At 40.8% G+C, this 72,089-nt stretch overlaps 1 long non-coding RNA gene across 1 annotated transcript; it reads right to left on the minus strand.

The window, feature by feature from the left end:
- Positions 1 to 27,103: 27,103 nt before the first annotated feature.
- Positions 27,104 to 47,434, minus strand: LOC121700640. Its single transcript, XR_006027267.1, has 3 exons — positions 47,424 to 47,434; positions 39,383 to 39,389; positions 27,104 to 27,190 (listed from the first exon to the last, which is right to left on the minus strand). It is a non-coding gene; the product is annotated as an uncharacterized LOC121700640 (long non-coding RNA).
- Between the last annotated feature and the right edge of the window lie 24,655 nt (positions 47,435 to 72,089).

Consider the following 72,089-nt stretch of genomic DNA (forward strand, 5'->3'; position numbering starts at 1 on the left):
CTATATCATCAGACTATTTCTGCAGATGGATGTAAGGTTCAGAAGAACATACACATTTCACATATGCAAACATTCTCATATATTTCAAATTGAGTGACCACTGGGCCAGATCCTGGTATAAGAACAAGTTTATCAAGTCAGCACCTGGGAATATAAAGAATACTGCACATATCTTTGACCTGTTGAGGGCACACATCTTATCAGAATTGCGAGTTGGTGTGAGGTTTTTGCTTACAATTGCATAGAATAATTGCTCTCAATAATCACTGTAAATACCATATATATGGGGAATAATAGTTGACAACTGCTCCTGTGTGTTTTATATGTTGAGAAATTATATTAATTTTAGAATTTAGGGAGCTCTGACCTGTAATTAAAACGGGGGAACAGTTGAAATAGAAACAGTGTTGCCTTTGAGAGGCTGTGTTTTTGTCTGTTTTTGACAAGGTCTTCTGCTCATTTGATTAAAGTTCCAATGAAGCAATGGAAGAGCTAAGCTCTGAACAGCAAAGTTGTCAAACTTTGTATTTATTTTTGCCTGCCTCAGTTACGTCAATTCAAAACTCCATTAACAATAGATATGGTCTTATAGTACTTACATTCCAGGGAAACATTACCATGACAATTTCATAATTTCTCAGAAAGGGCTATGAGCCCCTACCTCACTGGGGATGCAAGCGTAAGAGGCCTTTAATATCAATGTCACAAAGTGCCACCAGTGGCAGTAATGTGGCCGACTACGCCAGCCCAGAAAGGGTAGTGTTTACACCAAATCTCCTACAATCTTACTACAAGCAAGCCAGTTTCATTCAAGCGTGTGGCATGGTGTTGGTAAAGAAATATGGCATACCAAAGTGACACGAGATCCAGTTATGAAGGAGTACAATCAAGATGCAGTTTAATTTGGCTGTTACAGGAGAGAAGCACACACGAAGCACAATGCACTCTAGAATATGCGTCTCTGACTTGACACAGAATTATCCAGGGTTTAAGTACACAACAGCAAATGATAGATAATCATACAGTAACAGTGGCAGAGTCAGGAGACATCCAGTCTACCCTAATCAATCATGCCAATGACGCAAAACAAACAACAAGAAGGGATATCAACCCTGACGCCTTACATTATTCATGGTTGGGACAGATATCATGCAGGGTCATGAAGTAGGAGCATACTTTTAGTGTCAAAGTGACATAGTAATGAGAAATGCAGAACATTAAACTACATATTGGAATGCTGGACATAATGTTCTATTCCACTTTCTCTCACTGGGTCATGTAACACACATCAAAAAAGTTATATAAAGATTCCATTTCATTTCGACAATATTAAGGTACAAAAAGCGGCCGTGCATGCAATGCACTAACCTCTAATAAATATGTTAATAAATAACAAGAATCAATGTGCAATCATTATCAGCAGAAAATAGCTGATGGAGGATCAGTCATTCAATATCTGGCAACCACAGAGGTTAGAGAAACACAGTTTATTCTGCAGCCATGTGGGGCTACAACCATAAAGTTTTGTGTGGATTGATGGTTTCAGTAATAATATTTCCAACTAAAAAAAACTTTGAGGGGAATTAAAAAACACTAGCCTATTTGACAAAAGTAGCTTACACTTTGTGGAAAGATCACAAACTATGTCTATATGCCTGACAGATGTACCACACATCACTGCCTTATCTTTATCAAGGTGCTTGCTGGAGAAACTAGTCTCACCCTCTTCAAAATAGTTTACTTCATCAACTAGGCTTCAATTGTGAAGTTAAATCCCCAAACTGCATGGCGTGCCAATGTTTGTGCCTTTTCTGCATTCTGCTTCATTGTTTGAGATTTCCTCAATTATATTGTTGTTAAAACTTTGGAAAGCACTGCTGATTAGGGTACACTATGTCATTTGGGACATTTTACAGTGTGAATTGTGTGAATTTGGAATAATTTGCATTGAATTAAGCAGTGGCATTGTAGCAGATGAATACAGTATGGGCAAAGCACCATTTAGTGGTTATGCTGCATGCAACTAGGACAAACCTCCAGAAGAACATGAATCTTACTTTAGTTTACACACAAGAGGCACTCCCATTTCTGGCTCAGACATTAATGTCACTATCATGGGTACATTTTTTCTTTGAGTACCATTCTGACTACCTCCCCAAAGTTCAGTTTGTTGATATTTCATTTTTTTCCATGTTTTTACTTACAGAACAAATTTGATGATCAGGCAAAATTAAGCTAATTTAATTCATGAGTAATTTTCCACTTTTAAATAAACATATTCCATATTGTCCAATGACTTTTGTTATCATATATTAGTTTTCTACCATGCTGAAACTGATGAGCTTTTCTGGTCTTAAACCATCTTCCTAATTTGGCTCTCAAGCCACCAAATCACTTTAGCCAAGTGTACTCAAGGGCATAGCTGTCGGTGGGTGACTGAAGACGGCAGGTTTAGTCATTTTCTGATGTGAGATGCGAGTCCCCTCCACAAGACCTGGTCAATTTTGGTGCACAGCAGGATGAATAGTCTCAGAGGACTCAGATTTGTTTCCCCTGTGGAGAGGAGGACAAAATGTGGCAATGGTATTGTGTGTGTATTTTTGCCGTAATTCTCAGATTTTCCTTTTTTCCACAACATAAATACACACAACATTATACAGTACCCTCCTGAATTATTGCCACCCTGGGTAAAGTTGACTAAAAACAGGTATAAAAATAACAATCTTTTGCCAATTTATTGTAATCTCACAATGAAAAAAATAGGAAAAATCCAACCTTGAAGGGAAGCAAATTTATTTTGAGAAAAAGCAAAATCATACTTTAAGATACATATTTTTAACAAAAACACATTGTCCACAATTATTGGCACCCCTAGAACACACATCCAAAAATACATGTACAAAATTTAACAGGCACATTTTCCTATCTAATTTCAACTTCTTCAAAGACAATTTCAACTTCTTCAGAGTTAATCAGAGAATCTCTGTGAACTTTCAGAAGTAGTTCATGACTTTCTTTTTCACTAAAGAAATTAAAGTGACACAGAGGCCAAATCCCTGAGTCATTGTTCAACATTGGAAAGACAAAAGAATGCACTAAATTTAAATAAAAAGAAAGTGTTGACAGAAAATGCCTATATTTACTGTTAAAACAATATTTAAAAGGTTCTAATCAACTGGAAATGTGGCAAACATGCTTGGACAAAGACCAATGGTTATCTTGTCCCCATACGCACAATACGGAGGATGGTAAGATGGTAAAAATCCATAAGAACCACTGTTGGGGTCACCAAGTCCCACCAAAAATCTTCAAAAGTGACCTTACTGCTAATAGATTATTTAGAGGGCATGCCAGGTAAAAGCTTTTCCAATCATTTAATTACAAATGTAAACGGCAGGAGTTACTGAATGGTACAGTGACTTTGTCTGTTTTTATTCCCAAAGGCTTGGGAACCTTATTATGGTATAAACTTCAAGAAAAACCTGAACATTTTCAAAGAAAATCTGTCAATTTCTGCCAAGACACTAAAATGGGTCATGAATGGATCATTCATCAGGTCAATGAACCAAAACATCCAGATCAAAACAAAAATGGTTTACTGAACACAAAATCAAGCTTCGGACATTGCCATCTCAGTCCCCTGATCGAAGCTCCATAGAAAAACTGTGGGGTGAGTCAAAGAGGAGAATGCACATGTGTGGACTAGGAATTTGGACGATCTGGGGAGATTTTGTAAAGATGAATGGTCTTTAAATCCCTTGCTTTGTATTCTCCAACTTGGGGTGTAATAGGAGAATATTGCAAGCTGTTTTATTAGCAAAGGGAGGCTTAAGAAGGTATTACAAGCAGGGGTGCCAATAATTGTGAGCGGTGTGTTTTTGTTACAAATACTATATTTATTTCTTTACAGTATGAGATTTTCCTTTTTCTCAAACTAAATTAGTTTGATTGTGAGATTACAATAAATTACCAACAAACTATTTTCTATACCTGTTTTTAGTCAACATTAGCAGAGGTGCCAATAATTCTGGAGGGTAGTGGATAGTCAAGACTATATTATACAGTGCCCTTCACATTTATTGCCACCCCTTGTAAAGTTGAGTAAAGAATTATTATAAAAAATGTATCTTAATTTCACAATGAAAACATTCCTGTATGCTAACAACTCTTAGCCCTTTCCTTTGACATGCCATGGAGACTACAGAAGAAGAAAGGGATTTTAGTCTGTTTCTCATTTCAGAATCTCTCCAGATTGTCCCTGTTCATAGGGCATCTTGTGCATTCCCCTCTTTAGCTTACCCCATTGGTTTTCCATGCAGTTAAGAGGACCGAGATAACTCATGTGTTGAGTAAGCTGTTTTTGTGTTGGTCTGGACATAGTGTATGTTTTGGTTCATTGACCTGCTGAATTATCCAATCATGACACAATTTTAGTGTCTTGCCAGAGTTTTGATTTAAAATGGCCTGGTATTTGATGGAATTAATTATATGCACCCTGATTAGGTTCCCAGGGCATTTGGAATTAAAATAGCCCCACAGAACTTCACAGACCTTTCCTGTACTATCAGTAGGCATTAGCTCTTTATAGTTATCCATGTGTGCCAAACCCACCATAAATGTCTGTTGACAAAAGGTAAATTGTCCTTCCATCTGACAATGGAACATGACTCCAGGCAAATCCCAATTCTTTGCAACTCCAGTAAATCTCTATAACTCTCAACAGTCGTCCTTATTACATTACATTACATTACATTTGGCTGACGCTTTTTAACCAAAGCGACTAACAACATGGTAAACAGTAAGTTTTAGAACAATTCTCACAATTTTAGGACAGTTTAAAAAAACATTAGAGTACAGTAGAATAAGTGCGTCGGTGAGTGCTGTTTTTAACAGTTACTTGTCAGTTTAAAACGGCTGGTGAGTGCTAGGATCAGTAAGACTTGTTGTAAGTGTTGCTATGAGAGTAGATGTTCTCTAAAGAGCTGGGTCTTCAGGAGTTTTTTGAAAGTGGAAAAGGATGTCCCTGCCCTTGTAGGAACTGGCAGTGTGTTCCACCAACGAGGAACAACAGATGAGAAAAGTTTGGATTGGCTTGAGCGTACCGGTGGTAGAGCTAGACGTCGTTCACCTTATGGAATGTTTTGCTCCTCCTCACTCTGTGTGGGGCAAGATACATGTGAGCTCTTATCCATGTGAGTTTGTAACATTTTCAGTTTATTGGAATTTCTTAATTGTTGTTTTAAAAATGAAAATATAACATTTTCAGACAAATATGTTTTTATGGTCATTTCCTGTCTTAGAGGCCAACACACGTCCTCAAATGAATTTAAATATGTGGGTATTCTGTTATCTTTTTGATGTAGACGACTATCTGTGTCACATTATATTTATACATTAGTGAACCATGAAGTCATTGAAAGTCCATAGACACTCTGATCAACTTATAGTTTTTCTCAGTCGCTTTTGTGCATTTCTCAAATCATAATGCACATTTGCTCAACATTTAGTGCATTTCTCAAACTGCACCGCATAGTGGATAACCTGCAAAAGCGTGTATCTTGCTCAAAATGTTTAGTTGATGCCTTAAAAAAAATATTTATGCCAATGAAACGATCAGTGCAATCAGAATTACAAGTCATGATACCACTGTTTATGTTACAGTAAGATAGTCAAACTGTTTTGTCTTGTTGTCAATATGACAGTTTTAGTAAGTATTGCTAATGAACAATGCGCAAGGCAGCACTATTTTCTATTCCAAAACTACAAAGTTACACTTTATTGTTTGTGGAGGGGGTTGATTGCAAAAGGATAGTTTTAAAGTTTTTAGTGTTGACAGACATTGTGACTGTATAAAAAACAAATTTTCATTGTGCAAATGAAAAATTACCAATATACCGTAAATCACCCCTTGGTCAGAGCTGTGCACCACTGTATCTTTCCATACATCCTGACGTTCCTGTCTGTCAGGTCACATATATGTATATGTTCAACAGACTATGACAACTAGTTATAACAGCTAGATCAACACATTTGTGAGGACTGGGAGTAGGACTATTTAACAGGGAACCAGTACAGTGCATTTAGACCAACATGACATTAGCCATTGAAAATTTAAAAAACAGACATTTGTAGACATTTGTACAAAATCAGTTGCATGGATGTACGAAAGCATTGCTGTTTGTTCAAGATGGGGAGAAACTGCTTCAATTATGTGCACAAGTGATAAGATGATATGGAGTTTGAATTACCATTCTGATCTGAGAAATACCCCCAAAGCAACTGAGTAAAGAAGTTGAACATAAATTGAAAAAAAAAAAAAAAATCAGTTACATTTTCATCGAAGGGTGCAAAGAATTGTGGCACATTTTGGTTAAAAATATGTATTTATAATCCATTGTTTTTTCAGAATGAGACTTTTCCTCATTATTTTTAACGTGAAACCAAGATAAATTCCCAAAAGATGATTTTCTTTTCCTCTTTTTGCGCAACTTTACTACCCTGGAAATCCAAAGTTCTCGTGGAAGCACAATTTGAATTTGCTCAGTGAGTCACTCTGGCAATGAATAATGATGCTTATTACTTACTGCATGTCCCCTGTATTGTGGGGCACCAATCACATCGGTGTATCTGATAGCCTATAGTCGGGCCAGAGGCGAGCTAAACAGATGACAGTCGTAGTGTTATCCAATTGCGTCGAAGTTCGGAATCAATCAGTAAACATTGGTCGTATAGTGTTATCCAATTGAGTGCAGTGAGATTTTCAAATGCATGCTTGGTGCAGCCCTTTTTTGTAAAACAAATTAAATAAAATTAAGGCTTTTCCTTTCCTCCCCCTGTTCCTTTTTAGAACACTTTACTGCCTGTAGCTATGTAAATTGGAAACGGGCCTAACAGACACGATTTATAAAACAATTTCAGTTAGCCTGACAGCCGCTTAGTCTGTTAATTAATCTAGATATTCTGCCATACAAGTCCTGAGAGCCTGTGTTGAACAGCATGCTGGGGAGAGCTACAGAGTACGTCCTCAGAGATCACAGGGTTAAGATTGATTTGGACACAGGGGTTGCGTTTGGATTTTCTGTCTCATTATTTTTTTCTATCCAGTTTTCATTGACCTCGATAGAAAATGTCACAAGGTCAAGGAAAGATTTTGAAAGGAATTCATAAGGACTATAACCTCTCCTTTCGAAAAGGATGGTTCAGTGTATCCTATGCATGAAACCATGAAAGGAAGCATCAAATAATTTGTAGGCCTCCAAAGCATATAGAGAATCCAAACCACTCTTTCCTAAGATTCCTAAGATTATCCGACCACAAAGAGTATGGCTAATGGGCAAAATTCAAGACTCACTGTTCTGAGCTCATGCTAGTGTAAGTATGGAGGTGTTACAGTACAGTATATAGAACTGGAAAGAAATGGGTAATTTCAATGGCAAGATACTTCAGCCAAAAAGGTTTGAAATTCACCGCAACCATGTAATTAAAGTTAAAGAGTTTCACAGGGCTCATTTCTGGCACCATCTTGAGTTTGCCTATAGACAGTGATGGGCACAAATACATCAAAATGTATTTCCAAATAAAATACCAAATACCCACCTTAAAAATTTATCAAAATAAGCTACAAAATACAGCAGCCAAAAGAATTATCAAAATAAAATACTGTATTTTTGTATTTTCAAAATACTACAAAATACTTCTTTCTAAAAGCCTTTTTTGTCTATCTGTAAGCAAGAGACTCCTTCCATAATCAGTCAACAGATGAGATATGCTGACCCCTCATGTGAGACATCCCAATATAAACCTCTGCCAGTGTTGGAGCCATAGAGCAACCGGGGGGGGGGGGGGGGGGGGGGTCAACTGTCACACCACAACTGTCACACTTCCCAGCCAGGCCATGATAGGCTTTTTGTCCAAAAATGTCTCCCTCTGGATAAAGCAGGTTATAAGACCTGTGCCGTGTTGCGCTCACTAAAGGGAGATTCCATCTCCCCTATTAAAGTAGCCTTGAGAAATGTTCGGTAACTCAAGGAACACTTCCTTAAGTATACTGACAGTATTTACTAATAGATTGCCCACTATAAATCTGTGACAATAACTTAAAGACAAACAATCCAAATGGATGACTTATTTAGGTAGCATTTTAACCTTTTAAGATATTTAACACAATCACTACCACACTTATGGTGAGTTTCATTACAGTTGAATAATTTTGTATAGGCCTACACCTGAAACTGGTGTGTGCACAACCTCTATCAATGTAAATACCAAAAAAAAATCAGGTTGTAATAGCAAATAGCAAACTCAAGTGTTGTGATCTAAGCTTGTGAACTCAAGTCCTTGTGCTGTCCTTGTGTGAGCAAAGGAGTGTGTGTAACCTAAGCTAGTCGTGTCTCCTCAGCTGATGCCTTTAAGCACAACTAACTTCTCAAACAGTGTTGCATTCAGACAACGCCTATGGGGCCTGTTAATCAGTCCAGCAAAGGAAAATAAACGCTCTCCTGGAGCAGAGGGCCTTGACCATGTGAGGGTGCCACAGACAGACAGAGACTGATATTTCGTGCTTTATAGATAGATAGATGTCATCACAGTGTTTCACAGATATACAAAATACACAACATTGAAGTATTTTGATACAACATTTTCATCATCTCAATAAAATGCAAATTACAAAATAGTATTTTGTATTTGAAATACGTATTTTAAATACATGTATTAGAAATACTGCCCATCCCTGCCTATAGACCTCTGAAGTTCACCTACAAAAGGCTGACATCTTTGCCCATATATCTGGTATCTTGCCATTTTTCCTATGGTAAGATAACATGGGGATTTGAATAATCACACCTTTTACACTCCCGTGGGGACGAAGAAGTCTGAAATGTAGAGGTTTTGCCCAACACACATTTGTCATCTGTCTTCGAGTGGGTTCTGTGATATTCAGTACGTTAAGATGGCGAACTTTGGTTTTTGTTGCTCCAGAGCTAATTTGCAATAGATAGCCACATTATAGATGGAGACAAAAAAGTACAGAATACAACAGTATGTCATCAGTGCAGATTGGTGGTTGAGCTGACAATTTCCTGCTGGGAGGATCAGCCAATCCACACAGATTACATCATTTGTGGCCATCGGAGATGTAGTAGGCCTACTTAATTGGCTTGTTTGTGAAAATAGGGCCATAAGTAAGCATAAGATGGTGGAAGTCATCCAGGATGTTAAAGGCGCTCTAAGCGATGCTGGGGAACGTCACTTCTGTTGACTTTCAAACAAAACAGAGAGCTACTGTAGCTCACTACTTCCTCCCCCTCTCTCCCGTGGTGCTCCTGTGCAATTGAAACTCTCCTAAATGCGCATCTCGTCTGTGATTTGCTGGAACAGTTTGTTATGTTTTTATGGGCTAGGTTTGCCCAGGTTGTTTAAGGACACAGACAGCTAACGGTTGGTTAGGTGATGTTTGCAGTAAGTGACATAAAATGTTTTAGCCTAAAAAACACATGGCATCGCTTAGAGCACCTTTAAGTTTACCCTCCACCCTCTGCATGGGAGAGACTGCTTTTACTCTGTGGGTGTGCTGATTAGCTTTCTACCTGCACCTTCCCCACTTTAAGTTAATAGTTGGCATCAGGACAGACAGTCAATGACCTATAAGTGGGTTGGGGAGATGCCATGTTGGCATGGGTCTGACTCTTTGTATGGTGTGATCCCTGGGTACATGTTGGCTGCCACCCTATTCCACCTGTTCACTCACCTGAGGCAAATGTCTCGCTTGTTCTCTTGTTAATCTCACCTGCCAGAGCTGTAGTGGCGCTTTCGCGTTTGTATTGGATTTACTTGCCTGTGCATTGGATCATTGTGTGTCAAGGACTGCTGGCAGGTATGCCATTACCACCCCCACCCCCACACACAAACGCACACACACACCTTGTGCATTTTATCGCTTTTAGCAATTCCACACAGTAGCTGCTCCCAGGTCACCCTGTTGGCCAAAGTGTGGTAGATTCCCATAACAACTTTATTCTTTCATTAAAGTGAGTGGAATGTTGTTGTGCTCTTTACTTTCAAAGGAGTTTCTGTGCTGTTTCATTGTGTCTGCTGTTCTGTTCCCTTGTGCCTGGGAGCACTGGTGGCTGCCTGGCTTGAGGCTATGTTGGCTGCTCTAGAGTGTCATCGGTTGGATGCTGGGTGCGTGGTTTCTACAGTGTTCTGTGTATTACTGTAGCCGCACCATGAATAAACAGTGTTGTATGTGTAACAGGGTGATCCATAGGAAAGGCCAAAGGGCCAATCATGGGCGTAGATTTAGGGTGGGACGCTAAGGACTAGTCCTAATCAATATTTTAAGATGACAAAATTGTCCCCACCAATATTTTAGCGAACTTATTTGTGCTGCTGATCATTCCGACAGCCAGCACAACAGTAGGCTACAAGAAACGTCGTCATATGATTTGCTGAAAAACAGAGGGGGAGGGGGAGGGGTTATCTGACATGCATGCTACAGTAGGCCTACATGCACGGAGAGTGTCAGGCTACTGTACTTGTTTGCACCGGCAGTCAAGCGAGCGGGTGTGTCAACTACAACGGTAAGTTAGGGCTGTCTGCCAATACATAGCCTATCCCAAAAAAGTCCAGAGTAAAACATTGTGATATTCCCTTTGCCCTTCAGCATGTACATGTTTGCCCCTTTTTGTGGTTTGTAGATCAGCTTTGCCACCCCAAAATACAAAGCTTTTTCATTGCAGTCTAGGCAAAATAATTAGCCATACAAACTGGCAACTGGTGACCAGGCTTAGGCTTTCATATTTTATTGTGTAAAATAGCATTAGCTGTTAGGATATTACCCAGGATATTGTCACAGCTAAGCTAGCTTCTGTAATCTTTCAACCAAAATTAGGAGTCATGTTGAATAAGGGTGTGTCGCACGGACAGTCACATAGGCTATAAGTCACCATCACTGACTGTTAGGCTAATTGGGCTACCAATCTTGCAGTCGCAATAAACAATGGATCCGAGACATTTTCCTGTTTCTATATTCTGTTTATGTAGGCTAATGTATTTGTGAATATAGCCTGCACAATGCAAAGAAATAAAAGATAAAACTGGTGCATTTCCATACTCCATAGAAATGAAGTGGAGTATGGAAATGTTCTATGATCTCATCCCAGAAAGATTTTCTTTGACTTGTTAGTTTTTTTTACATTTATTTTATCTAATGACATAGCAAACATGCTGAATTGAATCCACATATCCTTGCACTTGCGAAACTATTTTTCAGCATTCACGTTCCTCTTAAAGTGACAGGCACTCAATTAGATTTACACACCAAATGTGATGATATAGACAAGTGTAGCCTAATAATTTAAATATCAATATAATGTAATCAAATTACTAAATATGTTTAGCTATTAGTAATCATGTAGATCATAAAATACTATAAATAATTATCAATATAAATGTATAGTTTATATGAATTACAAAATATGAAAAAGAAACCTATGACAACCATCACTTTCTATGTGTGTGTGTGTGTGTGTGTGTGTGTGTGTGGAGGGTCAATCAAATTCTATGATTGCCACTGATGTGAATGATCTCACAAATCACACAAACCAAATCAAATTTAAAAAAAATCGCAATAGTATCGAAATCGAGATTCTTCACTTGCTATTGGTATTGAAACAATAATGTTGGTATCGTGACAACAGGAGTTGTGGATGTGTCCCTACCAAAGCTGAGACCAAACCTACGCCCTTGGGGCCAATCACAGTAGCCTGACTACGCCACCCTGAGGCCTAATGCATCAGGGAATCTTTAAGAGATCGTACCTCTAAACCGAGACAGCGCTCACAGGTTCGAAAATTACACGGTGGAGACATGAATTCCAGCAAAGCAAAAGATTTATTAATACACAGAGTTTGGGAAGTGGAGATCTGAGGGTGGTAGTTATGGAAGTCCACACAAATATCATGCAAACATCATAAAAGGTTCACCTGTTACACAGCAAAGCTATAAGCAGCACACCAGAAACACCACACATGTGCTTAGACTAGACCTTCCTCAGAGCCACCTCCCTACTAAAAACATAAAAGTTACACAAACAAAAAGGACAAGACAAGCAAAACAAAAACCAAACATAACAAATAACCAAAGCAAAACCAAGACAAGACAGCAGCACGACCCATGTTACCCCACCAGCATGACTGTGCTGCCTAAAAGAACAAAACACAGAAGATTAAACAATGAAACCACAATATACATGACAAAAAACCACAAATGTACAGGGAGACAGCATCCCTGACAATAGCACAGGCAGGGGCTACACCAGTGGAGCCAACCTTGCTACTGGCCGCTGCCCCTCTTAAGTAGCGCTCCACTGGTGCCAGATTGCTTAATTGCCTATGCCCCACCCCCCTCATTAACACTGGCAGGTGCTATTAGCAATAGCAGGCAGAGAAGGTCTACCTGCTACATATGCAAATTGAAAAAACAAAACACTGTGTTGACCACACCCGTGTAATAACCATAATGGCCCAATACATCAGAATCAGATTGTGCTTTAATCAGAAAGAATAATGAAGTAAAGAAATGTATTTCTTCCTATGCATATGGTTAACCTCATAGCTGAAGAAATTTGGCAAAATCAATGTATAAAACTTGGTTAATGGACAGGAAATTAAGGTTTGGGAAACACTACAGAAATTATACTCACACAGTCACAAGTAGCATAATCAGTGGAGGCTAAACACAAGTAAACACAGACCTCTGAAATTTCAAAAATAGAGTTTATCCACTAGCCTAGAAATCTAGACGCACCCTAGCGGCGGCAAATAAATTTGCTCATCCTGTACGTCTAGTATCAAACCATAGGGATTTCTATTGGCTGACGCCGTGGACTTCATCCTCTTATTCATCATAAGAGAGTCTTAAGGCGGGTTTAACAGGATAACGACAGTCCTGTGACGGTGAACAACAAGGAAGGTGGCTATGGCTAACGAAGAGCGGTTGTTTGAATCGGCGTTGGCGTCAACTTTGGAGGAGTTGGACTTGTGCTTTTCTTTGAAAGTTGAGCAACACAATGCACTTAAGTAATTCCTTTCGAAGAAGGATGTATTTGCCGTTTTGCCGACGGGATACGGATATGGTCGTAGCGCTGGCCTATTGCATGCCTAGGCAGTTTGAAAGACAATTCTCTGCCCGCCCCTTGGATTAAGCGAGGTAAATGGTTCGATTCCAGACTAAACATTTCAATGATATAGGATGGCCCGCCAGGCTATTTATCCACCTCTTATTAGACCAATTCCAATTTTTTAACATTCAAAAGTCACACTGTATTATCCACATTCACAATATGTACACTCATCAACACTCTGGAACCATTTAATACCACTGGTATTGTTATAAACATTGGACAATAACATCCACCATCATCAAACATGCTCTGAATGCCTTTTTTAAAAAAATCTGATACTGCATGGTGCTGTCTTCTCTACTGTGATCACAGAATTCATAGTTTACTCACCTCTTATTTTACAACTACACCCCTGAGCATAATGGATGGCATAAAAGATAATCAGCTGGAGACTTCGCTCACTGCCATGCACAACTGAAAGGCTGAGGAAGTCATTTGTCCCCAGGGCCATTGAACTGTTTAATGCTTCACTTAGGGAAGAGGAGAGATAGACTTCTATGCTTAGTCTGTCTGCCTCTCCACCCTCTCCATGTTTGAGTACTGACTGCCCACTACTGCTTTACTACTGTTTTACTACTGTTTTACTAATGTCCACAGCCTAATGTTTTTACTACTGTTTTCCTGCTACACTGTTTTTCATGTTATATTAGCACACATGATCAATGGCTTCTGCTACAATACTGAATGGCTGTAACCCTATTACCTCAACCTGTTCTTGCACTGAAATAGTTTTTTATATTACCTTGTCTACATTATACTTTACTCTCATATTTGTCCATATTATTTATGCTGGTCTCTAGACCTTATTATTGCACTGTTGCACTGTTGGACTAATGTTGGACTACTTTTTGCACCTTCACCATGACACTCACTCTCTTGAGCACCTTACCATGCACACATAATTAAAGGACTACTGTTGGACTACTTTTTGCACCTTCACCATGACACTCACTCTCTTAAGCACCTCACCATGCACACAGAACTACAGGCCCTGTCACTACAAGTGTCTCAAATAATATATTTAGTATTTAGTTTTGTTAGTTTTTCTTATCTCCTACTGTCTCTATTGTACAGTGGAGTTTGGTTATATGTTTATACTTATATTTACCATTTCTGCTGTAAGTGCATGTTGTGTGTGATGTCTGTATGCTACTGAGACCCCCTGAATTTCCCCTTGGGGATCAAAATAAAGTATCTATCTATCTATCTATCTATCTATCTATCTATCTATCTATCTATCTATCTATCTATCTATCTATCTAATCAGAATACAAGATCTACACCCATCACACTACCTTAGCAACCATCAAGATAGCCAGAGAACCCACCCACCCTGCCCATGCATGGACTGTTCAACCTTCTGCCCTCTGGCTAACATTATCACAGTATGTGGTGCAACACTGCCAGACTCAGCAAGAGATTCTTCTCACACGCCATCAGACTACTCAACTCCCTCTATAATACACAAAGATGGACTGTTGAACTCTTGAACACACACACAGACTGTCTGAACACATATGTTTGGAAGTCACATCCTCTAAAATGCTACTTTTTTTTAGCAATAATTTACTGTTTCTCTTCACTTCAGTGCTTCTCACAATTCACCAGTGTCAAGTTTACACTTCTTGTTACATTGTGCAATAATGCAACCACTATGAAAACAATCTGCAATATATTTTTTCTTAGATTGTCTGTAGGACTATACCTATATTTTTTTGTGGTGCGTTTGGGTCCAACCCTTAAGAAAGACTGTGACAATACCTATATATTTTTGTGAGTTTATGCGGTCTAATATGCCTTCCTGTTGTTGTCTTACATGCACCTACCTTTTATGTTTGCACATTGAGCTTAGAAAAATGCAGTTTGGTTCAGCTGTGCACTCCTTGTTGTAGGGTCAGAATGACGATAAAGCTCACTTTGACTTGGACATGAGCTTATTTTTTTTTATGAAATCAACAACAAAAAATATTGCATCATAGAGACATGTTATGTGGTCACATTTTCTTTTGAGAAACAGTCTGTAAAGTGGGTAAAGGGTTTGAATCACAGAATGCATCTGAGAGTGTGTTCACAGTGGGTCCCTTTCAGTCTTAAAATGAAATTGGATTGATGAGTCATGTGACCACTCCAGAGTTTTGGTTTGGGTGAAGAGAGAACACATAGAGTACACATACAGTAAACACATACAAACATCTTTGAATTGGAAAATGCGTAGATACTAGATACTCTAATGTGCTATGAAAAAACATTGCTTGCAATCATTGCCGCCTAAGTACCGTTTTATAACTTTATGTATTCAGCATCCTGCAAAAGTGAGTGAGAACCCACAGATGCTAAGACCAGTATTTAAAGGATGTTTTTTGTTTTCTAAAACAAGAGACAAGAGGGGTTTATTGCTTTTTCACAGGGAGATAAATCAAATCCTTGCCTCAAAAAGTCAACTGTCAGTTGTCATGAGGTGAACTCTTGTGAACTACAATGGCCTATTTGCTTTGGCATCCGGCTTCACTTCATTGTCATTGTCAGAGATAGCCGAGACGGACAGCAGTCAAGTGACATCGACCAGGGTCACCTCGGCTCGGCAGCAGAGCCAGGCAGCTAATCAAAGCCCATCAGGCAGCAGTGGAGAGTGCGCATTACCCCCAGGTGCATCCACAGCCTCAGCCTGCAATTGAACTGAGTACACAGAGAGATGAGCCACTTCCCTGGAGGCTACACCATGCAGCAATATCAGTTTTTCCCACTATAAAGGGGATCCAGGTATTTAGTATTGGGTGTAAAAGCTACCAGTATTAAGAATAGCAGCCATTGTACCAATGTGAACAGTGTTCCAGCACAAATATATTCTAATAGCTGAGGTCTTGCTCTCTTGTGAAAGGTGGAAACGCAGACTTTCTGAGACACCGACCATCCTCCCATCTTCCTCTGAAAATAGTGAGCTGTCTCCTGTGGCAAGGGGTGGGGAAGGGAGATAAGTATAGTTAACTGTGTGCTTAAAGATGCATTGGGCCGTCCTTTCAGGAGCGTACCTGTCATGGGGAAATTTGGATTGACACAGACATTCCTTTTTCCTTTTGTTGTAGAGGAGGTGAAGTCATACTTAATCTGTGTGGGAAAACTGAACCCAGCAGCTATCTTTTTTTCCAGAGTTGCACAGACTAACATTCAGTGAATAGGGAAAGCAAGCAGCTGGAGATTTCAGTGATGCACCTTCCAGAAAGATTTCTCTCCTTTGGTGCCGACAGCTGAGTCTGACTACCAGGAGTCCCATTGATAAGGGAGGAACTTTTTTGGCAGGATTAAAAGGACATACTGCCGTGAGAGGATAAAAGGTGTGGATTTATAGACATATGGATTGACAGCATTTCAATGTTATATCAGGTGAAAATTATAGCCTTTTTGTTCATTGTTAAAGAATACAACAAATTCCATATTATTGATTGAAATTCAGTGTTTTTGTCATACCATTTTAATTGAATCATATATATATATATATATATATATATATACTATATATATATATATATATATATATATATATATATAGTATTTCTAAAGCTGTAACCAAGTTGTAATTTATATTGATTTTTGCTCACAACAATGACACAAAATGTTTTTCACTCTTCAGAAATGGAGCAAACAAACAGAAAACAACTCATCACGCCAGCTAAAAGTAAAGTGTTGATAAAAGGGTATTCATTAGAGCATCTTTGCCTTTGTAGAGTTGTTTGATAAACACATCTTGTGGCTCCTCAACTTAAGTGAGCTTTCATCGTAAAAAGCTTTAGTTGTGCTCACTTTGATCATCCTGATGGGATGGCACTCCCTGCAGCTGTCACTAACACCAACTTTCACAAAAAAGGAAGGTAATTAATTGTTTTCCCCCTTTCTCAATAATGTGTTTAAAATGGGACCATTAGTTCTGTAGGATAAGGGTAGGGCTGTGTAATGAGCCTGTAGAGAGAACAGAACCAGCGAATTAGTCATACTGGTCAAAACTGCACAAAAAGCAACTGGTTATTTTTTAATGCATTTACAGTTAAAATGTTTCAGTATTGCTTCCTCCATCCAATGGATTTCCAAAAAAATATTTTAGGTGTGCATGTTTCAAGTGAATGCTTTAGCATTAGCGTTTTTAGAATGCTAGGTTCATCAACAGCTGCTGCTCTTTGCCAACAGAAAAAGGGGGTAAAATTACAACTGGGCCCCTTGCTGTTTATGATTTGGGTGACAGATGGAGACCCTTGGTATTCACTGATCTCAATGGGAGATGAGTCATTATTGTGACTGCCACTGCGCTGGCATCTGAGCCCACTGCACTGTGTGAGCTGTTGACATGCTTGATGATAATCACATGGTCATTGACTCTGGCAGCCAGCGGAATCAATAGAGCTGACATGTGGGTGACTTTGAGGAGAATCATAATCCTGCATCTGCCTTGATGCTTTCCATTTTCAACATCAAATGGGAGCTGAAACCCCGGAATTGCATCCTAAAAGCTTTGGTGACATATAGTGGGGTTTTTTTTTACATTCTGTTTTCATTTGGGATTTTCAAATAATTTGTAAACAACAAAAAACAAAACAATCTTTCTTCTTTCGTCTGTACGTTTTCTTTCTACACGTCTGTGCCTAGAATCAGAATCTCCAGAATAGATTGCGGTCATTCCACCACTAACAACACAGCACCTTTGGTTACTGGCTTCCAACTTAAACATTAACAAGAGAGTAGGATGGTTCAAGCTGTCTGTCACATCCTCACAGCTATCACTGACATAGAAAACTGGGAGAAAATAATGACTGGTGCACTCTTGGGCTCTGTGATCACAAATATGTTTTAGAATGGTGTGTGGCTACGCTCAACCACAAGATACTTCCAGTAAGAGCCCCAATTATTCTGTGGAAAACTCGGGGGCTGGGAGGAGTCCCACAGTGGCTTTGTTGACATATACTATTATATATTGTTGATCTATTCACCAAGTGGAGTTGTATGTATGCATATCACATTTGTGTGCACACGAGCCACACTCAGTCAGGTGATATAAATAATTATACATCATGAAGTACAGTGGCCTGTTGAATATGGCTGTGTATTGTCAAGAATATGGCAATATGTTGTCCAACACAGGGGTTACAATTCAATATACTGTAAACTGTCATAGCTAAAGCAGTCTGAAGGAGAGCAACACGCCAACGTCGAAACGTCACGCTTATTAAATTATCAATGTTGTTGACTCTGTACCTAACTAATAGTTTTTCAGAATGTGTGTGTCCTCCCTTCAGTTGTATTAATGGTCATGCCTGCCTGAAATATTTGTTCGCAAATCTAATTAAAAATCAGTAGATTTTTCAGAATTTATACATGGACAGATCTATTAAAATATAAATATAATATCACAGTGCTGATAAATCTGTTCTGTACTCATGTTCTTTCTCATATGCACTACACATTTCCACCCACAGAGACAGGTGCACAGTATGTATAGAATATGCATCCGGACAGGATGTATTTTTGTGTAAAGCAAGCCTGTCTTTACAAAGATAGTAGGCTTACAGAACAAGACCAGACATAAAACAAGCAGACTCCGCGCTCATGCAGACAAAGATAAAGTTTAAAATTCCATCGAACTACAGATCCGCTACCCGATCTGGCTAACTTACATAGTGCGGTTATAGCCGATAGAGGGCCGCGAAGCGAATGCAGAATTGCCGTTCACCCTGTTACGAGTTGATGAACCACTGAAACGATTTTGGAAACATTATTTTAAGGTAGCCTACAAAAAACTCTTTGGTGTTGCTTTAACTAGCAAAAGTGAATTTGGACAAACCCTAACTGCACATGCACCATGCACTTCAGACAATACACAGTGTGATAAAACAGGGCCCCATCATCGGAAATCACATCACTAGGCTGCACAGTCAAGTGTCAAAAAGAAATAAATAAGGAGAAAGTTTTGAGATGATGGGTGTGATGTAGATAAGCAGTAAGACAGCTGCTACTCCCATCGCTCATTCAATCCATTTCTATCTTTTTCTCCAGCCCATATTTCAACACTATAGTCTCCAATGTTCAAGAAAGTTTAAATAATGATGGAGAATCGCTCAGATGGAACCTTCTACCAGGGGCAAGTCTGATTTGAGCAAATGTTCACAGTTTCAGACAATAAAGGTCTTGTGCTATCATTGTCCATGTGTGTTGATGCTCTAACAGATGTCTCTCATATCTGCTCTGTAATATCCTTTAAATGATGCTGACACATCATCTGACTGATGAGGTTATGTTGAAGCAATGTAAAAAACATTGCTGTCGCAATCAAAATGATTTCAAGATGGCCTCGAGAATATACATTACAAGTACCCAAAAGTGCAGTTTTTCCATTTGTAAAATTAAGTAAAATTAGTGTTATTGTTGATAACATGGACTCAACATACCATTTACTCACTAATAGTTATCAGGAAAAACATGCTGTTTTGGATGGATAATTTAAACTTCTGTAAAGAGCTACATCAACCTTATAATCCATTTCACATTGCTGACTACTCTAAATGTCAAATATGTTTACCAACTCTCACTTCAGTGGTAGGTTCAAACAATGTGAAATTGTCATTTTTGACTTTTGGTTGAATGCCATACATTTCATACTGTATGAACACACCTTTATTATGTACTCACATGCAGAATAATATTTTGTTTGAAAAAAACAAAACTATTACCTTTCAAGCACTTGGATTGAACCCAGTTGGATTTGATTATTATTATGTAATGCAGTGCAGTTGGTACACTGATGCTTTAATAAATCAAACTATTGAAACATGGTCCTTCTCAGAGCATCTCTACCTGTGCTCGGTGCCACCTGTGCTATGGTATTTAGCGGGCCTCAGAGCATCTCTACCTGTTCTCTGGCCACCTGTGCTATGGTATTTAGCGGGCCTCAGAGCATCTCTACCTGTGCTCTGGCCACCTGTGCTATGGTATTTAGCGGGCCTCAGAGCATCTCTACCTGTGCTCTGGCCACCTGTGCTATGGTATTTAGCGGGCCTCAGAGCATCTCTACCTGTGCTCTGGCCACCTGTGCTATGGTATTTAGCGGGCCTCAGAGGAGGAGGTGGAACTTTGCCCCTTGAGAGTAAATCCCTCATTACTCAGCCAGCTGGTGACAAGAGCACAGGGACATGGTGTGATCCCAAATGTACAGCAGTGTGAGATCTGCTACCTCTCCCTGCCTGAGAGAGAGAGAGAGAGAGAGAGAGAGCGAGAGAGAAAGAGAGAGAGAGAGAGAGAGAGAGAGAGAGAGAGAGGAAGAGCAGCAATTATAATAGGAACAAGACAGGACCATGGCCCATACAGAATTAATGAGAAAGTCTTGAACTGTCATTGAGACCTCCACCTAATAAGCATAATAATACTGATGGTTATATAAATAGAGGTCAAGTGGATATCAACTCTGTCACTGCCTTTCACCTTGTATTTTGCCTCCTTTATAGTTACTAATGCTAATTATTGGGAAGTCAACTGACCAGGTGAAAAATCCTTTGAACTTGGTGACTTATTGGTAAGCAGAAGTAAGGGTGCCTGACTGGGAAGCACACACAAGACCGGTAGAGAGATACTGTATGTGTAATCAGAAGGGTGCCTGGCTGGGAAGCACACACAAGACCGGTAGAGAGATACTGTATGTGTAATCAGAAGGGTGCCTGGCTGGGAAGCACACACAAGACCAGTAGAGAGATACTGTATGTGTAATCAGAAGGGTGCATGAAGCACACACAAGACCAGTAGAGATATACTGTGTAATAAGAAGTAAGGGTGCATGACTGGGGAGCACACACAAGACCAGTAGAGATACTGTATGTGGTTTTGTAGCAAAATCAGCCAAAACACTTCTATTGGATTTTGGTTTTGGAGTACGGTCACTAAAAGGAGCTGTAAAAGAGTTATCTGAGACTGCTGAAGAGGCGAGCCCATGCTATGACTGATGCACACAGACTACTTTTGGTCATGTTGCAACCTGAATTGACTCAGAGATCAGTGAAATATTGTTGCTGTGTTTGTTGAGTGCTGCTGCCCACATCAAGAGGCTTGGATTTCGGTTGGCTGTGTTGCTGATTGGATCCTAAATGGCCACAACAACGAAAGGATTGACTGAAGAATTTGTGGTATTTGTTGGTGCCTGCATCAAAGGTTAGCATGTTGTTTGGTTATGTTGCTAGTTGGATCATAAACGGCCTCAGCAACCAAATTACCAAATTATTTGTTGGAGAACCCATTATGACTGTGGAGGTGGGTGGGTCTGGGGTGCCAGACACTACTAATGGAGCCATCTGGTGGTGTCGTGGGCCTAATTTAACGAAACACCAATGAAGGAAGATGCCTACTTGATAACCCTGAGAAATATTGAAGGCTGCTCTGTTGGTGATGCTGTTTTTTTTGCAAGATTGCTTTGTTGGTGACTTTCTTTTTGTTGCTTTAGTTCTTTGATTCAGGCAGCTGAGAGTGCATGTGGTACCGTGAAGGACTGTTCTGGTACAACATGCAGTGCGTTTGCAACTGCCGCCATCCAACTGTGCATTGTAGGAAATATCCCTCCTGGGTGTTTCTGAAATCAAGGTCTGAATATTCAGTTAGAAAATAGTAGAACCACAAGAAACACATACTAAGTATTCAATAAAGCAAACTTCACCATTTCCACATATTCATGGAAATTACTCAGCAAAACATGGCATTAGCTCACTATTTGTACACAGTCATACGGTTATCCTCTACATGGCTCATTATCCTTACAGGAACTACACTGTACTGTATATCCACTAAACTTAGCAACTTTGCAACCAGCCTCCACCACCAATCTTATATCTATTTTCCTGACTGTTGTATTAATTATGATAGAAGCTTCTGATTCTCTCTTCTCTCTCTTCCCTCTTGTCCATCCTCTATACCCAATTGGCTCCAAGTAGCTATCCCCTTGTGGGTTCTTCTCAAGCTTCCTCTTCTTCCAGTTCTTAGAGTTTTTTAGAGTTTTTTCCTTGCTACTGCCGCCTAATTGCTTGCTCACATTAATAACATTAATAGTTAAAATAGAAAAGGAAGTGCATTGTGTGATGATTTTGCTAATATTATTACACCTTAGCTAGATTCAAGATTAATTTATTGTTTCTCATGCAGCTATAAATAATGAAAACTAAGTGTAATTATGCAGGTGTGTTGTGCTGATGGTGTAGCAGCTTTGACTGAATAAAGATAGTATGTGTCTGTCAAAATGTGTGTGTGTGTGTGTGTGTGTGTGTGTGTGTGTGTGTGTGTGTGTGTGTGTGTGTGTGTGTGCGGGGCAGGGAGAGGTAGCAGATGCATTGTTCATCAGTCTGGTTGCCTGATGGAGAAAAGTGTTAGTGAGGCTGCAGGTGCGGGCCTTGAGACTGCTTGCTAGATGGCAGCAGCTGAAACAGGGTGGCTGTGCTCTTTAATTATTCTGTGGGCTTCACTGCATCATCTGGTGTACAAGTCCTAGATGGAGGGGAGCTCACAGCCGCTGATGCCCTAGGCATCGTGCCAAACATTTCCCGACGTCTAAGGTGGAAGACGAGTTGTTATGCTTACTCCCCCACATGGTTGGTCCTCTGTGATGGAACAGTGGACTTGTATTGGTTGACTCTCTCAACAATTCTACAGCCGTTGACAGTGATAGGGTCCAGCTTCACTTCTTTTCCCCTATAGTTCACAATCAGCTCTTTGGTCATAGTGATGTTGAGAGTGAGGTTGTTTTAATGGGACCATTGTGACAACTCGCTGATCTCTCTCATTGTTGTTGGTAATCAGGCCAGTCACTGCAGTGTCATCTGCAAACCTGATAATCATGTTGGCATGAGTGTGCAGAGAGTAAGGTGTACAAAGTAAGTATTGTACATGCCTCTCAAAGCGCTCACCATGGGAGTCAGTGCCACTGGATGCCATTTAAGGATGTTGCTTTCCTTTTCCTCAGCTAGTTCTGTTGATGTAAATTCTGTCAATTTTAGAATGTCTCTAAGCCATAGTGCCCCTTAAATGTTTTGAATGTCATCAACTATCTCTTTCTTAAGATGATACAACTGGCAACCAGAAATAAAGTTCTGAGTGCCACTTTTACTAATGATAGCAATGAAATCAAGACACTTTCCACAACTGCATTAATATTATTGTGTGTGTGTGTGTGTGTGTGTGTGTGTGTCTGTGTATGTGTGTGTGTGAGTGTGTATGTGTGTGTGTTTACGCACGTGTGTAAGAGAGACTGCCTTACATGATGAAGACGCAGGCCTGGTGTTTTACCCCTGGGCCTCTCATGGCCTTGCTAATGGCGCGTTTGCTATCATTGACATCAGGGAGCAGAATTGAAATCCACCACCATTAGTGGGGCCCAGGATCAATGCAAGAGCAGTGAACCCAGTGAGACAAATGGCCCCCAGATGAGAGCCCTGGGGAGGGAGAGAGACGAGACGAGGGGGTCACCGGGCAGGCAGCCAGCTGGTGTGACCTCGGCACTCTCCATCTTAAACAGCAGGGAACAGGAATGGTAATCCTGCCGGTGACAGTTTGCTGGCTTCTCTGCTCAGCGGTGGCAATGGAGGTTGGGGGGGGGGGGGGGGGGGCGGGGGGCAGTTGTGTGGTTACTGGGATGTGTAATCTGGAGCCTGTTAGCCTGCCTTGAAGTGCTTGGGTTAAGACTTAACTGAGGGTTGGGAGAAAAGATGTCTCTTAGGAAGCACTAAAGAGCTATTGAGGCATTAGAGTTGCTTATGGAAATACAGCAATGTTGTTATTAGAGCTCTTTGTCATTCTTCCATTCAGCATTGAATGTGGTTTGAAGTGGTGCCAAGAAAATAACCTGCTTTCGCCGTTTTCAAAATTATGTAGGTCATTTAAAAATGTTTTCCAGTAACTGCTTCAGAAAATAATTACAAAAGAATTGGCCATTCAACCAGAAAATGCTTTTTTTTCCCAATAAACATTTAATACTGGGCCAAATCTTATGTGACATGATTTAACATTATATGTTAGGGTAACCATAACACTATTTCCATGAAACCTCTAAAAATTATATACAACAGACCTTCGGTGTTAGGCCCCCAATCCACATTCTGCTTTAACATCTCCCTAACATACACACCAACAGCTGTGCAATGGAGATGGAGAATGAAAGAGAAGGTTCATGACATTCCCACCAGTTGATCATCTTCACATACTAGAGCACAAACAAGCTGCTGTGAGAAATGTGCCTCAGCACATTAATCATGGACAGCACAGCAACTAAAGAGAAGGAGGCATGATCAATCTCACCACGAGGTGATACGGAATAAAACATGAGCACAGGGCCGCGGAGACCTTTTGTTTGCATGTACCACCCCTGCACAAGTGACTAATCTACTCCCAGAGCAGAAAATGAGCCCGCAACCAGGAATATATGCATATGATTTCTTTAATCACTAAATAATTAGATCATGTGGGCTATGCCTCTGTGTGGCTCGTGGTCACAGATCATAAAAACGCAAATGGCAGTTTGGAACGTTGCATGTGTTCAGGGCTGGGATCTACCAATACTGTGTGTCTTTTCTGTTCTAGCCCTCACCCACAGCACAATGGCGCTCACAGGGTATGGAGTTGGCTGCGACAAGTACTTTGGTGATTTACATAGAACATTTGAGGTTGTGAGTGTAAATGCCTGTCAAAAAGTTGAAATGATCATGTGTTGATTTGGGAATTATTTAAAAGTAGGAAATATTCTCAAAAAAATTAAATAAACACAATACAAGCACACAACACAATGCAAAAGGAAATGGCCACTCATTTAAACTAACCTCTAAAGACCTTTAAATTGACCTCTTAACCTCTACAGGTTTACTGTAAAATGGTATAGGAAGGGAAAGTGAAAACCAGCGCCCCAAGTGGTTGCGTTCCTATCAAAGAGCAGCTCCAATGTTAAGTCCCATAGACCTATTTTTAAAAAAATATTGTGAAGCCAAATCAGCGATGTTATCCACCAAAAATATTTTTCAGTGTCTATACAGTAATAATCTTCTAACTGTGAAAATGTCAGACCCTATTTTGCCTTATTTAAGAAAATCAAAATTGCTCCTTTTGTTTCATAAACAAACTACAAAAGAAGTCACGTGACTTTACCCTTCAACGTTACTCACGGTAGCATGGTTTGTTTATTAGCCTGGTTAGCATTGACACTTAACACTTACAGCCAGCTCTTCATGTGAGTAGAAGCACAACACCAGTTATCCAGACAAAAGGTTATCACCACGCGGTTTACATCACGTTCCGTTATTACAAAAATATGTTAAGCCAGTTAAGCAAATTGCTGTATTGATCAGTTAGAGATTAAGCGCCCAAACATGTGACGTCACATGCAGCTGTAGTTCCTTATCACCGTGTTACGACAAAAACTCAAAACAATTCAACTGATCCTAAAAATAAGTATAAGTATATATACTTTTTTGATCCCGTGAGGGAAATTTGGTCTCTGCATTTAACCCAATCGGTGAATTAGTGAAACACAAACATCACACAGTGTACACACAGTGAGGTGAAGCACACACTAATCCCGGCGCAGTGAGCTGCCTGCTACAATGGCGGCGCTCGGGGAGCAGTGAGGGGTTAGGTGCCTTGCTCAAGGGCACTTCAGCCGCAGCCCACTGGTCGGGGCTCGAACCGGCAACCCTCCGGTTACAAGTCCAGAGTGCTAACCAGTGAGCCACGGCTGCCCCTAAAGGTATGACCACTTGAAGCAATAGAGGTGACCCCAGTGCCTAACATATGGAAGACATTAAATTAAGATCCCAATGTGCACCGAGATATATTTTTTCTAAAAATAAAATCCCATCCACTCCGCTAAACTCTAGGAACGCAACCACTAGATGGCGATGAGATTACTTTCCCTCCCTATTACGTGTCTGATGACCAAAGGAGATATTATTTCAAACGGTTATTATCATCATGTTACAATGCATCATTTTATTTCTTTTCTCATTATCTTCTTTTTGTTGTTTGCCTCATTAATTCTATGGACAGGAAATCCAGGAGAGTACTGGGTAAATACACATTATACACACCATTTTTTGTTCGTCCAAGGAAACGGTAGTGATTGACAGTGGATCCTCAGGGAGCTTGCTTGGATACATGAGATTGGAATAGGATTCCTCCAGAGATTACTGATGTAATCTAAACACTGTTGCAGCGATGACTACTTGAAGTCTCTCTCACGGGGGTGGAGGGAGCAATCCTCGGCTTAACCATCTTTTCATTTGCATAGAGATGTTGAGGTAAATATGCATGGAGACAAACAGAGTTATTTAAACATGAAAATCTGGTACAGGAGACATGTGGCAACTAGGGAATTGAGATCTACATGAAGGGGAGGAATTACAGGAGTGGCTGTCGAGCACAGAGTTGCAGAGAGGAAACGCAGCCCTGAGAGGAACTACTTCCCGGTAGTTCCCCATGAAGCAGAGCTGCTGTGTGCCCAGATAAGAGCTGCTTGACGGCCTCCAACCAGGAGCCAAACAGGAGGGCAAGAAGTGGTGGAGAATGAGAGAGTGGGTGCAGCAGATAAAGAGTGTCAACCAAAGAGAAAATGACCCTAAAAAGTCTCCAGAAAGACAAGCTGAAAAGACTTCCCCACAAAACGTACCTTTCAGGGAAGGCAGGCACAGACATTTAGGAGCATGCTGTTATTTAGGCTCTGACAAGTCTGGCTGATAGTTCAGAGGTTTCACTTAGGCAAGGTCCTGGCTGTTTTCTCCAGAAAAAGGACCAACACATCCCTTGAGAACTGTCACTTCAATGAGAATTCCTCCATCTCAAAGATTTCATATGTTCCTTCCACGTTCCATACAGTCCTTTCCAGTTTCCAAGTATAACACACTCTAATGCACAATGCAAGTCCATTACTATTAGTAGTAGTAGTAACACTTTATTTGTCCCAGAAGGGCAATTATTTTGCAGAGGTAGCATGCAAGATTACACACACACATGCTTCCACAAGATCAAGTCAAAACACAGAATTAAAATAAGTCGAACCACAGAATTAAAAATAATAAATAGAAAGAGAAGTGTACAGTATGGGGCAGAGGGTTATCTCCGTGTTCTAGAGTTCAGTAACTGAACAGCAGATGGTAATGTCGTGGAAAAATTCACTAACTTTTAACTCTAACTTAGCACTCTGAACAAAAACCAGCGGAGAACGGTCTGAGATGAGAAGTGGCCGCTCGTGGCCTTTTATTCACAAGTCCTGCTGGGTACAGCTCTGAAAAAAATGCACAGAGACTAAGTGTCGCCAGGCAGGAGTTGTGAATGATGGATGTCCTCTGCAGCGGAGACTCCATGACCCAGGCCTTGGGGAGAAGGTGCGCACGTTCTGAGGATTTTCCTCTTGGGGAAAGTTTTTGTATGTTATCAAAACACCTCCTTTTTTCGTATGGCCAACCCTGGCCGGGTGTCTGCCCCCTATGTAAATGGCAGACCCCCTTGTAGCCAATCAGTATACACTCAATAAATTATATTGGTGGATGAGCTCACCAAGCTGCCACAAAAATTATTAAATAATCCCCAGTAGGCCTGTGTCACGTTCGTGCACATGCATGACATCCTCCCCCAGCTTCCGCCTGGCCACCTGGCTGCACATGAACTCTTCATGAACTTTACTACATATATCTCTCGGCTGCTGCCTGGCAACACATGACATCTTCAAAAAAAATCTGCCACATAATCCCCCCTTCGAGGCTTGCAAAAGTCTCGCTGAAGGGAATCACATTTTCAACACATAAAGTACAATAAGAACATAAGGATTGCATAAAAAATATAAGTCATTGCATATAGCCTAGTATACGTCATTAGGCAGTGTTTCCTAGCTTGCTGATTGCTAAGGCAAATGTGGAAATAAATGATGCTATAACTTGACATAAGTTGCATAAGGCACACAAGATAAACAACACAATTAAAATACATACTGGTGACACTAGTGTAGCAGCAATTGATAAATGATACCATTTACCAAAATATTTAAGACAAATGGCTGGGCTCCGAGTCGGTTCCCTAAAGTGGTGTTTAAAAATGTACCTCCACTCGCCCTACCGGAGGACTATCACTATTGACAGGTGAACTAAAATCTACATCTCCATGATAGGAGGAGCCCATACCAGCCAATCATGACAGTCTTTGGTTGATTCACGACACTTACAATTACATCTAATGCTACTAATCTTACTAAAATAGTTGTTCTCGTTTATCATAAGTAATGTTGTTTCCTTATGTGTAATGGTTATAGTCCTTAGTTTTACAGAGGACATACTAAAAATGATTAGATATGGTTAAATATGCCTTCCATGCTCTGCCTTCCTAGTCATTACTATCCAAAGTAAGACTATTTCAAATTTTAGTGCTGCAAGTGCAGCTTTGCATCCTCTGGTTCCCATTGTCATAATCATGTAGACCCACATGATACTGTTGTGGTATGTGAACAACACATAGACTCTGAGATCAGTACTCAGATAGGAAGAGGTTTCAGGCCGCTTTGAAACCAAACTTCCCTGGCTAGCAGCCATCCAGAACCTGTGGCGGCAACCCCCCTGCCTTAGGTCGTCCCAATGCAGGCCAAAAACAAGGATCTTACCCGTTATAGGGCCGAGTAGCCTTAATCAACACAGTGTCCTGTTCTGATGAGGAACACACGAGAGGTGCAGAATATCTTCAAATTTAGACTTGGGAAACAGAGCATGTGGTCAAAATGATACAGTATATAGCTACATTTTGCAAGCAAGTCTATCCAACAATTGTGGATGGTTGTGCCTGTGAGGGCTAGTCCTCCAAAAAACTAAGTTTCTACTATGACTATATGATTAAATGAAAAAACATGCATGTGATTACATGGTTAAAGGAATTATGTGTGTAATTATATATGATTAATATGAAAAACATACATGTAAGTATAACCTTCCACATCCCTACACATTTCTAGGCTTCTTGCAGAATTGTGTCGTCCATACTGCCTATAGCGTATCAATAATAGATCATTATTAATAATATGAATTAATATAGTTATCACATCATATCCTCATCAACGTGCTATGTGGGTCACACAGCTTCACATGTTGCCTTAACAATCATCATCATGTACACTAACAGCTACTAGTCACTTGAATTTGTTAGACCTTTCATATTGGTGGTGGTGGAAACTCATCGCACACATATTTTATGTCTTGTGTGAGGAAGTCCATTTTTTTTTTTTTTTTTTTTTTTTTTTTTTTTTTTTTTTTTTTGCAAAACCCTCCTGCATTTCCATATACTTACTTAGGTCAACCTTCCCTTCAACTAAATGAGTGTTTTCTTCTACTTCATTTAACACATTAAGTTGTTTAGAAACAGTGTCTGAGCAATACCGTCCCATACATGGCAATAAACAACAATCACACATTTCATATGGCTTATTCACTGTCATCGTCATCGGAGGTCCAGTATTGGACCATCTCCTCCAGCTCCTTCCAATCCAGTCCAGTATAGCTGTACCTGGCCAGGTCTCTTGGACTCTTGCTATGTGGGCTGCGGCTAGGCTGCCGCCGTGTGCTGGTCTGTTGAAACAATGTCAGGGAAAAAGGGGCTAAAGTTCTGGTTGCTGTCCTCCCCAAAGAATGTAGCTGAGGATGACAGGGCCGATGGTGGTGTACTGTTCCGGAGAGTGAGGCCCCTCTGGCTCTGCGTGCTGTTCGTCGGGTAGGCAAAGGCTGTGCTTGATTCTGGTTCTGGCTCCGATTCCTGGGATTGGTGGGGCTGCTGTTCCTGCTGGCGTTGCTCGTTGATGTGTTGTTCTTCCCTTGGATGTTCTGCTGCCTCCTGGAACCCTGACTCCTCCCACTAAACAGGAGTGGTGGTTGTGGGAGCTGGTGTGACTGCCATGGCTTCAGGCGGTTGGAGCTCCTTGCTGAGAAGACTGCAGTGATGTCTGAGTGACCAGCGGGCTCACCCCCAGTGTGAGCATCCTGGCTGAGGTTGTTGGTCGAGTGTGGTTTCCCCTCAGACCTCTGGTTCTTCTGCATCAGCACCGCTGTTGGGATGGCCTGGATCGCCATGAATGGTCCGGTTGCCCTAGGGTCAAGGCATAACCTTTAAACATTCGCAGGTACACCAAATCTCCATGCTAAATTGGTCCGTCTGTGGTCATCCTGTCCAACCACTCTTCATTGTTTTTCTTTTCACTAAAGAATTCTTGGTGAATATGAGACAGTTGTTTAACATAATATCTGATTTCCTGTATTTTGCTGCTTTATCTTCCCCCCTTGCGCAATGATCAGATGATCATGCGCAACTTACAGTCCATGAGGAGGGTAAGCAATTACCGATCCGGGGCTATCGCGAGACCATTATGCTTTCTCTAGATCCCATCGGGTCCTTGTTTAGCACCTTCGTCATGCCATTTTTTTTTTTTTTTTCCTTCCCACCTTTTCCCATTCAGTAGCGCGTTCCTGCATTATTTAAATCTTTGTCAGTAGTGAGACGGGGTTGCATTATGGTAACATTAACATTCCATCATCCAGGTGACCTACTGGTGCTTATATAGCTCCGGTGCCTGTGGGGTCATCTACTAATTGAAACAGTAAGTCTTAGGGATAATGGGGTTCACAATGGAGTTTTCCGCATATGATACACTCCCCCCTTTGACACATGGCACCACACAGAGGGTCATTATGATGCATGTGATTCTCATCAATCCACTAGGAACACCATTTTCACCCCCCAGATGAGAAGAAAGGCATGGCGTGGGGCACTGAGTGGATCCACCCAGTAATATGACATGTTGCCCGCCTTCACGAGGGGCTGTATTCATCTCTCTTGCCTTGGGAATGGCCTCTATGTCGTCTACTGTCCATGTGAGTGGGTTTCTCAAATTGTCAGATCCGGTCTTGAAATCATAGCATGCAGGGGAGCAATTATTTGCTTGTATCACTCCACTCAGTCACTCCTGTATCCAATTAATCCCAAAAAAATTACATCATTGGTTTTAGTAGCAGGTTGTGGAACTCTGGGAATAGACTCTGTATGTTCTGGTGCTATGCCCTTCTTCCCTTGCTATATAAGTCTTTGTCTGCTAAAAGTTTTAGTATCTTGTTGCCTCCTGTATTTGAACATCTACGAGCTTTCGCTGAGCATACTGATCTTGTTGATTTTTTTCTTCTCTTCTGATTGTCTATACTGATTCACAAAGTGGGCCACTGCTTGTCTAAACTCGTCCTTGGTTATCACTGCAAGCCGTCAGTCATTCTCCAATTGTAGTTTTACAGGTCGAGGTAGCGCATTAAGGATTGCTCGTCTGAATTGTGATCGGCCGGCATGGGACACTTCAGGGTCTTGCTCCATTTTACATCGCCATTTCTGTGCTGCTTTTTCCACAAAGGCAGCTGGGTTCTCACTTCTCTTGTAAATTGTCAATCCATACTGCTGTGGGGCTGCACTGATTAGGATAAGCAGCTCTCAAGGTGCTCCCTTTCTAGCACAGTTGTGGTTTCGTGTTTTCCCAAGGACATGCTCAAAATGTATTTGATGTCTCCTAAGGCTAGAGTTTTTCCGGTCATTTCTCTTTCGAGCTCACCTATATACAGGCCTGCGCCATCATGAAGCACAGGTAATCTTGCCATTAATCCACTGACATCTGAGTGAGACCATGGTTGGTAGTGGGCCTGCTCTGTTCTTCTGTGTCTGAATGATCTTCTTCGTCCTTCTTCTGTGCCTTAATCTTTTGTCGTTCTTTTTCTGCCTTTTCCACCCTCTTTAATTTTTTTTTTTTTTTTTCATCCAGGCTCTTTCTTACTCCCCCTTCTATTTCACTTAATCCCCTTCGCACTCCTCTTTGGATTTCGCTGAGTCCTTTTTCTACTCCTCTCTTTACTCGATGAATTCCCCATAGGTCTGCTTTCACCATGCCGGGTGGGACTATAAGTGGGCATTCCAGTGTGGCACCTGCCAGTAGTCGTCCTTTGCATGTCCTTTGGTGAACTCGCAGTCCGGTTTCGCCCTTGAACCAACCTTCGCAGTCAGGACACTTGATTTTAATGGGTTGTCTGAGTATGGACTTCAGTGGCTCGTTGGCAGTAAGTCCTTGTTGATCCATGTGGTTTTCTTCCAGTTCCTCAATTTCATATTCTTCCTCTGCCTTGAATTCATGTTCATGTACTCTGCTGGGGTCAGCTTGAAATGCTGGTTCTCCCTCTATTCTCAGACAGACTTCTCCTAGTTCATCCACTCCTGTCAGTGTGCCCTCCACTATTCTCACTGTGCGCTGTGGGCGGCTGTCGTTTTCTTCCATCAGTTCCAGTATGTAATTTCGATAATTCATTAGGATGGGGTTATATGCTGCTCTGCGGGCAATAAACTCTTCAGATATGTGTTCACCCACTTCCTGCCAGGTGAGTGCTAATTCGGTGTTTATCCAGTTCAGCAGCAGTTCCGCCAAAGCCTTCCGGTCAGTGGTTTCCTCTGTTTCTCTTAGTGTGTGTATTCTCTTTATAATTCTAGATTCTTCTTCTCGTCTTTCTCTCCAGAATTCTTGTTCACCCAATTCAGTGGGAGTTCTACGGACTTTGGGGGATAAAGAGGTTTCCTTCCTGGGTGCGACAGGGCCTTGGGTGTCATCCGCATATCTCCCTGTTCCCTGCAGGGTGAGAGAACTTCTCCTTGAAACTGGTTGGTGTGCAGCGTGCAACAGGTGCTTCTCTAGAGATGCCTGTGAGTTGGACCGTGGACAGGTGGTGGTTGCCCAGCTGAAAGCACTCCTTGTATGTCCTTGGTCAGACTGTTCACATAGCTGCTGTGTTTTAGGCCTGGCTCCCCCCTTTGTCTCCTGGGGTGTTGGTGGTGGGGGCATTGGTGGAAAGAGTGTTGGCTCAGAGTGAGACCTGGCTACTGTTGGCTGTTGGTTTTCAGTTGTGTCTTGAAACTCTTTTGTGTCGGAGGCCCCCATCATTTCGATATGTGCTGCAGCGTTAGTCTCAGCTCCTCTCATGGCTTTCCTGAAGTTTTCCATGTATCTTATCTTAAATCTTATCTCTTTCCACTTCATCCATGTCAGATACTCTTCTTGTTTGTGGTTCGGAGGCCCCTTTTATTGCAATGTGTTCTGCGGCATTAGCTTCTGCTGCTCTCATGGCTTTTCTGAAATTTTCCATGCATCTTATGCGGTCTCTTTCCACTCCATCCATGTCAGATGCTCTTCTTGTTTGTCGTGTTCTGGTGCGGGAAACATTACGGGGCGGTGAAGTTGATGATGAAGATGATAGTGGGGGTGAGAACGCACGGCGCCGGGGTGGCCGTCGGTGAGTCACTCGGGCTTCTTCCCGTCCTCTTCTCCTAATTCTGACTATTTCCTCTGCCTCTGTTCCATCTAGAATAATTCCTGCAAGACTTAAAAATTGTCCATCTGTTTGTTCATTGTGTTCAGAAGTGTGTGCTGCCTCAGGGAGACTGGGATACAAATTCTTAACTTCCGCGTACGGAGGGGGTCTCATCTCCTCCACTCTGGGGGCTCTGGGTGTTTTTTCCTTTGTCAGATGTTGTGCTTCCGATTCCAATTCCTGTGCCTTGTCCTTTCTTATGTCCTTATCCTTGCAGTTGGCATTGGTTGTTGCAGCGAATAGCCTTAGTGTATCCAGCTCAAGCCTCCTTTTCCGTTGTCTATCCATTCCTCGCTCATTTTTTTTGTAATTCTTGAGTTTCTCTTCCATTTGAACCAGCATAAGACTATCAAAAGTTCCTTCCTTGGGCCATGGTGTAGCATCTTTTTGAGTCCGAAGAACCCATTTATGATTTATGTTTTCGATTATTGCTTGACGTTCAGGATACATTTTTATGACCCTTCCCACTGGACTGCATTGTTCTGATATAATTTTTGGTAGCTTCTGTGTGTGCTCACTTCCAAGCATACAGTATACTACTGGCGATGCACTCTTGCTGTTGTACAACAATTAGTCTTTAAATCCTAAACTCCAGTTTTGAGATGTTGTGTGGTCATACGGTCCCGTGATGTTTCCATCAGTAAGGTTTTCTTGTGTTTGCTGGCTCCTAGTAGCTCATTGATTAATGCTTGTTGTCTGGCCCCCTCCTGCTGCTGTCTTGGCGCCTTTAACTGTGGCGACTGGCTCCCGTGGATCATCATTGAGAGTTCTGCATAGAAACTTGAAATGTGTTAGTTGTGCATACAGTATGTTCATACAAGTTCAATAAGCTATGAAAATTCATTAGCGAGCTGGAACTGGTTCCCGTCTCTAAATCTTCCATTATTAATTGATACATTCCGTTAGGTAGTTTTATGATTATTAGGATTTTACCTGTCATCATTATTTTCATCATTTTTTTTTTTTTTTTTTTTTTTTTTGCTGTTATTCAATAACCTGACTCAATTCATCTTTGCCTGCACTCTAAAAATGATTTATGAGGTTAGTAGATAAAACTTAAAATGAAGAACATTTTCGACATAAAAAAAATTAAGTTTGCTACTTGTACATGTATAGGTGAGTTGACAACTTATTATAAGGAGTTTGTAATACTGAAAAAGAAAGAAAGCTGTCTCAACTTATTAATATATGGATTTTCAACACACAGTCTTGCTTTCACCTAACAACAGATAAGTATTAAGTTACTGAAACTTGTAAATCTCGTGGCCAAACTTATAAAGCACAACTGAATGTTCAGAACCTTCCAGACCACGCTTGAGAAGTAACAGAAATTATGGCACAGGATCCTGTAGCCTGCATCGAACATCAAAGGTACGTGCAAAGTAGTCTAGCCTACTAGTTTTTTTTTTTTTTTTTTTAAAAGCAACAGCTATCAAACAACGGCACACAGTGCATCAAAATCTTTGTCACGTGACACTACAAATGAAATTAACGGTACCCGCTTGCCCTTTTGCTAATTTGAATATTTGAAAAGATGGATTTTACCTAGCTATCTACAGACAGTAGCTATCGTGTCTTCCAAGCTAGCTACATATGGTAGGCCAACATTTATTTATTTTTGAAGTTTGAGAAATATTCTGTGTCAATCCCTGCAAACCACGTAGATTTTGTTCATTTTGTTGTTTGTCTTGAGGTAAATTTTCTAACATTGTGCCTTTCTTTTATACAGATAAATGACGAATTCAGACGGATCTCTACATTCATTCATTGCACAACTGGACCAGTTGCCATTGCCTTAAAAATACACAATGCTTTCAGAAAATTTAAATTGCTGTGTGCTTTATTCAGACAGAAGTGAAGTAAGTTACTATAACTTAAAAAGATCCATGCAAATTGTTACCTTAATTTTTTTAAGTCATTTCAACCTAAGCCGCTCTCCGAGCAAACACTGCGAGACCTGATTTGTCCTCTAAAATCTTAATTAAGTTGAACCAACTCAACCATATCAATTTGATCATGCAATATAATTCAGTTGTTCCAACTATATAAGCCTCACAATATTCACCCAAAAACGGCCCGAGCCGAAACCACCCAAAAAGATCCATGCAAATTGTTACCTCAATTTTTTAAGTCATTTCAACCTAAGCCGCTCTCCGAGCAAACACTGCGAGACCTGATTTGTCCTCTAAAATCTTAATTAAGTTGAACCAACTCAACCATATCAATTTGATCATGCAATATAATTCAGTTGTTCCAACTATATAAGCCTCACAATATTCACCCAAAAACGGCCCGAGCCGAAACCACCCAAAAAGATCCATGCAAATTGTTACCTCAATTTTTTAAGTTGAGCCAGTGTATTATTTTTTAGAGTGTGTTCTTCGAGGACTAAAAATCTACAAACTCACGTGTTTTTAACTTTGTTTTTTGAATATTTCCTACCTGTCAGGTGGCTTGTGAATTATAAGTCTGTTCAGAGGGGTTTCTATCTGTCCGAATGTCACTGACTAATTTTGTTCTGTTCTGAGTTTTCTGTCTGTCCAGTGGCATTCGGCTCATAATTTCTGTTCTGTGGGGTTTCTATCTGTCCGAATGTCACTGACTCATTTTGTTCTGTTCTGAGGGTTTCTGTCTGTCCAGTGGCATTCGGCTCATGAATTCTGTTCTGTGGGGTTTCTATCTGTCCGAATGTCACTGACTCATTTTGTTCTGTTCTGAGGGTTTCTGTCTGTCCAGTGGCATTCGGCTCATGAATTCTGTTCTGTGGGGTTTCTATCTGTCCGAATGTCACTGACTCATTTTGTTCTATTCTGAGGGTTTCTGTCTGTCCAGTGGCATTCGGCTCATGAATTCTGTTCTGTGGGGTTTCTATCTGTCCGAATGTCACTGACTCATTTTGTTCTGTTCTGAGGGTTTCTGTCTGTCCAGTGGCATTCGGCTCATGAATTCTGTTCTGTGGGGTTTTCCGCCTAAGATATCTTTCTGCTGTGTTTTACTAAACATGTGATTGAGGTGTCTGTGATTCCTTCAAAACATATGGAGCAAACACATCAAAACACTCAGTCTGAGCCGCCACTGCAATCTGCACTTCTTGCTCTTGTGCCTGCTCCCGCTCTGCTCCCTTCAGGAAGGTCATAAATCAAGTCAAAGTCAAGCCCTTCCTCCACTGCTTCTACAGTATGTGCTCTAAGTTTGAATCAAGGCCATTGCTAGAAGCAACAGGGTCAGCGCTAATGTGTCTCAGTCATCCGTCGTTGAGTCAAAGTTCCTTTTTTTTTTTTTTTTTTTTTTTTTTTTTTTTTTTTTTCACACATTCATAATTCCATTCACGCGGATACCCTCACACATTCATTCATCTCAACATTCAATCCTTTTCATCAGTTCTCACTACTTATTTGCTAAATCATACAAATAATGGACGGGTGTCTCATTCATCCTCCTATTATTACAAAATGTAAGATCCGTAATCTACTAGTCTTTCACACAGGAATTATTTAGGGTTGCACTCTATTCATCAATTTGATAAATCCATTCTACTCCTGAAAATCGCATCAATCCGGTAAAAATATAAATCTATAAAAATGAAAAAAATATATATATTTTATCGAAGAGTGCATCAATTCAATAATCTATTCTACTCTCGGAGATCGCATCAATCCGGTAAAAATACAAATATATATAAATGAAAATATATTTTATCGAAGATCGCATCAATTCGATAATCTATTCTACTCCCGGAGATCGCATCAATCCTGTAAAATATAATTATATAAAAATGAAAATATATTTTATCGAAGATCGCATCAATTCGATAATCTATTCTACTCCCGGAGATCGCATCAATCCTGTAAAAATATAATTATATAAAAATGAAAATATATTTTATCAAAGATCGCATCAATTCGATAATCTATTCTACTCCCGGAGATCGCATCAATCCTGTAAAAATATAATTATATAAAAAATATATTTTATCGAAGATCGCATCAATTCGATAATCTATTCTACTCCCGGAGATCGCATCAATCCGGTAAAAATATAAAAATAAAAAAATATATATATATATTTGTCAGCAACTTCTTACCCCAGAGTTCTCTTTTTTTTATTATTATTTTATGAGGATCAGGTGAATATGCCTGTCCCAAGATTCGGCCAACCCCAAATGACAAATGGTATTTTAAACTAAAGCAAATATGCTCACCTTGGCGCGCCTTTGTCATTAGGAAGGCCTCCTCCGGGGCAAACCGCTTCCCCGTCCTTCACAAAATCTCGGTAGGACCCTCCAAATATGTAGTGGAAAAATTCACTAACTTTTAACTCTAACTTAGCACTCTGAACAAAAACCAGCGGAGAACGGTCTGAGATGAGAAGTGGCCGCTCGTGGCCTTTTATTCACAAGTCCTGCTGGGTACAGCTCTGAAAAAAATGCACAGAGACTAAGTGTCGCCAGGCAGGAGTTGTGAATGATGGATGTCCTCTGCAGCGGAGACTCCATGACCCAGGCCTTGGGGAGAAGGTGCGCACGTTCTGAGGATTTTCCTCTTGGGGAAAGTTTTTGTATGTTATCAAAACACCTCCTTTTTTCGTATGGCCAACCCTGGCCGGGTGTCTGCCCCCTATGTAAATGGCAGACCCCCTTGTAGCCAATCAGTATACACTCAATAAATTATATTGGTGGATGAGCTCACCAAGCTGCCACAAAAATTATTAAATAATCCCCAGTAGGCCTGTGTCACGTTCGTGCACATGCATGACATCCTCCCCCAGCTTCCGCCTGGCCACCTGGCTGCACATGAACTCTTCATGAACTTTACTACATATATCTCTCGGCTGCTGCCTGGCAACACATGACATCTTCAAAAAAAATCTGCCACAGTAAGAAGGAGTGTTTGTATCTGTTGGTTCGGGCCAGGCGCGCCTGCAGGCGTACGTCCGTACGCACTGTGCGTACCATCACTCAACAACGAGAGAAAATGTACCTTGTGTGTGTGTATATTCACACCATATTGGCCTACCATACCTTTCCAGCTATGCACAGTATCCCATTAGTTGCATGCCATCAGGCTATTTACAAATTTGTATTAAGTAAAGTTAGTGAACACTTATCAAAATTAACGCACACACATGTTTGAGCAGGAGAGAATACGCACGCAGGCACGCATAGGCTACTTGTTTTCTTTTACTCGGCTTTCTATATGGTTATCAGCACACAATGTTGAGCTAATTCACTAACTCAATACTCATTATGGATATCACAAGTTTAAACAACGAAAACAGAAAGGATGGAGGCAGCAAAGCTAGAGGAGCTATTCAAGTTGGGCAAGAACAAGGTTGGCTAAGCAATTGGTGTGCTTGTCAGAATGACTGCATTACAGCTGTTTAAAGCCAGACGTTACAGTAGCTATAACACAACTAAAGGTAGCTTTAGCCTGTATAGGGATGTATAAAGTTGCCAAAATGAATAGGTAATTGTAGACGTTGTTGTTGCATTATTGCATGTGGATGTTGTTATGCTATGTATGCACGAACCTAAAGGAAACTGTCCACGCGTGAACGTTTTTTTTTTTTTTTCGGGGGGGGGGGTGATGGGTGTGCGTACCATAGCATTAATTCCTGCAGGCGCCCCTGGTTCGGGCTAATGGATATTTAAAATGGGAACCAGAGAGTAAGATCTCAAATTCGCTGTGCAGAGGGTGGGTATAATTTAACAGGATGGATTCAGCCTTCTTAATTGCCTGTTCCTCATACAGCATTGACATACTTCTTTGTTGGACACCAGTGACTCTACTACACACCTTAATGACTTTAGAAATGGCATTTGTCTGTTTCACATTGAGCAGGGCATACCAACAGATGGCTGAGAAGGTAAGTATTGACTCAATGAAAGATCTATAGAAGAGAGTCATCAGGGATTTATCTACATTAAACCTTGCCAGCTTCCTAAGACAGTATAGACGCTGCTGACCTTTTTTACACAACATGTCTGTGTTATGGGTAAAAGTTAGCTTGTTGTCAATAATGGAACCCAGATACTTGTATTGCTGGACTATCTCAATGTCCTGCCCGTTGATATTTGTGTTTGTGTGGTTACAGTCTTTGTGTCTAAAATCAATTAACATGTCCTTAGTCTTGGTCACATTTAGCTCCAGAAAGGCTTCCTGACACCAGTTCACAAAATAGTATATGATGGGGCCATGAGTTGTCTCATTGTCCTTCAACAGACTCACAATGACTGTGTCATCTGCAAACTTTACAATATGACGGCTGTCCATTACTGATCGACAGTCGTCTGTGTAGAGGATGTAGAGGAGAGGAGAAAGAACACAGCCCTGGGGAGAGCCTGTGGATGTAAAGGATAGTCCAGACTGGTGGCCATTTACTCGTACTCTCTGAGATCTATTGGTGAGGAAGTCTAGGATCCAGCCAGACATGCTGGTGTTCAGCTGAAAGCAATCAAGCAGCTTCTGCACCAGTAGGTGGTGCTGTATGGTGTTGAAGGCTGATGAGAAGTCCACAAACAGTGTCCTGGCATGAGTCTTGGAGCCCTCAAGATGTTTAAGAATGAAGTTGAGCAGGGTAATCGTTGCATCCTGCACCCCCCTATTGGATCGGTATGCAAATTGTAAGGGGTCAAGGAGACGATTAGCCTAGAAATCTAGACGCACCCTAGCCGTGGACCTCATCCAATCACAGCGCTCTATTTTGTTAGAGAGTCTTAACAGGATAACGACAGTCCTGCGACGGTGAACAACAAGGAAGGTGGCCATGGCGAACGAAGAGCGGTTGTTTGAATCGGCGTTGGCGTAAACTTTGGAGAAGTTGGACTTGTGCTTTTCTTTGAAAGTTGAGCAACACAATGCACTTAAGTCATTCCTTTCGAAGAAGGATGTATTTGCCGTTTTGCCGACCGGATACGGATATGGTCATAGCGCTGGCCTATTGCATGCCTAGGCAGTTTGAAAGACAATTCTCTGCCCACCCCTTGGATTAAGCGAGGTGAATATGGGCCTATAGTCATTCAAAGACTTTGGGTGGGTGTTTTTGGCTATGGGAACTATCATAGACTGCTTCCATAGATCAGGAACCATTTGGAGCTGCAATGACATATTAAAAGTGTGTTTAAAAATTGGGCCTAGTTGCTCTGCACAGCAGGACAGCACTCGGCCACAGATATTATCAGGTCCAGGGCTTGTTTTGGCTTTACAGTGTCTGAAAGTTCTTACCACACTGTGTAGAGAAAAACACACTGCTGACTGGGTGGAGGCTAACAAGTTTTGCTTCATGGATAAAATTTCGTTTTTAAAATTGTATTTATCAAATCTTGAGTAAAACAGGTTCCTGTGCTAGGGCTGAGTCTGATGAGAACCCCTTCAGAGTCACTTTTTTCTGTGTTTTCTCATTTAGCCCAACCATGGTTCTGACAGAGTCCCATGCTGAGCCCAGGCTGTTGTTGCTCAATTTAAGCTCTACTTTTTGTTTATAGTCCCGGTTCGCCTTCCATAATTCCTGTTTGATTTCCTTTTTAACTATTAGCTTTGCCAGCCCCCACTTCTTGCAAAAGGGGATACAATAGTTTTCTCTGACAATGCAAATAATATTATAGCCCCACCTGCCTCTCCTGTCCTCATATACCATTTGTTCAGATATATTGTTTTCATCTGGGCTAATGGCTTCAGTAAGATTTGATTTGTTTCTCCTAAGTGGCAAGTATTTCCCATTACGTCCAATGAGCCACATCATCATAGCAATTTAGATGTGTTTTCTTCTGATGTCTAATGAAAATTAATATGTTGAAAATCAGAGCATAGTTATTAGAACAAGATATGATTGGGTAGAAAGCAATATAAGGTTTCAAGATGCAATCCATAAATTAATTTCTTGCATACTGTTACACAAGTCAATTACTACATGAGAAAGACCACCTGCCTATGAATGCATTTAGCAAACTTCATCATATTATGTGATCAATTTACAATTGACATTCTAATGCCAGATATAACTTGAATAACTTTCTCAAAGTTCCCCCTCAGTGTCAATGTTATTTTAATATTTGGGTATTCATCAAATGCATTTGATTACATTTGATGGGATTGCTGCTATTATTTAGAAAAAGTACACTATTGAAGGGTTGGTTTTCCACCACTGTCATTGAAAAAATATTTTTTTGTTATTTATTTTCAGACTCATATGTAATGTTGTCTACTGAAAGTCCAAATGCTTTTCTCATTTCTCAGAGTGCACTATCTGCTGCTGTTTTAAACACAAAACGGCAGCTAATTTTGTCTTTGTCTGAAATGAAGTTGCTAGGCAGACGGTTCCCCTTGAATAATAAATAAAGCCTAGGGAGAGCCACAGAGACGGGGACTGACAGGTCTATAACTTATACTTTGCCTTCTATATTAACATCCACTCAAGTTGTCAGAATTGTCATGTAAAATATATCAGACAAAATTCCCAGTCATATCTCATCCTTAATAAATCATTAAGTGGGAAGAGGTTAAGTAGAAGGCCATAATTTTCCATCAGATGGGGATGCGCTACTTCACTCTCTTCAGGTTATTACGAGCTGTAATTTAGGGACATTTGACATTCTATTAAATATATTGCCCTGGCCCTGGCATTACATGATAAGGGAGTATGTGGGCCCTCAAACTCTTATTCATGCCATTGTGTACCATTTATTTTACACATCCATAAAAAGAGCTTCTATCATATTTAAGCAAATTACTGGTGTCTCTTAATCAGTGGTTGGACTGCCACTTCACATTCACTTCACAATTGTGATACTCAGGTCTTTTTTACTCAGTTGTAAATCTTTTAAATGACTTGCAAGTTTACAATAAATCATTAATGTATTCTTCCTATCTAGTTGCCACACATTTGTGCGTTTTGGATCTGCATCACTGAAAACAGGACATCAGTATTCACAGAAAAGGATCTTGAAAATGTTTAGGCAATAAAACCCTGCAGAGTTGTAGGAAATTTCCCTTCAGACTTTATGCTGTTTAATTCATATTGAAGTGGATGAAAGCAAAACAAGCTACCAATATAACGACTCAGCTGGTAACGTCATACAAAGGTCATTGTTTTGTCTGGTGCTGTTTTTGTTTTCCTCTAGACGTCTTTGGTCACATGTAAATGTTCTGTTCAAGAAAATATTGTGGGGGGAAATCATGGAATGTCAAAGTGTTCTTACAATAGATTTTTACCATTCAAGTCATACAAATATCAACCACCATGGGCTGTTGTTCCACTGCTTTCATTTACATGTTACAGCACCTTTGTTAGTAAGAATGACATGTTTGTTCTCTTTCAGTTGAGTTTACACAATGATGAAGTCATCTTCAGGTGACTCTCCAATGACCCAACGACCCTTTTATAATCCCATGCCTACTTGGCTAATCTAATTTGTGGCATCAAATCCCGATGCTGCAAACTGTCAGGTCTTGTGACTATCCATGAATTGATTTGAGGAAACTGTAGCTGATGCATAGTGGGTCGTTGAAATTGCGTTTTTCTGAATAATAAGACGTACATTCGGGAAGATTAAATATCTGTTTATGTCGCATTATTTGTGCTTTTCTGAATAACGTACTCAGATACAGGTGCATCCCTATTGCTAAATGACATTGTGCCAGTGACATTAGAGCACATTGCAACTCTAGCAAATATGCTATAGGGTTGCAGGAACATAAAAGACACCAATTTGGAATGATGACCCAGCACTCAGTATTCTCTAGATGTTCAGTGTTGACATTGCATCATGATCTTGGCCTTTTTCTTGTCCAGACTGTCAGTCTGACAGGATGATGCCATGGCGGACTGAAAGAGTGTCCAGCATACAGATACAACATAGTTGTGTTTGTGTTCGTGCAGTCCAGTGAAAGGTTCCCCAACCTCCCAGTTTGGGCTGCAGAAATGCAAGCTAGACATCCAGGAGAGTGATTATTCCCAGAGTATTCATGTACTAATTGGGGCTGAGGCTGTACAGGTCTGGAGTGCATTGTGTAAATGTAAGGGGTTAAACATTGTAATAACAAGTTTGTCACTACTAACACAATCTTTTAGAAATAAATGTAGAGATGATCAAATTCTTTATTATTAAGAATATAATTAATATGCCAAAATATATATTTCAGACATTTTCATTGTTATGGTTTTTGTTTGAGAAGTTGTAAAAATATTTTCTATAACAGATAGTGTGTCTGTTAGAATTCACACCTGCTCAATAAGTTGGCCTTCTCTTTTTTTCTATCACAACTTTAGAAGCTCTTGAACTTTCACCATCCAAAATTGATAGATTACAGAATGATATTAATATCACTATGTAACAGAAGCTTGTTTCTCAGACATGGGACTCGGCAACATCTCTGTTTCAAACCCACAGAGTTGGATGAGGAAAAACTTCAAATCCTGTGAGCAAAAAGAGAGACAGTTGGAAATGGAGGTGACGGTCAATAATCTATCGAATACCATATTCCTTGATCTTTCCCCCTCAATCTTACCCCCTCAATAAGAATTTCCACATGCACTTGCTCGTTCGTGCAGAGAATGCATGACTGCTCCGGTCACTGAGATGCCTCTGTCAGGCACCTTCAGTTCTCCAGTTGGACATCAGTGACAGAAACATACACCTATGGCATATCAAGTCAAGTCATATTTATTTATATAGCACACCTAAACGCAATGTTATTGACCCAAGGTGCTCAGAAATAAAATAAACAGTAATAAAAACAAAAATATAAAGACATACGACAAAAAATTAAATAAATGAAAATACAAAATAATAATATTAAATAATAATAATAATAATAATAATAATAATAAACAGATTATGATTGTAGATAAAAATAAACATATGGTTACTGAAACTACTACTACTATAGGCCTAGAGAAAGATGTACAGTAAAGATGCCAGTTAATATAATGCAGAAAAGAAATAGAAATAAGAATAAATAAATAAAAAATAAAATAAAAATAAACAACCAAACAAGGGGAGAAATTAATGGACATTATAGGCCAAAGAAAATAGATGGGTTTTTAAATTTGATTTAAAACTACTGATGGTGGGAGAGGACTTCATTTCTATAGGGAGATTGTTTCAGAGTCTAGGGGCAGTGTGAGTGACCTCACTTGCCAGGACAGCGTTGCGGTTGGAAATCAGAGAGAAGGGGTAAAAAATGTCAGGAATGCAGAAAATAAAATTGTATTTCAAAATTGCCAGTGTATTTATTTTTACAGTGCCAGTTAGTCCTCCACCATCGAAACAGACAAACAAAGGAAAAAAGTTTAAAAATAGCAAAATATGGCAAAAGGCAAAAATAATCCAAAATGGCAAAATATAGCAAAGTCCAAAAATATATCTAGGGGTGTGACTTTCGAAACTGACGCCTCGAATCAGTGTCGAGGCTTCGAAGCACAAGTGTTTCGAAACACTGCTTCGAAACGTGGTTCAAAACAGCCATGTCATGTGACCACTGCTTCGAAACATCGTTCAAAATCCCCATGTCATGTGACCAAAGTTAAGTGAACCTTAGGTGCATTTCACCGGCGTCGGCAGGCGTGCCCGCGCGTTCAATTAACAGTGTAGCTTTCTCTTAAGCAGTAACCATGATGGTGTAGTGATTAGTGAGGGTGTTTTTTGCACGGTAGCCCAGGCTGCTCAAATGTGGTTCGATCCCCGTTTGATTTGTAAGGTATTGTTTCAGATCGTATCTGTTTACGTTTTCTTACTTCACCATTAACCACTCAGTTTCAACTAAACTCTCAGAATGGTAAAAAATCGAGAGTTTTTATAAGAAGAAAGTTATTTAGAGAACACATAGTGGCAGCAATAAGATTCTCTTTATTGTGACTTCATGTGGTCTCCCAGTAATTGACCAAGGGCATGCTGCTTAGCTTTTGACAAAGACGGAACACAGGTAACACAGCGAGCCACAAACTTTAAAGACTACATCTCCAATGCGAAGCATTTGACAGATTTGTTTCACCCTAAACAGCTCTGAGGTGTCGGAATTGTTTCAAATAGGGTTGGGCGAATGAAGCCCCATGAGGCTTTGGAAGGTTCTTCCTGATTGTATCGTAAGTGTTTAAGTGTCAAAGCATCGAATACAAAACAGTGACATCTGGTGGTTAGCAGACATAACGGCGGCTCTCATTAGCGATTAAACAATCACAGACGAAGGCACATGCCAACCAAATGGCCCTTCTCTGACACTGGTAAAACAAAGCGGAGAGACAACGTGTTCTGTTCCCTTGTGAGTAAAAACTATTAGGCCTACAGTCATTGGAATAAACATTATAGTTTTGATATGCTTCTAATATTTCAAATTGAAAATGCAATGTGCTTGGTTTTAAATAATGCTATGTTTCAGTGAAAACCTTAAAATGGCCTTGGGAGGGTGGTAGCGTGTTCGTATACCGCACGCGCGACCGTGGTTCAAATCCCGCCATGTTCATAATTGCCATGAGTTAGCATTATTTGATATTGCATGCTTCTCTATTGTGGTTGTGTTTAAGACTTCATTTGATGTTTTGCAAAAACTAATGGCAAAATAACGTAGGCTAATTGCTGTAGATGACCACAGTAGTGTCAGATAACAGAAAACATATAAAGGGCATTGTGAAAACATGGGGCATTGTGTACAATGGGGATTGTGAAGTGCTTGTGTAGGGCTACAATTTTAGAAGGGTGCTTGTGCAACAAAACATGTGTTGGGGACTTTAAGGTTTATCGAACCCGTAACGCTTTAGGGGTTTGATACAAGCACCGGTGCCCCTGTGTCAAATGACCCATTTAAACTTTTCAGCGACGCCCAAAGCTTCGTACGTCAGTCACGTGACCTTACAACTTTGATACGCGCTCCGATACATTGTGCCGAAGCAGATTGCTTCGCGGAAGTGATGCGAGCTTCGGTGCCAGACTTCCCATCCCTAGTTTCAAAGCTTCGGAACAATTCGGCACAATTGCTTCGAACGTTTCAGGGTTTCATAAAAGCCTCGCTTTGCCCATCCCTAAATATATCAAAAGTCCAAAGGTAATCAAAAATACAAAAAAAAGGAAGGCACCAGCATCAAAATACAATTTCAGACTAAGGCAACACATTCAACTCACCACTTACTTCACCAGCACTCTATCCAGTTGTCAGCTCTTTACGCCCTCACCCACAACACAAACTGAACAGGGTTTTTATACACAGTCCTACTATGCTCAGACACACCATGATTGGCTAACAAGATAATTGACTAAACACATGATTGGACTGTACCATTATCATTATCATATTTGTACACAACCACAGTGTTGAAGTCATCAAACACAAACCAAACAATAACATGCACCTCAAACACATCCCACACATCTTTGCTACGCTACACGTAAAGCCCATAAACATATAACATTCAACAGATGCATAGCAACACAAAGCACACTTCCAAATCCCCCTTCGCGACATCATTCCCCATACCCAAAGTCAAGATGGCATTACAAATACTACTCAAATGGCGCATGCTTCCGTTTGGCAGTGGTGACTGAAGGCGGAGGAACACAAGAGGTAAGTATGGCGTTTTGTTGATAATGACCAGGGAGATAATGTGGTGTGTGCAGTGTTACATGCGAGTGGGTACCTCACCCGTATGCAGGAGATGTTTCAGGGCTGTTTGAATATGGAGAATTATGCAGCGGCTGGTTTGGTACTGTTAGCGCAGCAAGCGCTAACTTCCGTGTTGACGTTTCACTCGCGGCAACCCAAAGTTGACAGGCAAACAATCGTCTCTGTTCATAAGCAGGCAGTGTGCTTAGTGTGTTACACACTCAGGGCACTTTGCACGCACACACACAGGCGCCGGCTGTGTGGGTGTGTGTGCGCCTGTGTGTGTGCGTGCAAAGGGCCCAATGTCTCTCATTGGCACTCCTGCTCTCGCAGGGCTTCCGCGATGCAGAGTGCGTTCAGGCAGGAGTTCGGAATTGTCCATAGCATTCAAAGAAGTTCGTTAGACAAAGCAAATATTCATAAAATGACCATAATTCAAACACAAGCAATACGATCTTTAAAAACAGTGAGGAGGGGAGAGAGTGCCTACTCACAGGCAGCAACAGAAAAAGCTCTATCACCTTTAGTTTTAAGGGTTGCCTTTGGGACTGATAGAAGAAGTTGTGAGGAAGACCTCAGTGGCCTAGAAGGACAGTAGGGACTTAAAAGGTCACAGATATACTGTGGTGCCATTCCATTTAGGGCTTTGAACACAAAAAGTAAAACTTTAAAATTAATTATGTAATTGACAGGTAACCAATGGAGTTGGGCCAGCACAGGACTTATGTGCATATGTTTCTTTGTTCCAGTAAGAAGCCTAGCTGCTGCATTTTGGACTAATTGAAGTCTAGCAAGGGTAGATTGGTTCAGACCTAAATACAGAGAGTTACAATAGTCCAGCCTAGATGTAACAAAAGCATGGGTTACAGTTTCTAAGTCAGTATATGAGAGCCAGGGCTTTAATTTAGCTATTTGTCTTTATACCCTTAACCACCCTTAACCACACTACTGACTTGCTTATTGAAATTCAAAGAGGAATCTAGGAAAACATCTAGATTTCTGACCTCACTATGGCAATTTACAGCCAGTGGCCCAAGTGCATTTCTTATCTTAGGAACAGAGCTGAGTGGACCAAAAATAATTATCTCTGTTTTCTTTTCATTTAATTGTAAGAAGTTTGCAGCCATCCAACTCTTTATGTCATTAAAGCAGTTAAACAGGCTTTCCAAGGTGCAGGAACTATCGGCTGTTAATGGCAGATAAAATTGAGAGTCATCAGCATAGCAGTGATATTGAATGTTATGTTTGTTAAAAATGGAGCCAAGAGGCAGCATATATAGGGAGAATAGCAGAGGGCCTAAAATGGAACCCTGAGGGACACCACATTTGATAGGTGCAATGGACGAAGAGCAATTACCTAATCTTACAGAGAATGTTCTATCATTCAGATATGATGTGAACCATTTCAACACCACCCCTTGCAGACCAACTTCATCCTCCAGACGTTTTAACAGGATGCTATGGTCAATGGTATCAAAAGCAGCACTAAGGTCAAGAAGTGCTAAGAGGGCACAAGAACCATTATCTACTGAGCAAAGAATATAATTTTGCACCTTAAGTAGAACAGATTCGGTGCCATCAATACAGTATCTCCTCAAAGGTTTTCTTTTCATAGTACAGGTTGTGGGACTCATTGTTGTGCTGTTGCTAATTCATGCGTTCAATCGTTTTTGGTTCAAATGTTGAAGTAGATGTAATTCTTATGATGTTTTTTTGATGTAGAAATTGTTTTCAGATTATATGTATTATTGAGCTGTCATTCAGAACCTCATGCACTAGTAGGCCTAAATATTTTGAGAACCAGCACAAAAGGCTAAAACTCAGATCACAAACAATGACATTCTAAACATAAACCCTATTTGAAAACAAGTTTGTAAGGATGACAATGGTGATGTGCTTGCCAACAGAGCTAACTTTCTATCTGTGATCTCTGATGAAGATATTTTTTAATACATGGCATGATGACATTTTAGTTTACTCTGAATGCTTTATACAACCATTCAGAGTAAACTAAAATGGCTTTATACAACCATTGGATGTTTATTGGCTATTCATAAAAGCTATATTATGTATTGTTGGAGCCATTCCTTTAACTTTGTTTAATCATTCTTGCATTTTATTTGATCTTGTAAGGATGTGCACCCTGCAGATGTGTTCAATTTTGCAAAGATAGGCGAACGTTTCCAAACAGTTTTCCGTTTGCCTTGCTGATGCTTTTATCTCTAGTGCTCCGTGCTATTTTCAGTTTGACTTATATTTATTTTGCCTAAATGCTAACAGATCTTTCTATTTTCAATTGTAATAAATTAGAGCTATTCTTTTGGAAATCTTGTTGGACTTTATCTTTTTTTACAACCTAATAAGAAAGAGTCAAAGATTCCCCAGTCCACACCAATTGTGACCAACCAATAAATGGTCATTACAAGTATGATATTTTGCAATCAAATAATTATTACGTTATATCAATCAAAACATACAACATGTCTTTGCACAACATCTATAACTTGCTATGTAGGAAACAGACTTGCCTTTAAAATGCATGGAATGGACGCAACATGAATACCGAATTCCCCAATCCTTGCTGATTTCTATGGAGGATACTGTGTATTAGCATAAAATATATTGGAATTTCTGACATGTAATGTAAATCCTGATTAGGCCTTTAGCCTCCACTTAAGCATGTGGCATATTAGCATCTGAAGGTGTTTCATCTCTTATGAAGGTCCTGCTGTATCCCTTATGTAATGGGGTGAAGTTCTAGAGGGATGCACATTTCTCACATCTGTATTCTTTTTTCCATCTGTCCTTGAAGTCACTGCAGCTCTTGGCCCTAGGCAAATTAGAGCAATATGTTTTGAATGCAAAATACAATATGCTTCCTTCCACTGATCTAGTCTCTTGATGGTGAATCTTTTCTTCAGTGAGTCACAAAGCAGAATGTGTGTCTGAGTCTGCTTAACTTCATCTTATAATCCAGTTCATATATGTATCATCAGGACGAAGGAAGAGACATTTTACCTCGACAGGGCCAACAGGAAATAATTTTTTGTAAACATGTATCCATAGATCTGGGCACAGTCTAGTTAGTTAAACTAGCTAGTCTAGTTAACTGAAGCTGCTTTAAAGATGTTCCCAAACTCATGGTGTGAAATGACTGAGAATATTACTTGATGTGGTCTGTCATGAGTTATTTGGACCCCCGTTTCTATGACACAGCCATTCAACGGACAAGAGTGGCTTGCAACTGTCTGGGCTGGCAAAGGCAGAGAGACAGAGAGAGAGAGACAGAGAGAGAGACAGACAGACAGAGAGAGACAGAGACAGAGAGAGAGAGATGTGGGGAAAACACCACAAGGGAAGACAGCCGGCGTTGGTCTTCACATTATGCTTTGGAAAACAATGAAGATCTTGTAATAAATTGATGTATACAGATGCTAGATCACAATGTTGGGACTCCACAGCCAACAGTTCTGTAATGAGAATGATTAGCATTGTTTGTTTTTCTCTGGGAGGCACACTAGAGCCACTTGGATGTGCTGCTGTCGACGCTGAAGTGCTGACACGCGCGCATTTGCGGTTGTGTTCTGCACGCTCCCTGCCAATATCTCTTTCACTGTAAATTCCTTATTACCAGGAGGATTGGTGCATGGGGACTCCATTACTGTGTGGCGAGTTTATTACTACTTGCTGACTTATTTATCTGGGCATCTGCGCAAATCAGATTAGACCAAATAAAATTTGCTGCAGGCCTGTTTGAGAGCAGATATGCTAATTCAGTGCAAAAAAAAAAATTGTCTGTCTTTGAGAAACAGAGACACAATTAAAATCTAAACTAATGGATTGCATGAGAGAGCTTTATCATGGTTTGCTTTTGCACAGGGATATTAACCTTTGTCAACACCGAAGGATGAAACAAACTGATATTTCAATTAGAGCTTGTTGACACTTTGCAGGGCCGTTTTCCAAAATGTGTTATTTCGCACCAACAGAAGATTGTGAGTTGACAAGGAAGATATTGCGGATAGAACCCTTATTTATCTTGCATTTTTGTCATCACTAATGCTGTCTTTGAAATTCTTGTTACGTTCATGTTGGTTTTTGTAACAGTTATTTGTAAGGCATAATACATAAGAAAAGGAGTAGTGATTAAAACATGCAGATAACTTATGATTGTTTCTTCAGTCCTCAGCTTTGGCCAATTAGTTAGCTGACTCACTGACCAAAATGGATCAAAGCTGCTTGGCATGCTTGCTTTTGCAGTGAATAAGGTATACAGTGCTCTTCCCTGTTTTAGAATTCCTAGACAAAAATAATATTCCCCAAAGCTAAAAAACACATTAATAACACTCAAGGCCCTAACGTAAATGTCAAAGTCACTCAATGAGCAAATGCCTCATGCATGAGCCAAAGCTATTGTGTGGCATGTGGAAACATTGAGCTGATTCATGTCTATGTCTGTATGTTTTCCACTTAGCCATGATTTCCAGTAATGGCAAACCAGGACTGCCATACAGTTGTATCAGACAAAGGTGCTTTCACAACCGGACAGCTTTCAGGAGTGTTTTCTGATGGGACAATCGTATTGCTTAAAGGGTATTCACTTGACTAAATATGATCTCTGTGTAGGTTTTCTGGTGCACCACCCATTAGCGGAGTGGTAATAGGGAGAATTAGGAGAATTCCCAGTTGGCCGGCAATGTTTTGAGGCCAGGCTGATTACTGTGAGCTTAAAAAGGGCACAATATGGCTGTTTGTATAAGTTCTTTGCTGCAGCCTCCAGCAACCTGAGCTGTGTGGTTGCAGCCCCTCACTACCACTCCCGTGGCCCCTTCCCACTATCTCCATGCCACAAACTTCCCAGTGACAGCGGCCATACTGTCTCACGCCATCTTTCACACACTGGTGCAGGCACGTGCAGAGAAAGGGGGCTACAGGGGCTCTAGCACCTGCCCTTTTGCCCCTTTTGATGTCCAAGTGCCCTTTTGACAAGACCCGTTTTTTACTTTTTTAAAAATGTGTAATACTTCCGCTAGTTCCAACGTGAATATTCGCTAAAATGTCTCATTAATAGTTTGTGAAATTAGAAATTTACAAAAATAACAATTTTCGGTGTTAATTGAAATGCTTTGCGACCACCAATCCGTGACGTCATACATTCAGTGAACTCTCAGAAGGTGCACGCAGGCACAGTGCTGCAGGAGACGTTTGGGAGCACGGTAAGGTCACTTGGCAGTTAGCCTATCTGAACATGCAATAGTATTCAGCTTAGAGATAGAGAATAAAATGTTTAAAGTTGTTTCATGTTTAATGAAGTAGGCTATCAAACCCGTTTTAACCATGTCATGGTCCATCCATTTCAATAACCTGGCAGCTTCGAAAACCTAAGGCTGAACGTTCATAACATATTCTTAGGTTACTATGTTATAGTAGCTTAGGTTAGTAGACCTAGTTCATAAAACAGAGTAGGCAAAGCTTTTCTAAATCGCCATAAGCCGACGACATAGGCTACTGTAGTTGTTTAACTAACCCAACTCCACACGTCGTTCTCTGTTTACAGTAGGCTACATTACGCGTCATTTCACTCAGTGGCCACACGCACAGCACGTGAATCTGCAAGACACCAGCTTGCTAATGGTGGTAGTTCACTGTGATACTGACAAGCCAGTCTAGGCAATAACATATTTGCTGCCGCTAGGGTGCGTCTAGATTTCTAGGCTATTAAAATTAGCTTTGAATTTAATCAATAAGATGTAGCCTTATAGCCTATGATCTCTGTGTAGACAATAGCCTAATGAAAACTGAAAATACCTGTCTGTGCCCTGGCTACAGTAGGCCTGTGTTACAGCTCTGTCTGCTATTTACACCCATTCTTCTTGATACATAATGAATACATATGAAAATGTATAAAATGTAGACAGTACATTAGACTACTTTGCAAATTGCTAAACCATATAATAGCCTGTCCCACCATCATCATTGAAATATCATAATGCTAGAATTTAAATGCAAAAAAAAAAAAGTCCAGCTCAGGTTCAGATGATTAAAGCTTTATAGGCTAGGGAATGTAAAGTTCCAGTTTACACCATTCAAATTGTGTGCATCTTTTCTAGCTTTAGTATGCATTATGTTCTATAAAACATGATATTATATTCTGCAGTGCAAAATTAAAATAAAGTTAACAAGTTTTCTGAAAATTTTGTTCCATGTGCCCTTTTTTTTTATTTGAGCCCCTGCCCCTTCAAAGGTCTCTGCACGCCCCTGCACTGGTGAATGTTGAAGCTGGCAACTCTCATGCACACACCATCATATTCCCTGCAGTTATTCTCGCTCACACATCATGTGCTTGGACATTTTTTTATAATATGTAAAAAAAGGGTGTAATGGTTTTGAGAGACAGCAGTGTCATGTGTAAAATATTTGATGGTGTGTGGAACAACCATACTTGACAATTGAAAAGAGATGTGCGACTGACATGCGTCACATAAGGTTTGATATAGACACAGTTTAGTATTAGTTAGTTACAGAACAGTTAGTTCCAATGGAATGTCCCCACTAAAATATAATGTGTGTGTGTGTGTGTGTGTGTGTGTGTGTGTGTGTGTGTGTGTGTGTGTGTGTTAGAAGTGTAAAGTAATTATTTGTAGACTGAAAAAGGATTTAACCCATTTACTCCTGAAATGCCTGCCAAAAACGCCTATAGAATCCTATGGCATTCTAGACTAAATAACCTTATTTCCTGAGGGTTTTCTGAAAAAATACTAAGAATTGTCAACGTCTACCAAAACCTTGCTATCTAAGCCTCTGCACACCTAGAAACATAGAAAATAAAAAGCATGCTGCGCTACGCAGCATACAGCGGGAGAGTCAATGCTGCACTATGCAGCAACAGGCGGGAGATAGAATGTTGCGTCGTGCATGACTTGACTGGTTGCATGACTAAAAAAGCCAAAGAACAAAGTTAGCTTGAGATAAAGTTGGCTGTTTCTTGAAACATATGTGTCACCTTTAACCTTAAAATTTGCATATGATGCCTCTGCTGCTGCTTTTAAAAATATTTGTATCTTGTGCTGTATCTTCATTGTCAACCCAAATAAAGTATTGCCATTTATTTACATTATTTAGATTTAGGACATGCTATATGTGATCTAATGGGTTGTGCATTTTGTTGTTGACATGTCATTTAGTTCTTTTTAGATTTAGGAAATGCTATATGTGATCTAATGGGTTGTGCATTTTTTTTTCATTCAGTTTGTTTTTTGTTTTTCTTGCTCAAGTAAATAAATATTACAGTTGTGATGATATATGTTGGAAAAACAAACAAAATGGGAAGGCAAGAGTTTCAGTGGAACTCATTCCATCAAAAGTTGCCCTGGAACTTGTCAGCCTAAAATCAGAGAGCATGACCCCACAGCTCACAGTGAAGGGCGTTGTGTTTGAGTCTGTGCTGATTCACAGCCTTATCTTCCCAGTGTGGGCCACTTCCATTACTCAGCAGCAGCCCAGGCACATGCACACATAGAGTAGAGAGAGCCCCCACCCTTTATCTTCCAGGAGAGAAAGTGCCCTATTTCTGGAGTGCTTGTGTTATGTGACTATACATATTCCTGTTTGCGCACATCTTCCCTGTTAAAAATGTTGATTAAACTAAAAACCTAAATATGAGGTCGGGAGATTAGACTTTGTTTGGTGCCCTCTCTACCTCCATCCGTCCACATGTCTTGCGCAATGCTGAGCACATGCATTGACACCCAGGCAGTCATGTCAGACAGACAGCCCCTCTCAGCGCCCAGCCCCATTGTGGCGGTGTTTCTTGGCTTGTGTGAAAGTGAGTGGTGATGAACGGGTAACTAAACTACCAGTGCAGGTATTAGGTTACAGCTAACTTGCCAAGATGAAAACAAATGTAGCCTAGTGAACTTGATTTTTGCTAAAGTAGCCTATACGCATGATTTACAGTCTAATAGCTAAACGTCTCCCTCTCTTTCACCTTAAGTCTCATTAAAGAAAATTAATGTTCTCAAACATCACTACTTACCATGGTAGGCTGTAACGGTGGAGAGCCCCAGGTGCTGCAATTCAGGCGCCAGACAGGCCTAAAATCCTGCCACTTAACTGGGGTCAACACCGCCAGCAATAAATCATAGAAATAAAGATTCAGAGTCACGAGTACAGTTCGCTTTCCCACGGTCTTTGTTTTTAGAAGTTTTCAACACAAAAATGTCCATCAAAACAATATGCACAAGACATGTCAGCGGCTACAGCCACTTTTAAATAGTTTACACATCTGTCACATGATAACCCTATTTGGAACTCAGCGTAACCGTAATCTACATACCATGAACATATACAAATCAGACAAAACAAACAAACAAAATATGTCCGTGTATGAGTGTGTGTATGCGTTTGTTGAATGCGTGAACGTATACAAATCAGGCATAACAAACAAACAAAATATGTCCGTGTATGAGTGTGTGTATGTGTTTGTTGAATGCGTAGTTGGCAATTGGAGATTGACATGCGTTGGTCGAGCAAGAGGGTAAGAAAGTGAGAGAAAGTACCTGGCGAGCGAGTTGGTTTGATTGTGCGTTTCCTCGTTGATGTATGCAATTGCGCTGCGTTAGAAAAGGTGATCCTTTCCAGGTCCACAGGGATATGTAATATGCCCGAGACGATAGGTTCCTTTTCGATTTCTCCCGTGATGGAATTAGGCTAACTTTGATCCGAGGGTCGTTTAGATGATGCAGGTATCCAAAACAAACATAATCCCACGAATCCACGAATGAAGACGAGGCAGACGATTCACGGATTCTAACGACAAGTAAATACTAACTCGACTTGAAACCGCTTATTTACGTTAAGCACTTATTTCTCCAGGCTCGCGTACATTCCACAACTCTGTTCAGGTCTCCGCCATTCACACTCTCCATTGACACTTCCGACTACGGCTACTAAATACTACAGATACGCCCCCAATTAAGGTGACGTCACGGTTCATTCATGAAATTGGGCCTCAAAATTAGCGTTCTGCAGAGCAGAGCAGTTCGCTACACTCCCCCTCCCATGGAAAGACAACCCATGGTTGGAGAACTATTAATCAAAACCTATGAAGTCCTCTTCATCGGAATCCTCCAAGAAAAGATCACGTAGGGTTTGTTTCTCTAGTCTCTCAACCTCAACTGCAGTGGGGAAACAAGCTTTGATGTTATTGACATGTATATTGCATAGGTCTTCTCCAGTATCTTCTTTGACCACTTGAAAGTTTACTGGGCCTAATTGTCGTAAGACTCTGTAAGGGCCTTTCCACTTCGGAGCAAGCTTTGCAGAAAAGTGCCGTGCTTTTGAAGATTGAGGATGGTTGCGCACCCATACCCTATCTTTCGGTAAGAAGGTGATGTCTTTTCTGTTCTTATTGTAGTTCCTTAGTTGTCTTGCTTTTGCTTTCTTGCTACTGATATGTGCTTTGTTCTGTAAACCTTTGATGTGTTGCAGAACATCATATCCAGGTGTGTCAGGAGAAAGATTCTGACCTTTGAGCAATTTATCCATGGGACTCCTTAGTTTCCGACCCAGGTGTAACTCGGCTGGAGATACATTGGTGGTTTCATGGATGGCAGAATTTAATGCGAATCTAAACTCAGGTAGGTATTGATCCCATTTTCGGTGATTGTCCACAATGTACGATGAAATCATGCACTTGATGTTTCGGTTTACCCTTTCCGTTAGATTCGTCTGCGGGTGGTAAGCTGTAGTTAACTTCGGAGCAACTGTCCAGGTTTTTGCAAAGTTCTGTGAACAAGTTGGACACAAATTGAGACCCTCGGTCTGACAGTATGAAGTCCGGAACACCCCAGCGTGTGACCATTTCCTTGCGGAACAAGCGAGCGATTACTTGAGAAGTTGCAGTACGCATGGGGAATAACTCTACCCATCACGTATAGTAATCCACGAAAACAAGCAAGTATTCATTTCTCTCTGAACTACAAGGTAGAGGTCCCATGATATCAACTCCCAGCAGCTCGTTTGGATATGATACTTGGGTCTGTTGGAGTTTCCCACTAGGCTTCCTATTGTCTGTCTTGCAGGTCTGGCACACCTTGCAGGCACGGACATATCTTCTCACTTCGTCCCACATTTTGGGCCAAAACACAACATCATGGAGCCGTTTGTAGGTTTTGAACATACCCTGGTGGCCACACAGAGGAGAATCGTGATAAGTCTGCAATATGGTAGTTCGGAGTGTCTTTGGTATCCAAAGTCTGTAATGGAATTGGTGATCAGACAGTTTAACTTTTCTGTAGAGCCTATCCTCAATCACAGAGAACTTTTCTTCTGCAGCTTTGCATCCTTCTGCTAGGTCTTTGAAGACTCTCTGCATGTCCGGATCATTCTGCTGTTCCTTCCACAAAGTGGTCATTGAGAATGGAAAATCGTCTGACTCTTTCTGGTTGGTTGTCAGCATGCAGATTGGTCCAATAGGACTTCTAGAAAGAGCGTCTGGTGCAACGTTGAGTTTTCCTTTTCTGTACTCCATGACAAAATTGAACCTCTGCAGTCGAAGTGCCCACCTGAGAAGACAGCTTGACGTTTTAGTGCTGTTCAACACCCACTGCAAAGAAGCATGGTCCGTCACCACCGTGAACAGTTTAGGTTCCAAGTAGTGTTGCCATTTCTCAAGCGCCCAGATGACAGCCAGACATTCTCTTTCTGTCGTTGTGTAGTTCCGTTCCGCTTTATTCAAGGATTGACTCGCAAAAGCAATCACTTCTTCATGGCCAATTCCTTTCTTCTGAGCCAGGATCGCACCGAGTCCAATATCACTGGCATCTGTGTACACAATAAAGGGAAGAGTGAGCACAGGGTGACCAAGGATTGGAGGGGAGGTCAGGTGCTGTCGTAGGAGGTCAAAGGACTTTTGACACTCCTTGCTCCAGACAAATGTCCGACCTTTCCGCTTGAGTGCGTTCAATGGTTCTGCCACGTGAGAGAAGCCTGGTACAAACCAGTGGTACCAACCGGCCAAACCCAGGAAGCGCTGGACTTCCTTGATGTTCTTTGGTTCTGGGTAGGCTTTAATGGCTTCTACCTTTACCGGGTCTGCAGCAATCCCTTTGGCAGATACCACATGCCCAAGGTATTTGATTTCCTTCAAACAGAATTTTGACTTCTTCAAATTGAATGTAAGTCCTGCATTTTGCAGTTTCTCAAGTACAGCATGAAGGTCTTGGAAATGTTTATGTACAGACGGTGAATAAATTACTATGTCGTCAAGGTAAACAAGACATATTTTACCTCTTAGTTCTGCCAAGACACGCTCCATCAACCGTTGGAAACTTGCGGGTGCATTTTTCAGTCCAAAAGGCGTAACGTTGAATTCAAAAAGACCAGTGTGTGTTACGAATGTGGTTTTTGCTATGCTGGTTCATCGTGACCTGCCAGTAGCCACTATTTAAATCAAGCGTGGAAAAGACTGAACAGCCAGCTAGCGACTCGAGCAGTTCGTTGATGTTTGGCAAAGGATACGCATCAGTCTCTGTGACAGCATTCAATCTTCTGTAGTCCACACAGAATCTTAGTCCACCATCTTTTTTTGGAACGAGAACGACTGGAGAGGCCCATCCAGAGTAAGATGGTGCTATTACCCCCTCATCTAACATCATCTTCAGCTGTTCTTCCACAATCAGTTGTTTCTCAACGGACATCCTATATGGTTTCTGCTTGATGGGTATGTTGGTGTTGGTGTATATGTTGTGTTGCAATATGTCAGTTTTTCCAGGCTTTAAAGAACACAAGTCAGGTCTGGATTCCAAAAGTTGGCGTAAACTTGCTTTTTCCCATTCCTCTATATCCGCATTCGTTACAGCAAGGTCAATGTAGTCCTGGGAGGTCAGAGCAACAGGCGGAGGAAGCAAGCAAGGTGGACGAACAGAGGTCAAGTACAGAAGCATCAGAGGTAAGTGTTGGATCTTGGAACAGGAACGTTTCTGGTTTGCCTTTAAAACTGTACTGATGGTCAGCAGGATTTATTTGCAGCCCACTGAAGAACAGATAGTCCAAGCCAAGAACTACTCTATACGCCAGTGCTTTGGGAGACAAGACTGCAACCGGCAAAGTACAAGGATTGTGGCTTAAATTGATGGTCATTTCTGCCCAACCAAGAGGCGTCTCAGTTCCTCCATTAGCCAAGAATAATGGACCATTTGTCCAAGGCTTCAGGTCTTCTTGTGGTCGTTGTAATGCTTTCCACACACTATCATGCACAAGAGTGTAGCTCGCACCTGTATCCACAATAGCCTTTCCATTCCACGTACCTATATTTACAGGAACAATCAACTGCTGAGGTATGTTGCACTCACCTGGTCCTTGTGTTTTCACAGTTCTGCCTTTCTGTGGTTTCTTTGTTGTGTCACGAGAGGAAGACGTTAGACCCATATGGCCACTACCTTTTGGTGCTTGCTTTTGAGGTTGATGGGTGTTTTTTGAATATGCTTGAGAAGCTTGTTGATTTCCAGTCGAGGATCGATACTGAGGGCATGAACCAGGAGGGAGTTGTCCTTTGCACCGCCAGCAGGTCACAGGAGGCTTCTCCACCAGTTTTGGAGTTTTCTGCTGTTGCTGGTTGTTCTTATTGTATGCAACAGGAGCTTCATAACCTGACTGTTGTTCCAAGTCCTTTTCCAACTGATTACCCAGTTTCACCAGTTCATCAACTGAAATGGCACGTCCACGGAGATGACTAGCAATCTGAGGCTTGATGTTTTTCAGAATTAGTTTTACAATCTCTGCCTCAGTTATGTCCTCCTTCCACTGTTTGCAAAGAGCACGGTAAGTAAAAACAAAGTCTCTAACAGATTCACATCCTCCTTGTTTCCGAGTCCTCACTCTCTCTTCAAGTTCGTCTTCATAACCTTCTGACAAGAAAACTGAAAGGAAGTTTTTTTCAAAGTCAGCCCAGGTTGTAACCTGAGTCATGGCAATTTCCCACCAATCGCGGGCTGTGCCGTGAAGAACGGTCCTGAAGGTGGCAAGAATCTCTGGATCAGAAAGAGGATGAACAGCCAGAAAATCCTTACATTTAGACAAATACAGGACAGGGTCTTTATCGTCATTTGGCTTTCCAAATGTTGGAAAAGTTAGTTTGATGAATTTCATGTGATCAGATTTCATGGTACCTGGCGGCAACACAGGTGCTGACAGAGCTGCTGACACAGGTCTTGATGCAGATGCTGTGGCAGTTACTTGAGTGGACAAGGGTCTCGAAAGAGAAAGAAGAGAATTAGTGTTAAAGAAACTATCCTCAATTTTCTTCTCCAGAGCACAGATCTTTTGGTTATGTTCACTGGTTTGTTGTGAGACATGTGTCTGTAAATTTTCCACTGAACAGTTTAAGTGATCCAACATTTTCACACAATGATCCAACTTTGTTGAAAGAGATTGTTGATTAACAAAGGTAGTTCTATGCTGGTTTTGAATATCCTGTTGGACTTCATGTTGTAACTGTTCCACCATAAACCTTACTTCTTGAAGTTGGACAATATCCTGCTTTTTTATTTCTTCCGCAACCAACGTTGTCATGCTCTTTAACATGTTCTCCATTTCATGGTCCAGCTTGTTTTGGGTTTCTGTAGCAACTGTATGAAGATTTTTGAATCCCTCCTCCGTTTTGACTGCAAAAGTTTTTAGTTTGGCCTCCAAATGAAAACGACTCCGTCCCAGTTGTTTGGAAAGATCCTTAAGGTCACTGCTTTGTTCGTCCATTTTTCCACGTATGGTACCTTGGGCATCCGTTTGGTCTAAAGACTGTAGAGCCAGTTTCCCAAGTGTTTTTCCAGGAGTAGGAAGGGCAGCAGGCAGATCTCTTTGTGAAGAGGTGTCAGATAAACAGATTGAGGGGGATGTGGTTAAATCCATATCACTTGATGGAGGTTGTGCGGATGTAGTCTCCAATGGAGGGGAACTGTCAATCAACAGTCGGAAAGATGAAGAGCTAACCTGATCTCTCAAGTCTGAAACTTTTGGGGCAAGCAGAAGGTTGGCAGGGGTAGCTTGAGCAGGATCACGATAAGGAATGTGATGCACATTTTGTGGAGTGGATACATTGGGTGGAGAATGTTCTAAATATGCCCTTAAATGTGATTGATTTAGCTGATCTTGTGCAGACATATTAATGGAAACAGAAAATGAGTTTAAAGGGTTAAACTACGTATGTCAAGATGAGCACAAATGGGTACAATAAATAATAAACAGCAATAGAGCAGAAAAATAGCTCCTCTTCAAACCGCACAATATTTGTAATCAGCAGGAGAGCATAACAAGTTGCTCTCTCAAATCACACAATACTCCTTCACAAACCACACAAAATCAGCAAAAGAGCTTGAAAAGGTAGCTCTTAGTCAAACACAGTGTATTTTCAAAACCGCCTCAAATAAAGCAAAACGTTCCACCAAAACACCAGCTTGTACCAAAGCTTAAGCACAATATAATACAATGGGTTTGCGTTTACAAAGTTTTTTTTTCTTTTTTTTTTCACAATAATATTTCAGGTTAGAAAACTTTTCAGACTCAGTCCAACACAAAATGCAAGTTAGAATGAACAAAGGATTTTTTTTTTCACAATGTGTCCCATTAAGTTCAATGCAAACCAAGTCAAAGTCAATTTAGTCCGGTCTCTGTTCAGGCGCCATTTCTGTAACGGTGGCGAGCCCCAGGTACTGCAATTCAGGCGCCAGACAGGCCTAAAATCCTGCCACTTAACTGGGGTCAACACCGCCAGCAATAAATCATAGAAATAAAGATTCAGAGTCACGAGTACAGTTCGCTTTCCCACGGTCTTTGTTTTTAGAAGTTTTCAACACAAAAATGTCCATCAAAACAATATGCACAAGACATGTCAGCGGCTATAGCCCCTTTTAAATAGTTTACACATCTGTCACATGATAACCCTATTTGGAACTCAGCGTAACCGTAATCTACATACCATGAACATATACAAATCAGACAAAACAAACAAACAAAATATGTCCGTGTATGAGTGTGTGTATGCGTTTGTTGAATGCGTGAACGTATACAAATCAGGCATAACAAACAAACAAAATATGTCCGTGTATGAGTGTGTGTATGCGTGTATGTGTTTGTTGAATACGTAGTTGGCAATTGGAGATTGACGTGCGTTGGTCGAGCAAGAGGGTAAGAAAGTGAGAGAAAGTACCTGGCGAGCGAGTTGGTTTGATTGTGCGTTTCCTCGTTGATGTATGCAATTGCGCTGCGTTAGAAAAGGTGATCCTTTCCAGGTGCACAGGGATATGTAATATGCCCGAGACGATAGGTTCCTTTTCGATTTCTCCCGTGATGGAATTAGGCTAACTTTGATCCGAGGGTCGTTTAGATGATGCAGGTATCCAAAACAAACATAATCCCACGAATTCACGAATGAAGACGAGGCATACGATTCACGGATTCTAACGACAAGTAAATACTAACTCGACTTGAAACCGCTTATTTACGTTAAGCACTTATTTCTCCAGGCTCGCGTACATTCCACAACTCTGTTCAGGTCTCCGCCATTCACACTCTCCATTGACACTTCCGACTACGGCTACTAAATACTACAGATACGCCCCCAATTAAGGTGACGTCACGGTTCATTCATGAAATTGGGCCTCAAAATTAGCGTTCTGCAGAGCAGAGCAGTTCGCTACAAAGCATACAGACTAACTTAATGTACTTAAGGGATGATACAACAGGTGAATACAGTCACATTTGTAACTTAACAAAGCCATCACCACCATCATATTAATGTGCAAATGAAGCGTTAACTAATTCAAATGCTCTACCTTGCTTACATTTTGCCTGGCACTGCAGGTGGAAAAAAAGTGGCCATGAGACTTAATTTCTTACATGACAACAGCATTTCCCCCTGCAATATGAAATTCAAATGCCTAACAAGTATTAGCTTGTTCCATAAAAAGAATCCACAGTAAACCAAAATCTCAAAATTGACCAGTAGCCTACATGGGGAAAATGTCGTACCTGTAGTGTCCTGCCTTATACATTAACTGCATCATCTTGATTGGAGGCTCCTTAACTAATAACTAATCAATTTTTTATTTTATTTTTTATTTATAAGGCACATACATCTAGGCCTATTCAGTTCTTTGCTAATAGATCTTCATCAATACATGATATAGATAGACAGTCCTCCTTTACATGTGAAAGGGGGGGCGGTTTATGTCAGACATTTGCTAGCCTACTATACTGTATTACCCACTTTTTTTAAAGCTATTTTTATTTGGAAAATTATGAGAAGTGCCCTTTTTTCACTTGAGCTCCTGCCCCCAAACACCTCTGTGCACGTCCCTGCCCCCCAACACCTCTGTGCACGTCCCTGCCCCAGGCTCATCTCCACTGGCAGGAACACTCACACTCAGTTATTCATCCACACCGTTGTTGTCAGCACAAAGGTGCACACACGGTTACACACTAATTAAAGCAAAGACCCAGCAGCACATCTTTCAGAGTGACTGACAGAGCTTCACGTGTAGAATGAACAACAAAACCCACTACTGCTGGTCTAGAGGGATTTTGAACCCACCAAGACCGTTTTAAACACAAATGTAGGGCTGTTGGAAAAGTGTACTTGAGAGATATATTTAATATAGCCTACTTAAATGTGCATCCTACTGTACACATAATGCTCTGTGCATTTCAGGTGTTGCTGAAGTACAACCATGCCACTGCCATTAGGTTCCACTATGTGACTGGATTCTGAGGTGGTTTTTGTTAAATGTTTCTTCCTGGGAGTACTGCTGCCTTGTGCTTGCTGGGGTTAGGTATTGGGCTCTGTAATGCACTTTGAGACCATGTCTCTTGTTAATGGTCCTATAAAAAATGATAAAAAATGTATTACATTTTAAATGAATAAATGATAACTACAGGCATTTCCTCTAAATCCCATCCCTATCTTCCACTTACCCTTTAGCACATTTAGCACTTTTAGTCAGATTTCCAGTTTTCTTCGGATCCCTGCCTTCTGGAGGATTGATCTTACTCCTGTAATCATCATATCCACAATTAGTCTCAGTGATGTTCACATAACCGTGTATGACCATTCAGGGACACAAGATTACAGGGCCTTGATTCTCGTTAGCCATGGATCCATGCACTTGCACATGTTCCCTCAGACTGATCTTCTGAATGTTCGTAAGGTTTTGGCAGGGGCGTGCAGAGACCTTTGAAGGGGCAGGGGCTCAAATTTAAAAAAGGGCACATGGAACAAAATTTTCAGAAAACGTGTTAACTTAATTTAAAACTTGTCTTTAGTGGGCATCTTTGCACTGCAGAATGTAATATCATGTTTTATAGAACATAATGCATACGAAAGCTAGAAAAGATACATACAATTTGAATGGTGTAAACTGGAACTTTACATTCCCTAGCTTTAATCATCTGAACCTGAGCTGGACATTTTTGGGGGCCAAGCAGCGAAGCTGCGAGGACCTCATTGTGTTTCTACGTTTTCCTATTATTATTGGGGGCCAAGCAGCGAAGCTGCGAAGGCACCCATTGTGTTTCTACCTTTTCTTATTATTATTACGCTTCCGCAATGGGAGTCTATGGCAGCCCACAGACCATCTTCAGACCATAACCTATCTTTCTGGAACAATTGACAAAAGTAGTCTTCCGTAACAGCCAATCGAAATTGGTGGCGAAGCCGCCAAACAGGAAATAAGCTCATATCTCATCAACCCTACTATGTATCATAACCAAACTTACTACATAGATTCATGACCCCATTAGGAGGACGCACAAAACATTTGGTGACCTTTGACCTGTAGGGGGCGCTGTAATTAGCAATATTGCATTTTGATCTGTAGTTGCTGATGTGTTTTATCGATCTTTTATTTTTTGATGTGAAACTGATGACAACATGTTCCATCCAGTTCATTCTAATGCGTGCATGCAACGGCAGGGCGGGGTGGGACAGGCAGGGGTGATTAGGTGGGGGGGGCTGGCTGGCGGAGGCGGAAGCAATACTCAGCCCTGTTTCAGCCCAACAAAGTCAGTTATGTTTTGATGTGACACTTGTTGAAAGTGTTGATCGCGGGTGTCTGAGTTCTATCTTGTTGCCGTGGCTACTCCGGCCTATTCTGCTTGGCCCCCTCATTGCTGCTTGCAGCTATATTTATTATATGCAATGGGAGTCTATGGCAGCCCATAGAACCGTATGGTAAAAAGTTGGGAAATTTGGCACACTGATTGGGGACGGTCCCATGATTCATGTCACCAAGTTTCATGTCGGCAACTCGAACCCTCTAGCTCCACCAACAGGCCAAAGTTGGACGTGCGTTCATGCATGTAACTTTTGACCTGTTGGTCCGATTTTCAAAAGTCAGGTATTGTTGGAATCCTTGGACCAAGCCGAGTTCAACGCACCCTATGACGTCATTTTCCGCCATGATGGATTTTCCGCCATTTTGGATTTCATCAAAAACACTTAATATGTATCAGGGGTCACATACTTTCTCTGATTCCCACCAAATTTGACACAGATCATCTTCAGACCAAGCCTCACAAAAGTTATCACTTTTTGTCTTCGGAAGTATTACCGTTTGCCCGTAAAAGCCAATCAAAATTTGCGGCGAAGCCGCCAAACAGGAAGTGAGCTCATATCTCAGCAACCCTTGCATGTATCAAAACCAAACTTGGTACATTGACTCATGACCCCATCAGGAGGACCCTCAATTTGGTGACCTTTGACCTCTAGGGGGCGTTGTAATTCACAAACATGCCTTTTGGCCTGTAGCTGCTGCTGTGCTTAGAATTAAATTGTACTAGTGGTGTCTGGTAATACTGTGGAAGATCCTTATGTCGACAGATGGCAATTCATGACATCAACATAATTGATTTGGCCGCCATATTGGATTTAATCAAAACCACTATCAAATTTCCCTAGGTAACAAATTTCATCGGATCCTAACCAAAATTGGCACAGACCATCTTCAGACCATGCCTTATCAGTGCTTTGATTTCCATAACAATTGACGGAAGCGTTTGCCCGTAGCAGCCAATCAAAATTGGTGGCGAAGCCGCCAAACAGGAAGTGAGCTCATATCTTAGCAACCCATTCACCTATCATAACCAAACTTTGTCCATGGACTCAGGACCCAATCAGGGGGACGCTCAAGAAATGGTGACCTTTGACCTCTAGGGGGCGCTGTAATTAAGAAACATGCCTTTTGGCCTGTAGCAGCAGTTATGCTTAATTAAAACGCACTAGTGGTGTCTGGTAATACTGTTGGAGGTCCTTAGGCCGACCCAAGCCAACTTGTGATGTCATCGTAATTGATTCGGCCGCCATATTGGATTTAATCAAAAACACATACGAATTTTCGCAGGTCACAAATTTCAGCGGATCCTCACCAAAATTGGCAGAGAACATCTTCAGACCATGCCTTATCAGTGCATCGCTTTTTGGAACGATTGACAGTAGCATTCGGCTGTAACAGCCAATCGAAACTTGCGGCAAAGCCGCCAAACAGGAAGTGAGCTCATATCTCAGCAACCCTGCCATGTATCATAACCAAACTTACTACATAGGTTCAGGACCCCATTAGGAGGACGCTCAAAAAATGTGTTGACCTTTGACCTGTAGGGGGTGCTGCAATTAGCAATATTGCATTTTGATCTGTAGTTGCGATGTGTTTTATCAATCTTTTATTTTTGGATGTGAAACTGATGACAACATGTTCCATCCAGTTCATTCTAATGCGTGCGTGGTAGGGCGGGATGGGACGGGGTGGGACGGGCAGGGGTGATTAGGTGGGGGGGCTGGCTGGCGGAGGCGGTGGCAATACTCAGCCCTGTTTCAGCCCTACAAAATCAGTTATGTTTGATGTGACACTTCTTGAAAGTGTTGATCGCGAGTGTCTGCTGAGTTCTATCTTGTCGCCGTGGCTACTCCGGCCTATTCTGCTTGGCCCCCTCATTGCTGCTTGCAGCTATATATATTTATTTTTTTTTGCATTTAAATTCTAGCATTATGCTATTTCAATGATGATGGTGGGACAGGCTATTATATGGTTTAGCAATTTGCAAAGTAGTCTAATGTACTGTCTACATTTTATACATTTTCATATTTATTCATTATGTATCAAGAAGAATGGGTGTAAATAGCAGACAGAGCTGTAACACATTTTTCTCATTTCTCTCCTTGGTTCTGAAAATTCAATAGGAGTGCATGTACTGTAGGCCTACTGTAGCCAAGGCACAGACAGATAGGTATTTTCAGTTTTCTTTAGGCTATTGTCTACACAGAGATCATAGGCTATAAGGCTACATCTTATTGATTAAATTCAAAGCTAATTTTAATAGCCTAGAAATCTAGACGCACCCTAGCGGCAGCAAATATGTTATTGCCTAGTCTGGCTTGTCAGTATCACAGTGAACTACCACCATTAGCAAGCTGGTGTCTTGCAGATTCACGTGCTGTGCGTGTGGCCACTGTGTGAAATGACGCGTAATGTAGCCTACTGTAAACAGAGAACGACGTGTGGAGTTGGGTTAGTTAAACAACTACAGTAGCCTATGTCGTCGGCTTATGACGATTTAGAAAAGCTTTGCCGACTCTGTTTTATGAACTAGGTCTACTAACCTAAGATACTATAACATAGTAACCTAAACAGAACATGTTATGAACGTTCAGCCTTAGGTTTTCGAAGCTGCCAGGTTATTGAAATGGATGGACCATGTCATGGTTAAAACGGGTTTGATAGCCTACTTCATTAAACATGAAACAACTTTAAACATTTTATTCTCTATCTCTAAGCTGAATACTATTGCATGTTCAGATAGGCTAACTGCCAAGTGACCTTACCGTGCTCCCAAACGTCTCCTGCAGCACTGTGCCTGCGTGCACCTTCTGAGAGTTCACTGAATGTATGACGTCACGGATTGGTGGCCGCAAGGCATTTCAATTAACACAGAAAACACAGTTATTTTTGTAAATTTCTAATTTCACAAACTATTAATGAGACATTTTAGCGAATATTCACGTTGGAACTAGCGGAAGTATTACAAATTTTAAAAAGTAAAAAACGGGTCTTGTCAAAAGGGCACTTGGACATCAAAGGGGCAAAAGGGCAGGTGCTAGAGCCCCTGTAGCCCCCCTTCTCTGCACGTGCCTGCACCGGTAGTCACTGCGAGCGGAGTAACACCGATGCTGAACTTCGACGGGTAGACTGCAAATAAATAACCTGACTGATTGAAGAAGGAGGTGTGGCAAATTCCGTCACGCTCCTCCCGAACTTCCGTTTGTAAAACGCCATTTAGCTGTTTGAAGCATTTTTATATAACAAAGCCACGTGTCACATACCACAAATATTGAATGGGTACAGCTTATGTAGAGCATAAATCTAAAATATTCAATGTGATGCATCCATTCATGTATATCGTTTATCAACAAAAACATGTTGAGATGTTAGAGATAAAAAATAATGTTATTACAAATTTTAAGACATTAATTTCCCTTGTTAAATCTTTTTGTTTACAAAGGAATACAATATATGAAAAAAGGATATGAATAAAATTAAAGAAAAAAATATTATGTAAAGATGGTAATTGATTTCAGTTAATCCAATTATTTGCAGCCCTCTGATTGGGACTTAGGGCATTTCTTTTGTGCAAGCCTTCATTTAATCTTCTAGAGAGTTCTTTAATTGGAAAAGATCTGGCCTCAATGGTTAAATCTGTGTGATTGCCCCCAGAATGCAGATTTAAGACAAAAAAACATGTCTGCATAATATCCTTACTGGAGAACTGCATATGGCTCCGTCTCACTGTGCAAACAACTACAAAGACTCAATTTTCACAGACCTCTTAGCAATATGGTGCAATCACTTGTGAGCAACCCTCTGCTGGCCTTCAGCAGGGAGCAGGAGATGGACTAGTGTTGACTGATCCTGAGGTGACAGGGAGAAACTTGAGTAAATAAAGAGCAGAATATAAGAGCGTGATGTGACTCCCCAGGTGTCTGTGATCATCACTCCGCCCGTAGCAAGCTTGGGACTGCACTTACTGCAATTTAATCTACTCCATCGGGCTTCTTAATACATCATTCGTGCCAGAAATGATTTGACAAAGGCTTTGTGTTGTGTTCCTAATGGAGAGATAATATCTCCTGTTTTCACAGTGGGCAGTTGACAGTGGTAACGGTGAGGCAGGTGCCTTCATCATTCATCAAGCTGTGCCTGAGAGACCCCCGCTGCACACATCTCACAGGTGGGGTTTGGTCTGTTGTCACGACAAGAGTTAACTCTCCACTGACATGACTGGGTAGCAAGCCACACATCATCTGCTGGTGTCAGCTGTGCTGTTCGGGACTGTGGTACCTCCTACAATGAATGGAATGGCTTGCGTCTTACAGTTAGAATATTATTGAAGAAGTCTTATGCACCACTGAAATTGGCCCACAAAACAATATAGCAGTAAACATTATGATTGCGTATGAGATTATATTGTTTTTGGTACAAACAAAATCCAGCACTGCACTTACACAGTACAGTTGTATTTGACAGGAACATTTGTTTCTTTCAGAAGGACCTAAGTAAAGTTAAAATTTCCCTCCGTAGCTTAGTCTTATTACTTATACATTCTGTCTTTCCACATCCATTTTTTATAGAGTAAAAGGGGCTGGAAAGTTGGCAGATTTTGGCAGGCCTCTAAACTTCGTCTGCCTGCCCTTGGGAATGACACTCGAGAAGGGATATTGAAAGCTGTATCTCCTCGGGGCACGGGAGATATTTCAATCTCTTGTAGCAAATGCAATATGAGTTTGTCCTAGATGCCATAGCATCAGCCACAATTCTATTTTGCTGATGTAAACATGAGGTGAGAACTCAATGATGAGCTTGAAATTGAGGCCAGTTTAACATACAGCAGGTGGTCAAAGTTCAACATCATCTTATAAGGGGGTAAACCTCTGGGAGTCTATTCTTATGCTTAGTGTACCTGACATGATGAGAGATACAATAAGCCTTGGGACAAAAGATGACTTTCTTTCATATGCAAAGAAATACTGTAATATGCAGAAAAATATGTTTTTCGAGAAGACCAAAAAATAAGTAAAGTATGACAGCATATTTGCTGTCGATGCATTTACAGTCATATTTTGTCTTGCTTGCTATCTTATTGTGAATTATTGTGGCAATATGAAATTGTTACATTTAGGTCTAGAGGTGATGACACAGAGCGACTTTTTGAGCAATAGTGTTGTTTGGCCACTTTTCCAATGATATTGGGAAACAGCAAACTTTTATCTGCCGATCTTTAATCATCAGTGGGAAAGCTGTCACAAGCATCCAATCAGAACGATAGGAACTGGTCATGTGATCGCCCAGCAACATTGCTCAAAAAGTTGCCCCATGTATCATCCTCCAAACATCTAGTTTTTTTTTTTTTGTTATTGAGAGTAGCAGAGTAGCAGAACAATGGGAACGAGAAGGGAATTTATTTTTGTCTTTTTGTTTTGTTGTTTACTGGCTATAAAGGTCACTGAAATCCAAAACAGCGCAACAACATTAAGGCATGGAAGCACTCAACTGAAATAACTCTAAGCATCATCTGTAATGCCACAGGCTAGTACAGAGGAAGTCCAGCCAGCGCTCTATATAAATATATACATATTCTAAAGTGGAATATTCTCACATTTATCATGCTGGTCATTTCTTATGTGTAAAAAAGAGTGAAAGTTTGGAAGATAGGCAGAAGTGTTTAATTTTATGGGCCAATAACTCTGATAGAGTAGAGCTTCCTTCAGCAGGGATTTCAGAGATAAGTAGGGATGTCAAAAAGTTTTGATTTTAGAGGAACGGAAACTTTCCCTCTGACTGTAAACTGTACAATAATGAGTATAAAACAGATTCAGTTAATTATGAGAAACTTTGAATAATGATAAGCAGTTTTGTGGGAAACTGTCAAGTTGTCAAGCATAATGTTAGAGAGCTCATAAGTGAGGGACTGCTGGTAGTATCAGTGCTAATTTACTGGTAATTACTATTATACAAGTTTTATTTTATCACATGCTTTTTCACTCTCCAAAAAGCTTATTGTTTTTAACAACTGACAGGATATTCTCAGCTGAAGCAATGCGACTAAAACACTTTGGACACACATGTGCAGTATTGTAATTACACTCTGTTGACATCACTGCTTTCATCCAGGCGGAAATCAAAGGTTTGTGGCGCTTATGTTTTCCCTGCATGTCACTGTCAATGCGTTTTTTTTTGGCCATGTCAAGACTGTTACCAACTCAAATCTCACTTCATAGTGCATCTCTCAGCTGCAATAAGAGTGCAGACATGGGTGTCTATCATATTGCTTACTTGCAGGCACGTGCAGAGAAGGGGCTCTAGCACCTGCCCTTTTGCCCCTTTGATGTCCAAGTGCCCTTTTGACAAGACCCATTTTTTACTTTTGAAAATTTGTAATACTTCCGCTAGTTCCAACGTGAATATTCGCTAAAATGTCTCATTAATAGTTTGTGAAATTAGAAGTTTACAAAAATAAAAAAATTCTGTGTTAATTGAAATGCCTTGCGGCCACCAATCCGTGACGTCATACAGTCAGTGAACTCTCAGAAGGTGCACACAGGCACAGTGCTGCAGGAGACGTTTGGGAGCACGGTAAGGTCACTTGGCAGTTTGCAATAGTACATGCAATAGTATTCAGCTTAGAGATAGAGAATAAAATGTTTAAAGTTGTTTCATGTTTAATGAAGTAGGCTATCAAACCCGTTTTAACCATGTCATGGTCCATCCATTTCAATAACCTGGCAGCTTCGAAAACCTAAGGCTGAACGTTCATAACATATTCTGTTTAGGTTACTATGTTATAGTAGCTTAGGTTAGTAGA

The sequence above is a fragment of the Alosa sapidissima genome, chromosome 24, assembly GCF_018492685.1.
Source record: "Alosa sapidissima isolate fAloSap1 chromosome 24, fAloSap1.pri, whole genome shotgun sequence".
Classification (NCBI taxonomy): Eukaryota; Metazoa; Chordata; class Actinopteri; order Clupeiformes; family Clupeidae; genus Alosa; species Alosa sapidissima.